Source organism: Pyrus communis, chromosome 12 (genome assembly GCF_963583255.1).
Source record: "Pyrus communis chromosome 12, drPyrComm1.1, whole genome shotgun sequence".
Classification (NCBI taxonomy): Eukaryota; Viridiplantae; Streptophyta; class Magnoliopsida; order Rosales; family Rosaceae; genus Pyrus; species Pyrus communis.
The window spans coordinates 4110151-4170236 of record NC_084814.1 but is presented as its reverse complement, the minus strand read 5'-3'; the positions used below and the strand labels follow the sequence as shown (position 1 = coordinate 4170236).

The 60086-nt window shown below is 37.8% G+C and overlaps 5 protein-coding genes and 2 pseudogenes across 5 annotated transcripts; 6 read left to right on the top strand and 1 right to left on the bottom strand.

The window, feature by feature from the left end:
* The first annotated feature begins 6749 nt into the window (after positions 1-6749).
* LOC137709820 (putative invertase inhibitor) lies at positions 6750-7520 on the top strand. Its single transcript, XM_068448807.1, has one exon. It carries the CDS (start codon positions 6795-6797, stop codon positions 7377-7379), a length of 585 nt encoding a protein of 194 aa, XP_068304908.1. The 5' UTR covers positions 6750-6794; the 3' UTR covers positions 7380-7520.
* A 4167-nt stretch (positions 7521-11687) lies between these two features.
* On the bottom strand, positions 11688-14214 carry LOC137711260 (nuclear intron maturase 2, mitochondrial). Its single transcript, XM_068450492.1, has one exon. The coding sequence runs from the start codon at positions 13937-13939 to the stop codon at positions 11723-11725; it is 2217 nt and encodes a 738-aa protein (XP_068306593.1). The 5' UTR covers positions 13940-14214; the 3' UTR covers positions 11688-11722.
* A 1513-nt stretch (positions 14215-15727) lies between these two features.
* On the top strand, positions 15728-17414 carry LOC137711254 (presenilin-like protein At1g08700). Its single transcript, XM_068450485.1, has one exon. It carries the CDS (start codon positions 15830-15832, stop codon positions 17198-17200), a length of 1371 nt encoding a protein of 456 aa, XP_068306586.1. The 5' UTR covers positions 15728-15829; the 3' UTR covers positions 17201-17414.
* A 3891-nt stretch (positions 17415-21305) lies between these two features.
* Positions 21306-22300, top strand: LOC137711696 (L10-interacting MYB domain-containing protein-like; annotated as a pseudogene).
* A 2216-nt stretch (positions 22301-24516) lies between these two features.
* LOC137711338 (uncharacterized) lies at positions 24517-25912 on the top strand. Its single transcript, XM_068450568.1, has 4 exons — positions 24517-24680; positions 25050-25273; positions 25439-25687; positions 25818-25912. Exons 1-4 carry the CDS (start codon positions 24517-24519, stop codon positions 25910-25912), a joined length of 732 nt encoding a protein of 243 aa, XP_068306669.1.
* Positions 25913-29024: 3112 nt separating this feature from the next.
* On the top strand, positions 29025-31409 carry LOC137709937 (deoxypodophyllotoxin synthase-like; annotated as a pseudogene).
* A 5642-nt stretch (positions 31410-37051) lies between these two features.
* On the top strand, positions 37052-38279 carry LOC137709838 (probable 2-oxoglutarate-dependent dioxygenase AOP1). Its single transcript, XM_068448820.1, has 3 exons — positions 37052-37416; positions 37509-37845; positions 38034-38279. Exons 1-3 carry the CDS (start codon positions 37055-37057, stop codon positions 38277-38279), a joined length of 945 nt encoding a protein of 314 aa, XP_068304921.1. The 5' UTR covers positions 37052-37054.
* Positions 38280-60086: the final 21807 nt, after the last annotated feature.

The window sequence follows — 60086 nt, the reverse complement described above, 5'->3', positions numbered from 1 at the left end:
TGCATTAAGGAAAAGGGGGTGGGCTTAGCCTGAAATTGGTGTAGTAATAATGTGATTCAATCAATTGTTTATTAAAAATTATTATCTCTATTTTTAAACACATTCAAAATATTTTAAGAGCCGCGTACTGCTGGTGATAAAAAATGTCTTTCACATGCGCACAATAATATGATTCAATCGGTTGTATTATTTTCTTTATTTTTAAACACTTAAGAGGCATGTAGTGCTAGTTATAAAAAATGTCTTTCACACGAGCATAATAATGTGATTCAATTAGTTGTCAAATGATTTGTTTTTTTTTTTTTTTGAACAAACGATGTTTTCTACACTAAGGGAAAGGGGGTGGACTCAGCCTCACAATGAGCTAGTAATAATGTAATTCAATCAGTTGTTTATTAAATATCATTTTATATATCCTTAATGTAAATTCAATAGAATGTGGATGGAAATTGAAAGACCGATTTTATTACATGTATTCAGTTGCTTTGATTGGTTTATGAGGTGTTTCTTCTAGCATGGTCGAATATTATTCGTTTACTTCAAATATTTGACTTTCTTTTGTCATAAAAAAAATATTATTGCAGCAATTCACGCGTATAAATACATTTAAAGCGTGTAAATCGAGCATAGCACGTCTTGGTTCAAAAAATGCCTTCTGCATACGCGTGCATGAAAGCTAGTAAAATCTTGACGAGCGTGTATGAAAGCTAATAAAATCTTTTAAGAGAACCTCTCACTTAGGGCATGGCTTATCCCACATTTAAAACCCCTCAAGAAAAGCCCAAATTTATGCTTGCATGACATATGTATAATTGAATTGTGAGTATCATCAATAGCCTCCACAAATGCAATTCTTTAGTACAAGTTTGTTGACCGAAATAGCAGTTTGAAGACTAAAATTTCCCACGTCACAATTATGCACTTTTACAGACTATAAATTTTAATATTATATTATTTTCTCTCCAAAATGAGACAAGTTGGTCTCACGTTTATTTTGTTATTGGATTAATTGAGGGAAATCAAGGACATCTCTGATGCTTTAATGGCAGCTGGTGCACCTATTACTGATCGAGACTTAATTGCAGCTACATTGGCCGGTTTACCTGATGAGTTCAAATCCTTCATTGATTCAATTCTCATTCGTATTTCCACCACAACCTTGGATAAATTGCATGGCCTCTTGCTCACCAAAGAATTGTCAATATCTCGACGGAAGAAAATTGTCTCCTCTAGCACCACAGAGCCCTTTCATGCCTTTGATGCTCAGTCACAGCCTCTTCTCTTGCCTACACCACCACAACATCAAGCCTTTGCTGCTCAACCCCAACCTTCTCGGGGAAATTACAGAAGCAATCATTGCGGTAATTACAGAGGTCATGCTCGTGGACAACGTGGTAATTACAAAGGTAATAACTTTCGTGGAAACTATCAAGGTTCTCGTGGCAATTATCATGGCTCTCGTGGTACTCTTTGTCAAATTTGTGGATCAAACAATCATGAGGCTATTAACTGCTTTGATCGAATGAATCTAGATATCTTTGGCAAAGTTCCTCCTGCCAAGCTAGCTGCTATGTGTGCACATTTTTCATCCAAGCCCTCTCCTTAGCTTATTGATTTAGGTGCGACTTCACACATCACCAATGATATCTCCAACATCTCCTCTCCTACTCCTTATCGTGATGAAGACAAAGCCTACATTGGTGATGTAAAGGTTTGACAATTAACAATATTGGTTCTTCCTTTTTACATACTCCTTCTGCCACATTTAAACTGCAAAATGTTATTCATGTCCCACAATTGCAGCATAATTTACTCTCTGCCTATCAATTTCTCAAGGATAATTACTGTTCCTTGACACTTAATTCTGATGGATCCTATGTAAAGGATCGTTCTACGGGGAAGACGCTTTTGCGGGGATCGGTTAAGGATGGCTTTTATCCCCTGCAGTGTTCCTCTCAGTCACCTCAATATTCTACAGTTTCATCCACTGCTCTATTAAGTGTTAAAGCACTAGTTTAAGTATGGCACAACAGACTTGGCCATCCATCTTCATCTATCTTCAAATGAGTTCTTTCCAAGAATAAACTTGCTTTTCAAGGAAGCACTTTAGTGGATTTTTTTTGTTCCAACTGTGCACTTGCCAAAAGTCACAAGCAACCTTTTCGTACTGCTAGTTCTACCTCATCTTCTTGTTTACAACTTTTGCATTGTGACCTTTGGGGACTAGCTCCTGTTATGTCAGTGAGTGGTTATAGGTACTATCTGTTGCTTGTTGATGACTATAATAAATACAATTGGTTTTTTCCTTTACAGTCAAAATCTGAAGTGTATTCTATCTTTGTTGAGTTCAAGAATTATGTAGAAAATCTTCTTGGCAATAAAATCAAAATTATTCGTTCAGATTCAGGAGGTGAATTCACTAGCACTGCTTTCCAATCTTTTCTCAAAACACATAGCATTGTTCATGAATTAGTTGTCCGCACACACCTGAACAGAATAGTTGTGTAGAAAGGAAACATCATCATCTTGTAGAAACTACTCGAACACTCTTGGTTGCATCTAATGTTCCTCCTATTTTCTGGGTTGAAGCATTTTCTACTGCAATATACTTGATTAATAGACTCCTTATTTCAGGAAAATTACAGTCTCCATGGGAATTGTTGTTTCATACTCCCCTGATTATAGTAGACTGAAGGTATTTGGTTGCAGTTGTTTCCCCTGGCTTAAGCCTTAAGCAACTTCGAAATTGGACAACAAGAGTAAATATTGTGTATTCTTGGGGTATAGTATTCAACACAAAGGGTATAGGTGTCTGGATCCATTGACTCAGAGGGTGTATAAATCTTGCCATGTGGCTTTTGATGAATCTGCATTTCTGTTTCATCATTCTCAGTTATCTCCAACATGGGTTGCCTCTTTGTCCAATGCAGCAAGTTCCGTTGCTTCTCAAGTGGATTTGCAGTTCACTGTTCTTAATGATGCTTTTGCAACCAGTTCAGCTGCTCATTCTTCAACACCTTCTACTAGTGGTGCATCACTTATTATTTCAGATACTGCTCCTATTACCAGTGTTCCAAATTCTAGTTCACATGCTGCTTCTGTTGATACAATTGTTTCTTCACCTGATGCTCCTAATATCTCTTCTATTGCACCAAATACTCACCTTATGATCACACAATCTAAAGCAGGGATCTTCAAGCCAAAGGCTTTTTTGGCAACCAAGCATCCTATTATTTCTTCCATATATTATGTTCCATCCACTTATTTGCAAGCTTCCAAGCATGCTCACTGGAGAACTATAATGCAAGAAGAGTTCAATGCTCTGCAATCTACAGGAACGTGGATGCTTGTCCCCTCTTCTCCCAATCAAAATGTTGTTGGCTGTAAGTGGGTGTTTAGAATCCAGAAACATCCTGATGGTTCAATTAATCGGTACAAGGCTCAGCTTGTAGCCAAAGGGTTTCACCAACAAGAGGACATCGATTATAAGGAGACATTCAGCCATGTAGCCAAGCCTGTCACCATTCGTATTCTATTGTCTCTTGCAGCTTAGTTTCACTGGTTTTTAAATCAATTGGACATAAGTAATGCTTTCTTGCATGGGGATTTACAAGAAAATGTCTTTATGCAGCAGCAGCCTCCTGGATTTAGTGATCCCTCTTTTCCAAACCATGTTTACAAACTCAAAAAGTCCCTCTATGGCCTTAAACAGGCTCTACGCGTTTGGTTTGACAAATTATTCCAAGTGTTGCATTCCTTTGGTTTTCAGCAATCCTCTTCTGATGTTTCTCTCTTTGTTTTAAAAGCTCCAACCTTGGTTATAATCCTTGTATATGTTGATGACATTCTAGTCACAGGTCCTAATGCTACTCTCTGTCAACATTACATTAAAAAACTGAACACTGTCTTTCCAGTCAAAGATCTCAGTCCCTTGCATTATTTTTTGGGACTTGAGGTGCACAGGTCCTCCACAGGCGTATTCCTACATCAAGGCAAGTATCGACTTGATCTTCTTCAGAAAACCAAGATGGATGGAGCTAAACCATGTTCAACTCCTTTAGGCACAACTAAGCTTGATCATACTGATGCTTTTTTATCCAATCCTACAAAGTACAGATCTATTGTTGGGGTTTTGCAATACCTCACATGGACAAAGCCAGACATCTCGTTTGCGATTAATCAAGTATGGCAATTTATGCATGCTCCACGGGATTCTCATCTTCAAGCTGCCAAAAGAATTCTCTCTTTCTTAAAAGGTACTCTCACACATGGTCTTTGGTTTAAACCGGGCCCTTTGACTCTTACTGCATATTCGAATCCCGATTGGGCAGGGTGTACTTTTGACAGGAGGTCCACCAGTGGCAATTGTATATTTCTTGGCTCTAATTTGATTAGTTAGAGTGCTAAGAAACAGTCCACGGTTGCTCGATCTTCTACTGAGGCTGAGTATCGGTCCTTAGCTCATACATTGGCAGAAATAACATGGATTTGTAAAGTTTTTAGAGATATTGGTTTCCCCCTATCTCAGATTCCTCATCTCTGGTGTGATAACATTTCTGCTATCTCCTTAGCTTCTAACCCTATTTTTCATGCCCGAACTAAACATGTTGAAATTGACTATCATTACCTCTGTGAGCTTGTTCTTGCTCGACTTATCAAGATTCAATATGTCTGTAGTCAAGATCAGTTAGCAGACATCTATACCAAGTCTTTGTCCAGGCAAAGATTCTTATATCTCCAATCCAAGCTTTCTCTTGATCCTTTTGATGCTTCCAAGTTTAGCTTGAGAGGGTGTAAAGAAGCTAAAGATTAGTCATCAAAGTTGTTGCTAGGAGTAAGTTATAGTTTGTTAGAGAATTTTGTATACTGTTAGTTTGGTTAAGGGCATTAGTGTAATCTGTTAGAAAGCCCACATGTGTATATATAACAAACACTGTGTAATTATTGACGTATTCAATGAAACAAAAAATATTCAGAATTCTATAGTGGACAAGGCACATTATTATAATAAAAGGAAGGGTAAATCTCAGTTTACTACCCTCAAGTTTTGTGATTTTTAACATTTGGTACATGAAGTTTTTTCCATCTCAGAGTCATACCTAAAGTGTTAATTTTGGAACAGTTTCATACATCTGTTGGTTTGGCTGTTAAGTCTCTCGTTAACTGATGACGTGACGCCTATGTGGATAATGACTGGATACCATGTGTTATTAAGGGGTCCACGTGGAAATTAAAAATTAAAAAAAATTAAAAAAAACATTTTTTTATCACAAAATAAAAAAGAAAAAAAAAAGAAAAAAATCCCTTTTGTTAATCATCTTCCTCCCAGAGGAAGTTTGATCCACCCATCTGTCCCCAATCCCCTCCTCCCTTCTCTCCTCTATGTCCCACCCAACCTTCCTCTCCTACCTCACCTTCAGCCACCTCTTCTTTCAGATTAGCCGAACCCACCTTTCCTTGCAAATACCTCAAAACCGAAGGAGACCACGAAGAGTTCTTACACAAACTTTGGATCTCTTTCAAGAACATCCAATAATTTGATAAGCTTCACCCAGCTCTTACAAGAAAGTAAGTAATCTCAAGGAATTATTATCGCTTAGCGCTTGTGCTCTATCTTTCCCAAACCCCCCCTGTTCTGCCTACCGACCTTAACTTCTCTTTCTAAGCAAAACCCAATTGCCGGAATCCAAAATTAAAATTACCAAAAGCTAAATCTTCTAGGTCGCACAACTACCTCCTGCAAAATCCTACTTCAAACTGAAAAATTCAAGCAAAACCCAATTACCCAATTGCCACCTGCAAATCAAACTAAAAAATGCAATCACCCAACAACTTTTGCAAATTATAAACTCAAAATTGGGCATGTCAGAGGACAGAAGAACTAGTGAGTGAACCTTCTCATTGCAAGCCCAACACAGCGTTGTCCTGTTGGCATAGCAGAGGACACCGCCACCTCTTTGAGCACCCCCATTTAGTCTGGAGTTTTGTTCCGACGGTCATGTGCTCTGTTGCGTTGTCACCAAGCTCGCCCTCAAATGCGACTGCAGATTCGTCAGCGTCGGCGACGAGGAAATGTGGGTTCAGCGATTAGATGTTCGCAGTGATTTGATGGATGTATGAGATTGTCCCAAAATTAACGGATGTATGAGACTGTCCCAAAATTAACACTTTAGGTATGACTCTGAGACGAAAAAAACTTCATGTAACAAATGTTGAAAATCACGAAACTTGAGGGTAGTAAACTGAGATTTACCCTAAAAAGAATGTTTGTGGAATAGGGTGAAGAGTCCATAGATATAGAGAGTGAACTCAAGGTCCCAAATTTGGTGAGTTGTGTTGAAGAGTCTGTTGGAGCTAGTTTTGGCAGTTTTCGTACTTAGTATAGTAACAAACACCATTCCATTTGGCAAGTCTGTTGGGGTTGCTCAAAAGTTGCTTCATCGAAGTAATCCAATGGCAAGGTTAAAAAACCGACGCATATGTTGATTAGACCAGTTGAGTATGACAACATGCTCGGCCCTCCCGACTCAAGATTGAATCCGACTTTCCGTTAATTAAAGCAGTCTAAAATAGAATACGGCATTGTTAAAAAAGAAGAAACTGACACATCAGTACACCAGTTAACTAGTATAATAGATTGCGTGATCAGTTAACAAGGAAGCAGAAGAAAAAAGAGAACAAGTACTACAAATCCAGGAAGCTTCCTCTATATACTTTTCTGCAAACCAGATTCCATTTTTAGAACCATACACACCTCACTTGGTATTAGCAAGAAAGCCAAAAGCAAAGGAAAAATGCATCGCATTTCTTCCTTTTCAATCTCTTTGTGCTGCTTCTTGTTTTTCCTGACGATTCCTCACGAAAAACTCTCCGCCGTTGCAATATCCGTTGACATAATCACCCAAACCTGCGAAAAATGCGCAGCTGAATCCGACGTGCTTAGCTACAACGTTTGTGCAGCTTCTCTCCAAGCAGTGCCTGTCAGCCATGTGACTAATCTTCAAGGACTAGCAGTGATAGCAATGGAGCTGGCACTGCACAACGCAACCAACACGCTTTCGACCATAAAGGAGTTGTCGAATAACAAAAGTTTGGATCCTTTTGCTCTGGTTTGCTTGAAGGATTGCTTGCAGCTATACTCGGACGCGATCACAACGTTGGCGGATGCGGTCGGAGCATTTCTGAGTGAGGATTACGGCAGGGCGAATACCTGGGTGAGTGCAGTCATGGAAGCAACAACTACATGTGAGGGAGGGTTTAAGGAGAAGGAAGGTGAAGTGTCTCCATTGACAAATGAGAATTACAATCTTTTTCAGTTATGTGATATTGTACTCTGCATAAGTCACTTGCTTAATTACTCGAAGTCTACAGTAACCTAATTATTTCTCAGGTGGAATAAGAGCTCAGCAATTATCTGGATTTTTAATTCTTGCGTACATGGTTTTTTATTTATTGCACAAGCGATATTGATGGAAAGGAAAATTGAGCTCGGCATTCGGGTGCAAGGGGTAAATGTCTTAGCCAACTGAGTTACATGTCTCTTCTTTTGCATGTACCTGTTATATGTAGCTAAAGAAACATACTTTGTGCTGTAATACGATCCTAATAATCAAATTAACTGTTAACATTTTCTCTATATAATCGAATGTAAAATTAAATTTTTGGACATTAAATTAAAGGTAGTGCTATCCACACCCTCGTTTTTACTTCTCACACATCCCTTTCAATTTTCGGCCGTTAGATCAAATGAATTGAAGAAGATTAATGACAAAAAAAATTAACAAATATGTATGAGAAGTAAAAATAAGTGTATGGGTAGCATTTTTCTAAATTAATAAGCATCCCCACATATTATTGGCTTGGCCTGCCATATGACAAATTTTATGACAAGAAAAAGGCTCGTCTAAAAGTTGATCATTCATAGGGCTGAATCTGCGAAGCTTCAAGGCACTTTACTTCATATATCGAATCTCCCGCACTACTAGTAGATTGCTTGATCACACGAGGCCCTTCTCAAAGGGATCCCGCTTCACTGTTTAAGGAGCGTGATACTCGACAACATAACAAGATATATTGACACTAGTTTCGACATCTATATGGACAACATGTTGAGAAAACCTATAAATATTCATAATTGACATCTCATATCAAATACAGTACCATATCATATCGACTAACCTACTTTATGAACAGTTGACCGTGATTGCCCTTCTCAACGGGATGGTCGATATGTCGTCAATATGGACTCGTTCTAGCTAGTTGATAGTTCAGCTGGGCAGGACTAAACTCAACTCGGATATTGGCTAGAAACTTGGAAAGCAAAACAAGGTAAAATCCAATCCGTTTCAGTAGAGTAAGAATACAAGGGAGGACTGATAACAACATATGCAGCACCTGTAAGTTTAATCTAAACAGGCCGATAACTTATCGAAGAGCTCTCAAAATTAGACGGTTTAACCACTCCTATAAAAGTCATATACCTATCATTCAGTGACCACACTTGTTCAACAGAGTAGAATTAACAAGAGACCCCTTTAACAATCGCAATCTGCATAATTGCTACCTTTACCAAAAGATTGCTGAAAGTACAAACCTCCAACATGACAAATGTTCTATATTCACGTCACCTAACAAAACATTAATTAAAAAAGAAAAAACTCAGACAGAAAAACATCAAAATATGAGTTTAAAACCTCTTATCTATTCTTCCAATTTTTCTTCAACAGTACATAGCACTAACACCTGGTTTGGTACTGAGGTGATTCTGAAAAAAGCTGGTATCAAAAAAAGCTGGGAGCTGTTTTTGTGTTTGGTAAACATTCAGCTTCAGCTTTTTTTCACAGTTTTGGGTGAAAAAAAGCTAAAAACAAGAAGCTGCAAAACCCAGCTTTGAAAAATCGGTTTTTTTTTTCACATCTGTTTTACATAAAAGTTTACCAAACACTATAATACTATTTTTTTTTTTTTCAAAAACACTTTTACAAAAAAGTTTACCAAACACTCTGCTGCTTTATTTTACGGCCGCTTATTCTCACAGCACAGCAGAATCAGCTTTTTTTCAAAGCACAGCAATACTAAACTAGCCCTCAGTGATATAAAAATGAATGGTTGAGATTGAAAACAGAGGATCTAATAGTTATAGAATTCAAATCTAACGGCTAAAACACCCCCATTGAGTGCTACGTGGCTAGAATGTTTTTGTAGATTCCTAAAATCCATGGTGGATCAGGATGAGAATGAATCCGGCAACCCAGGGCATCCTCATATTGAAACCCCACCCTCTTCCAAACAATAGATGAACCCCAAAGAAAACATTCCTCCTTTTCTGTGGGCACCAGCCAGAGTAGATCTCTTTAGAACGTTTGAAACTCCTAATTTATACAGATATAAACAAGTCACTGCAACGTTGAATGAAATCAAAAGGTAAGCTAGAAGGATATCACACAACGTACGAACAAAAAACATGATTTTCCAGATTTTGGAACTTACACAACTAGTTTACTCCTTAAGAATGTTAAATATGTCAGGCCTATTTGCACGGATATGGTAGAGGGGCGCATTCAATCCTTGTTTGTCCATTAATTCTCAGTTCTTCCATGTATCGCGGGTTAGTACAACAATTAAAAAAATGGCTAAGTTTATTGCAGGAAATACAGCTTTAAAGATAGTTGCATTTGATCTCAAAAGAAACACTAATACAGAAAACATTTGCTATAAATGAACAGACTAACAAAACAAAGGGAAATCTACATTATACAAGGAAAACTAATAAAAAAGGCTTAAAAAATTTTAGTTTTAATAAAAAACCATGTTATAAGTTTTGTTTAATGATTAGTACAAGACCCATATTAAAGTGGTCCAACTAAAAATGGCTCAACAATGAAAAAAGCTTGAAAAGTTTTAGTTTTAATAAAAAACCATTTATAAGTTTTGTTTAATGATTAGTACAAAGCCCATATTAAAGTAGTCTAACTAAAAATGACTCAACAATGAAAAGAGCTTGAAAAGTTTTAGTTTTAATAAAAAACCATGTTATAAGTTTTGTATTAGTACAAGACTCATATTAAAGTAGTCCAACTAAAAATGGTTCAACTAAAATAAATTAAGATTTGTCGATTTTACCCCTAACTTTTTTAGGTTGAGTTACAGATTTTCGTTGTTAATGGAGTTCATCATTGTTTTGCGGACTTTCTTCTTTTTCTTTGAAACAAAAATATAGATCTTCATGATATTTAATTTATATTTTGTATTATTTCGTTAAAATGTGACCATCGTTATTATTCATAGTGTATTCAAAGTATTGTTTTTCAATTTTTCTTTGTCAGTGGAGTTCATCGTTTGTTTCTTCAGATAATAAATTTGAGATCTGCATGCTATTCAATAATAACGACAGGTCACTGTTTCTGGACTGTAAAAATAAACTGTGTCTGGAATCTAAATAACTGTTTTTGGAATCTAAATAACTGTTTCTGGATCCAAATGAAATAGACACACTGTTTCTTAAATGTAAGCTAAAACAGAAATAGTGAAATTCACTGTATTTGGATTCAAAGCAAAATAAGCACCATATTTCTTAAATATGATCAACTGATGCATGAAAAAAAAGAAACAATCAAAGGTTAAAACATAGACTGTTTTTGGAATCTAAGTCATTGTTTTTGGAATCTAAGTTACTGTTTCTGAAATTTAAGTCATTGTTTATGGATTTTGGTACTTTTCTTTCCAGATACAGTGTTTGTTTGTGCACAGACCAAACAAACACTGTATCTAATTTTTTTTTCCAGAAACAGTGTCATGTTTTGGGTTCTCCAGAAACAATTTTACGTTTTGGTTTTTTATTTTTATTTTTTATTTTTCCAGACACTTTTTCACAGGTTTCTGCCATTAAATTTCTTTGAACTTGTTTTGGCGGCTTTGTTCCAATAAATGCTTCTTTTTTCAACTTTGATTTGAACTTGGATTTGGTTGTTTTTAAAATTGGGGAATTCGATTTGATAGGAAGACATAAAGTTATTATGGCGGTTTCGTGCTAGGTTGAGGTTGATGAATAGTCAGGACAATATTGAATCATTTAGAGGTATTTATGAAAGTGTAGATTTGGAGCGGGTTGGGCTTGTAAGTTTGACCCGTGGACAATAGTTTTGAATGGTTTTTTTATTAAACTTTGAGTCTTTTTGGTTAAATAACATTTTGAGATGATTTTTGGTTAACTATTTGTTGGTCCAAGCCCTTTTTATTGATGGTTGTTGGTTGTTTGTAAGTTAATTCACGCTGGGTACTTACAGTTTCATAAAGTGTTTGTAACTGTACTCATCTCTTTCGTTTCTTGACCACAAGATGAGAATTCCTAGATCAACTTTGTTAATGACTACAACTCCAACATTGGCAATAAAGTAAAATATCAAGCATGTTATTCTACATCCCAAAAAGTGAAAAAAAGGAAACAGAAGAAATTATGGAATCGAAAACTCAACAGATTACTGAAAGTTGTAAAAAGACAATTGAACAAATGATGAACAAGAAATTTCTGCGCTCAAAAGGAAAATACGTGCAAGTTGTAGAAAGTGTAAACTTGATAAGAAAGAATAGCTAACCATATACCATTCCCCTAATAACGATACAGCTAACATTTCTATAACTTGCCAGCAAGCGTACCAGTAAAAGCCAACATACTGACATGCCGCATGAATAACTTTACCTTATTACTGTGGTAGTAAAAATTTTACATCTGTGATACACAAAACTGTTTATCATTTTCCTCCTCTTCTTTAGTCCTATGCTCAAGTTTATCCTCGTTCGATCCCAGCAGCAATAGTTTATCTCTTTCAATGTTAGTGCTACCACTATTGACCAAGGAAAGTTGATCCAACGTGCCAGCATTCCTTTTGTAGTTCCAAACAAGCATTGAAACGTAATCCTGAGGTGAAACAAGACCTTGGTCCATGATGCACCTACGCTGCTCCTCAATAGTTTTTGGATCATCAAGACTTATATATTCAAGTAGTGCCTTCTCATGATCGGGCCTCCAGTTACTTGGGAAAGGGCTGTAATCTGTCTCAGGAACAAGAGACATCCTGGTATACTGAAGCCCATCAATTGACTCGGCAAGACCCATCCTCAACAAATTATGGTACTCTGGTGACTGCCCCTTCTTCTCCTTCAAAGGACGACTCAGATTCCTCGAACCAATCTTGTACACCTTTGCACGTGAACGGAGCTTGTACTTTGCTGCATAGAGCTTCGCAAGTGAACCCCTTAAAATGTAAGAGCAAAAGTTCACAATTTTTTTCCGGTTATCTGCAAATCTATACCACTCAACCATTGTGGACAGAAACTTGTTCATTTGTGCATTAGTATGAGCTTGGGTGGCATGAAACATTCTGAAACAAGGTTGTGGGTCTGGATCCCTGTCTCCCTTAAGAAAGCTCAACTTCCTAAATTGCTTGATGCACTGTTTCAAGCTTGCTGTAACTGATAAAAGAGTGCCTACACCCTTCTCACTAATGATTTTCCCACCAGTAGCAGTGTAACGAAGCGTTGGGTACACAACTCTGCGACACAACACATGATCTAGAAACATTATGCCCTTTGTTATGTGTTCTATAGGGAGGCTCTCATTGTCAAGCTTGAGCATATACTTCTGATCAACAAACTCAATCAACTGTTTTCTCAATGTGGCAGCATCTGATCGAGGTCCTCGAACACCAATTAAAATATGACCACCATATCGAATGTAATCCATCTTTCTGGTCTTATCTGGGCCACTTGTTGGCACAAATTCAGGCCAAGATGTATTTCCATGTTCTGCTTCACCTTCCGGGCTATTCCATATGACATCACTCTTTGACGGATGATAAAAGTCCTTAATCTTCCCCTCCATCCAGCGGTCCAGTTCATCCAAACAAACATTAGCCAAAAGGGGGCTAAGTATCCCACAATGGCCCCAAGAAGGAAGCTTCTCTGCCTCCTCAGGTGCAAACCCAAAAAAAGTCTCCAACCAATATGGGTCTGGTTTCGGTTCATCCTCTGCTAACACCCTCTTCTTCTGATATTTTCTCTTCTTTTTCTTCTTCTCCACTCCATCATCCTTACTCGTAACCACTGGTGTAACCAACGCCGCCTTCACCAAATCAATGATCTTCTTATCCCTCACATCCCTGATCAAAGCATTTATCACCAAACCCACCTTCATCCCATCCAATATAGTACTCAAATCGCCCTTTATATACCACAAGTACCCTGCAAAACTCCTCCTAATCACCCTCAACACTGTATGTGCATTCCTCCCCGGCCTAAACGCAAATGACTTTTGAGAGAACCGACCCTCATATATTGGCTCCAAAATCATTAACAGAACTTCCTGCACTAACTTATCTTGAAATGGGGCCGGTTGTGTAGTCGTCAGAATGGCCTTAATTTTCCTCTTAGACAAAGACTCGTATTCAGTCTTATCCTTGGGTGATTTAATAAAGAACTCTAGTCTAGCACCCCACCTAAACCTACTGTCAAGAACAGCATTACGAAGCGCTAACAAGTCCTCAAGCGCTGACCTCTGTATTTCACTGCGGGGCATATACGCACCCATCTCGTCGGCGCAAACCTTCTGGTACGCCAATACCCACAACTCGAATCGGCGAAGGTAAGAGGACAAATTAGTCACAATCCTATCAGGTTCACGAAAATTCTCAATCCACATTTGGGATAAAACAGAAACGCCATCTTCTTTTATCAAATTCGAGGGGTCTTCGGGATCAGGTATGCGGCGGTTCATAGGAGAGTACGAAAGCAAGCGAATTGAGGCGAACCCATTGCCCCTGTGACATGAGGGGTTGAAATGGGAGCAGAGGAAGAAGGTGCTGTTGTGCTTGGTGGTGGTGGGGAGGATAGAATTGGAATTTGTGAGAACTTGGTGGGTAAAAATGGCAAGGCGGCGAAGCATTTTGGGATTGGGAGTAGAAGAGTTTAGGTCATTTTCTGGGTTCGATTGTTCATCAACAAGCGACAGAGAGCATTAACAGTGATTAAATAAACCCTAGTAATAGAGAGAAAGAGGAATTTGAGAGCTTACTTGAATGGTTGCCATGGCAGTTCAACAGCCAAACGCTGTCGTTTTCGGAGCAAGGTGCGAGTGCAACAGAGGTTGAAGACGACAGGAAGCAAAAACCTTGCCTTAAACCCTAGGGCCTCTGTCTTTGCGAAAACCAAACCTGCAATTTTCTTCTTTTATTTTGACTGTAGTTGTGACCCGCTAACTTCTGGTATTTCTATTTTGCTCCTACAAACTTATGGCATTTATTTAGTGCGCACTGGTCGTTGATCGATGAATACTTGGCTGCACATCTAATTTTTTTTAAGGGAGTTTTAACGAAAAATCCGAAGTACTGTTCATTTTAACGAAAAATCATATTTTTATACTAAAAAGTTAAATCTGATACTATTCATTTTACCTTTTATTTTGTCCTTATCGTTAAAACTCAAAGTTTTCAAGCTCTTTTTATTAGTTTTTTTATTTTTTTATTTTTTATTTTTTTTATTTTTATTTTTATTTTTATATTTCATTAGGTGAATGTCATATAAACAAGATCATACTAAATTTTCGCAAACTTAGTTCATTATCAAATATGTTGGAGACTAAATAAATCAAACGAAATTAAGGATCATTATTAAACATAAGGGTTTAAGAGGCAGACAACTGTGTGTCAAAGTCATTTCTCTTATTATATTGCAATTGAAAAGTATTTGGATAAATTACATAAAGCTATATCAATTATAGGTCGAACTATAATTTCATATTTTATATTTTAAAAATTACAATGTCATAACCCATCTTACAAATTTGTTGCAATGTCAGACCTTCGTCAATTTTTTTGTTAATTTCTCTACTAAGTGCTTACGTGGATTGAGTGAGGCCCGCTCTTTAGCTCAACTGGATTAATAAAATAATTAAATATTAAAAAATTTAAAATAAAATCATTTAAATATATATAAAAAATATGTGGGACCCACCCAAATATTTAAATGATTTTATTTTTTATTTTTAATATTGAATGAAGTTTTTAATTCAGTTGGGCTAGAGAGTAGGTCCCCTCTCAAGTCACGTCAGCATTTAATAGAGAAATTGATAGAAAAATTGAAGGAAGTCTGACATTGTGACAAATTCGTAAGATGAGTTATGACATTGTAATTTTTTTTTAAACATAAGGTATGAGATTGTGGTTCGACTTATAGTTAAGGTAATTTGGTGTAATTTACCCAAAAATTTATCAAAACATGCACTTGAAGTCATAACTAGTTGGAGATGTGTGTTTCTACCAACAAAATAAAAAACCCAACTAAACAGACCGCCTAATTTCGTTTGGTTCAATTTTACATTCATTTTTAAAATTTTTTGAATCAAACCGATTCTAAAATACATTCTGATTTGGATGACGTTTTGTAAAGATGATCTTTCAAGGAAGATCTACAAAGTGAACGACTCATATTATATGAAATTATTGCTGAGTCAACTCAAATGTTGCATTTAACTGACTAAACGAATAGTCTATTTAATTATTTTTCTAAAAAATAGTTTTTACATAATGATTTATGAAATGATCATTTCCGATCATAACCACGAAATTATGTAAATCGAGACTCTGAATTTTGAGTGGTAACTTGTACTACATGTGCCACAAGTTAGAATGGCACGAGTGCTTATTTTATTTGTAGATTGTGGTTTATAATTTAACCTAAAACTCCCGCAAAAGGAAAATGTGGTAACAAAACTCACACCCACAGCCCCACGCCTACCAAGTGCTCGACGGAAAGCCCCAACCGTTGAAATCCCAGGATGGAGTCGAGCATCCTAGAGTCGATCGGCGTCGAGATCATCGGCGTCATGTCCCCAGTCTCGATCTGCATGCTCCTTGTTGTTCTCTTAGTCTACGCTCTCTCTCCCTCCAATCCCTTCTCCGCCTCCGCTCCTCCGATCCGCACCGCCGCCAACCTCGTCTACCTCGAGACCCCCACCGATTCCGCCGCCCAAAAGCTCGAAGGCGCCCTCCTCAACGCCCTGGTCTTCGTCGTCCTCATCGCCGTCGTCACCTTCCTCCTCGTCCTCCTCTACTACTACAACTTCACCAACTTCTTGAAGAACTACATGCGCTTCTCCGCCTTTTTCGTGCTGGGTACCATGGGAGGTTCGATTTTCTTGTCCATTGTTCAGCATTTCTCCATACCCATCGACTCCATTACTTGCTTTTTGCTGCTTTTCAATTTCACTGTTGTGGGCGTCTTGTCCGTCTTCTCCGGCGGTGTACCCATTTTTCTACGCCAAGCTTATATGGTTTCTTTGGGGATTATTGTGGCGGCTTGGTTTACCAAGTTGCCCGAATGGACGACTTGGGTTTTGCTTGTGGCGCTGGCCGTCTATGATTTGGTGGCCGTGCTGGCACCGGGCGGCCCACTTAAGCTCTTGGTGGAGTTGGCCTCTAGCCGGGATGAAGAGCTCCCAGCTTTGATTTATGAGGCCCGCCCAACTGTGCCAAATTCTGGGCGTCGTGGGACCGGTTTGGAGCTTTTGGTTGCTGGGGTTTCGGATTCTGGGTCTGTGGAGCTTCAGGCAGTCCCCAGGGGCAATGGGAATCAAAATGAGAATGAAAATGGTGGTAATTCTGAGTATACCTCTGTTGATGTTGAGGTCGCGAACGAGGAAGGTGAGGGTAATAGAGATGAAGGGGAGAGATTACTATTGGAGGATAATTCACGGGGTAGGCCGTCGCCAAGTAGTGGTTCTTCGAGATATTCAAGTATGATTGTTCAGTCCGATAGAGCTACACAATATGGCAGTGGGGCATCTGAAATTATTAGCGAGGAAATGTCTCCTCTTGTTGAAACGACAGGATTGGAGCATGAGAGAGAGCAATTGAGGAGGGAAGGTAGCGAAATGTTCAGTAAAGGTATTAAACTTGGTCTAGGGGATTTCGTTTTCTACAGTGTTCTTGTGGGCAGAGCTGCAATGTATGACCTTATGACTGTGTATGCCTGTTATCTTGCCATTATTTCGGGACTTGGGTGCACTCTTATTTTGTTGTCAGTGTACCATCGGGCTTTGCCGGCTCTGCCCATATCGATCATTTTGGGTGTTGTTTTTTACTTCTTGACTCGGTTATTAATGGAGCCTTTTGTTGTTGGGACAGCTACAAATTTGTTGATGTTTTGATAGTCCATTAGTTTTTGGTAAGAGAAAGATTACATTAAGAGGAAGCTAATGTTTTGTAGCATGAGATCTGTATACAAATTAAAAGGTATTTGTTCCTTTAACTTTCTCTCGTTGTTGCACATGTAATTGCTTGTCATCCATCCAGAATCAATGAATTGGATAATGTAGTCATTTGAGACCAGAAAATAGAAAGAAAAAAAAATTGTTCTTGTTAGTCCGTTTTATAAGTTATTTTCGTCAGCTTGCTTCCATGTCCATTTGATACATTTTGACACTTCCATTTTGTTTGTGTTTTTGCAATGCTTTGATGAATACGTAAGTAATAGTAAGAGAATACTCCATATATTGTGAATGCAAAGCCGCCAAATATATGCATTCAAAATCTCAAATGGATTTGAAATCACAATGAACTCGGTGCAATTAGTAGTTATTAGGCAAATGCGATCTTCTTTATTTGTAAGGTTTCAAACATTACAAATGTTAGGGTCCCTAAATGTTATAGGGTAGTGCTATTCACACACCCCTTTTTACCTCTCACACACCATTGTAATTTTCGTCCATTGATCTTCATCAATTCATTCGATCTAACAGCCGGAAACTGAGACGGGTGTGAGAGAGGTAAAAATGGGTGTTTGTATAGCACCACCCATGTTATATCATGCATTTCCTGCTTCCAATCTGACGAGTTTCGAGAGCTGGTGATAGTTGTGAAGTCAAGAAAAACAAATTTTCTGGTCAAGTTTGAGCACTGAGGTGCTAATAAAAGCAGATTTTTTCCTCAGCTTATTTTCTAACAGATAAAGATGCGCTGAGATAATCAGGCTCAAGTTTGCTTTAAAAAGTGGCATACCTCTCATCAGGTATGCTTGTCTAGTTGTCCATGTATTCTGTGAAGGTTTAAATTCAGGATGGATGTAGGCCAGTTCTAGACTTCCTCTGAGAGGAAGTAAGCATTTAATTATATTTATTTAGCTAGCATAATCACCACTTTCTGTATATTATTCATATTTGATCTCATTAAATTTCTAGTAAAAAGGCTGGGATTGTTAATATCTTCCTGTTATCTCCTCTCTCACTAAGAGTTAACACATAGGCAACAAATGTATTGTGTTTTCCGTTAAGCCTATAAGTCGCAGCCCAGAACAAACAGAGCAAGTTTAAGAGAGAGTGAAAGAGAGCAAGAGGTACTGGGACTCTCTCTCTGTCTCCTGTGATTTTTGTACTTCATTTCATTTCATTTCGGTTAGGGATAGCAGAGAAAGGGGAATTGGAATCGTGAACCACGATTTTGATTGTCCTTTGTTCTTCTAAAATTAGCTTCAATTAAACAAGACTTGTGAGAGACTTGCTGGTCACCGTCGAGGCAGGTAAGCGAGTTTCAGTTCCCGTTATTTTTTCTGAATTTTCTCAGCAACCATTTTCTCTTTATTTGAATGTTCTCTCGCTTGTACGTGTTTTATGGGTATGATAGGGAATAGAAATTCGGAGGTGCATTTGCAAATTTCGAGGAGACACACACTTATTTTTCTGCAATTTCATGCTATAGACCAGAAATTAACTGCTATAAGAGTGCAATTTCTTCAAGTATCCTACTGTAGGATTACGCATGAAAGATTGCTGCCCCCTGGTGTGGCTGTGGCCTATGCTTTCAGAAGCTGTAATTGTTAATCCTTCAAAACATTAGATTATTTTCAATAACAAAGAATGGATGTGTTGCTTCAAATTGTGCCACAATCCATTAACCACTTTGATCTGTTTAGGATTATGTTACCGTCTTGAAAATTGAAGAATCTATGGTGTCATATAAATTATTTGAAATTGCGGGTTGAAACTATAAGACAAGTGTTATGATAGGATTAAAAGCACACCACAAAGTAGCTCACAAATGTCTTATTGATTTTCCTTATTAACACTAAGATTTGTCAATTGTAGCATATGAAAATAAAGGTCTTTCCCGCAGAAGATTGTTTTATCCAACTACTTAAAATGTCACAAAAACTGGATTACTGTCCCTACTGACCAGCCACCGAAAAATAATTATTAGACCGACTTATACTTATCTAAAGTCTACAAAATTTTATATGTAGACACTAGACACACTGACCTACACTCACACAAATTTTTGGGATTTTTGGAGTTGATTTGCTATTTAAATTAAATCGAACAAAAACAGAACAGAAACAGATTTTAAGTAGTTCACAAATGAAGAAAAATGAGTTAGGGGAATTGCTATCCACCACCAAATAATCATACAAACATGTTATGTTTCATTCAAATTCCTATTATTTCCGGATGAAGATGCTCAAGTTGGCTCAATGTTAGAACTCAACCTATTACTCTTTCTTATGTAGTATGTTAAGAGAATGACGTTTTTCAACTTAACTTAGCCCCAGTTTGGGGTTGAGGTGATTTAAAAAAAAAAAGCTACTATGAAAAAAAGTTGAAAGAGTTTTTGGTGTTTGGTAAACACCCCAAACCAGTTTTTTTTTTTTAAGTTTCAGATGAAAAAAACTAAAAATGGGAAGCTGCAAATAGTAGCTTCAGAAAACAGCTTCTTGTCAAAACATGGAGCTACAATAATTCTTTTAATGAAAATTTCAAATTGCCAATGTTGCCCTCGTTTCTCTCTGCCTTCTCTCTTGCACGCCCTCCTGAAATCATAGAACATTCATGCCCTCTTCTCTCTCGCACGCCCTCCTGAAATCGCAAAACATTCAGCACGGCCTTTTCTCCTCTGTTGCCTGCAACTGCACTGCACCTCTTCTCTACCTCCTCCTTTTCCTCTCTCTCCGTCGGTCTCAGCGTCAGCTGTCGCCTTCCCTCCTTCCTCTGGTAAGCTTATCTTCTCTAAAATTTTGTTATTTATTTGTTTGGATTTTTTAATTTGGGGATGGGGAGAGTGAAAGAGGGGTGGGAAAAGCAAAGGGATGAGTGTATGAGTGTCAGGAAAACTGGGGATGGAGAAAACAATTGGGGAAAAAATTGGGGAAAAAATTAGGGTTTGTGGAGGAAACAAGAAAATTTGAGAGAGAAGAAAAATTGATTACTTCTCTATTCATGTTCCTTGAATCTTGTTTTGGATTAAAGAGTTATTTGTGTTTTTGTTGTACTTGGCTGGGGAGAATGTGTATGTTGTATGTGAATGTTTAGATTCGATGAACACCCTATAATAAACACATTAAAATTAAATTGCGTAAGTTTTAGGGCTAATTAACATGTTCTTATCATTCATCACCAATTCTGATATGAAAAATATCATGGACTTGGAGACTTGAATTTTGATCTTTTGTCTACCATTAATGGTAGATATTCCTCGTCTCATTCCAAATGCTCCTTTTGTAGCAGTGCAAAGTGCTCTGTGTTCAAATTATTTGGTGGCTTTCCTTTCTATGTCTTTTTAGGCCAACAAAGATAGAAGAAACCTTTTGACTGGGGAATGAATGAGCTAAAGAATGAATAGTAGAGAAATTAGGATTATGCAAATGACAGCAAATCACCATATATATTGTGTATAGAAATTAGGATTATGCAAATGGACCGGCTTCCGTGGAGGTCCATTTTTTTTTTCTACTTCCCCTTTAATTTGTATCGTTGCTGATTTAATTTGCCTTTATGTAATGGAATTCCTGAGCATGCTTCTGGCTACTGCTATTTCTCATTTTTGGTTCAATTGTTACATCAAATTTTCTTTTGTTCTCTGCTACTTGGTGATCGCGAGATGCGAATTGGGAATTTGAATTTGTTTGTGTGTTTGTGTGAGAGAGGTAATGGAAACTTTGTAGGATGAATTTGACTATTTCAGCTAGCAAACGAAATCATTTGTTTCTCCTTATTTCGATTGTTGTTGGAATTTTCTGCTTGCATTAATTGAATATGTAGCTTTAAGCACAGATCGAAGCTCAAACTTTCCCCAAATGATAACGATTGCTATCGTTTCTGCTGACTTCCATATGCAGTTAGGTTAGGCCTTATGTATTTTTGCTTCCATGACTATTATTCGGCCATGTGAAGATGTCTGTGAATTTCATCTGTTCTGTGAATTTCGTTTGGTTGACTTTGCAGGGTTTAATTTCATTAACTTTTTATCTATGCTAAGTCTAGATATATAAATATAGAAAGAATCCCTGTAAGTGAAGATGATGAATTTTTGTAACAAATAAAAGTCTTCGAATCTGGTTCTTACAACTACCTAATGCTTTCATGTACTATGCATTCTTAGAGTCCAATTTGTCTCTTTCATGTACATAATGCTTTCATGTACTGTGTATGCTCATTTGTCTCTTTCATGTACATAATGCTTACTGGTTTATATTACAATATCATACGTTCTTGTTTTAATATATATATATATATATATATGTATGTATGTATAGATATGTGTATGTATGTATACAAATCACTAGTTGGTATCGATGGCAAAGAAGGGGGCATCTTCGTCAAATCCTACAGCTAAATGGAATGCCCACAATATATCTATATTTTGTGATGTATGCATCAAGGAGGTTGAGGCCGGACATCGTCCGGGCACTCGCTTTGACAAAGATGGATATGCAAATATTAGAGAGCTAACTTCAAGGCAGAGAGTGGGCATGATTATAAAAGAAAGCAACTAAAAAATAAGTGGGATGCACTTAACAATGAGTGGAAGTTATGGAAAGAGCTAGTTGGTAAAGAAATTGGCCTAGGGTGGAATTCGAGCAAGGGTACTGTTGATGCCTCTGAGGAGTGGTGGAATAATAAAATTCAGGTTTGTGTATTTATCTTTTAATATGTATTATGATATCATGCAATATGTATTAACCATATTCCTTCTTACTTGTAGATAAACAAAGAATATGGAAGATAGCGAAAAAAGGGAATTGGTCTTGAGATGGAGGACAAATTAGATAGGATGTTCTCGAACACAGTTGCTACCGGTGAACATGCCTGGGCACCTTTATCTGGGGTACTACCACCAGAGACAAGAAAGGAATCTATAGGACAAATTTACAACAATTTACATACTTGCTTTGTATAATTATTACAATACAAAACAAAATTTTCAATTTTCAGGAAAATATTACTTGGTAGATGTGGGGTACCCACAAATGAGAGATTATTTGGAACCATATAAAGGTGAAAGATATCATCTTCCGGATTTTTGTAGGGGTCCCAAACCAACGGGTCATAAAGAGGTATTCAACCACATGCATTCTTCTCTTCGGAGCATCATTGAACGAACTTTTGGGGTATGGAAGAAAAGATGGGCAATTTTAAGGGATATGCCTAATTACCCGTTCAATAAACAAGTGAAGATTGTCATTACTACAATGGCTCTTCATAACTACATACGGAGGTATTCTGAACGTGATCGTCATTTTGATGACCCCAGGAACTATTGTGAAGAGAGCGATAATAGTGATGATGATGATGAAGAATACCAAAATTATCAAGTTGAAGGATCCCATGAGAAGCATTAAGAAATAGAATAACGGTAAATTTGATGAATGCATCTAATTAGACTACTTTCAAGTATATTAATAATATTGTACTAATGAATCCTAGTTATTCAGTCTAAAATATTTCAATTGAAGTAGTCTGTCATACTAATTAATATTTAAGATAAAGTTTATAAATATTTTTCTTTTAAAAATAAAGTATATTTAGTAATTCACTTTTATTTGTTAATAAAATTAAATTAATAGCATATCTAGTATTGTATCCTTTTTGGTCATTTCATACAGTCACATCTGTTTTACATAAAAGTTTACCAAACACTATCATATTGTTTTTTTATACAAAAAAGTTTACCAAACACTTTGCTGCTTTATTTCACAGTCGCTTATTCTCACAGCACAGCAGAAGCAGCTTTTTTTCAAAGCACATCAGTACCAAACCAGCCCTAAATAAACTTTGGGCCAGCTCATTTTTAGAGGTGGAGTTGCTCTAATGGACCATGTCGGTTTGGTAGGGCATTGCTTCATAAAAAAAAAAAAAAAATTATGATGCGAAACATTAAGTATAAGGATTCGATGTTGTCCAGAGGTTAGGATATTCTAGCTTTCACCTTGGAGACCCTCGTTCAATTCCCGGCAACTGAACCTTTTGTATTCTTTTTAGTTTAAATTTTGTTATATTCTACATTCAAACTCTGTGTTCCCAAGCTTCTCTCTTTCCTTCAAAGTTCAAACTTCATTCAAGAACCTTCCCCTCTTTTCGCTACAGTGCTCGAGACTCGTGGGGCAGAGGTTAATATCCGGTGGTCTCAATATAAAATCTTGAAAAAAAAGTAGACGATAAATTACCAACTTTTCATTCATAATCTTTGAACAATATTACAAGGTACAAAAACTAAATTTGTCCACAATATCAATTATGAAGTTTAATCATAACAACTTAACAATAGCTATAAGCTATTATGAATTTAAATTTTCCATCCAATACACATCATTTTTTATATTGTATATGATCAATTTAGACTAAAATATAAAACTTACTTAAAATGCAAAATTTACAAGGTTAATTGGTGGTGGAGACAATGGAGAGAAGTGAACCAAGTGATGGGTGTGGAGAGGAGACATGTGTAGGCATGAAGTAGTTAAGTGGCATTAGAGGAAAAAGGGATTTTGCAGTTTATTCAATTGGAGAAAGTAAATGCAAGCTACAAAAACTAAATTTGTCCACAATATCAATTATGAAGTTTAATCATAATAACTTAACAATAGCTATAAGCTATTGCAAATTTAAGTTTTCCATCCAATACACTTCATTTTTTATATTTGTGGAGCAAAAAATAATCAAGAAAATTATAGAGGTGACACGTGGACTTTTGGGTAAAAAGCACAAAATTACCCTTGAGGCACACCAGGATTCCCACGTGCCTGCAACGGACAATAACGGCTCAATCAAGTAAGAGTCAAAGGTGATCAAAATGGTATTTATTCAAATCCCTCTTATCACTCCCCTATAAATAGCCCTATTATCCTACTAAAAAGCTAAGCCATTTGCTACCCACAAACTCCTAAACACATTCTTTTCAGAATTCTAACCTTGGAATCGAAGATTCTTTGGCCAAAGCCCCCGATTCATTGTGGGCGACTGAGGCTTTTGGCTTTAATCTTAGGTGTTATTATTTTGTAGGTGCATTTTCGTCAAAGGAGAAGATAATGGAAATTTACATCCAAAAATTGGTGTTTTCATTGAGAGTTTGATTCACACGCTTGAAGATGACTCTTGCATTCAAAGTTTCTCATTTCTTGTTCGTTCGTAAATTTTTCATATGTTCTTATTCCTAGAATTTTTTTTAATTCTTTGAATAGATGTAGGAGAAAAATACAATGGCGGGAAATTCGGAAACTACAACGAATGGAACTTCCTACGTTCAAAGATCTGGATCAAATGATGGAGGACACGATGTAGCCCTACCACGACGATCCAATAGACTCACCGTGACAAGAGAAGTAACCTTGCCACCATGGAACACCACCACCATGCCAGAAGAGTGGGACAACTCCATGGTAGCTAGGCCATGAAACAACGACAGCTGCAGCCCACAAAGCAATAGCCCAGCGAGTAGCTGTAGAGCAACAAGCCCACGGGGCAACCAACCCATGACGCAACGCGAGCCCAAGCAGCGTTGAGAAGAGGAAAGGCCCAGTTGAATATTAGAGTGTGCCATAACCAAGACTATAAACTAATAAGAATATTGTTTCAACCAATAACGTAATGCCACGTGGCATGATCCACAACCTCATGTTTTATTTTTTGTCCATATAAACCTACATCCATCCTAATTCATACATCAAACTCAAACTAGCTTAGAATCCTTCTTCATTGTTTTTAAATCTTGAATTCTTACGTCTTCTTCAAGGAGATTGTATGAAATTGATGAGGAAGAGAAAAAATCGTTGGCAGAACATGAAGAATTATTCAATCTTGAGGATGGTGCAGATGAGGCGTTCGTAATGGAAGAGAAAGATGACGATGAACTTAGAAGGCAGAGAGCCTCACATTCTCGTCGTGTCATGCAAGTTGTGGGTCAAATCTCCAAACCCAGACGTGCTGCAAACTTGGATAGAAAGAGGGAAATACGAGGTAATGATCTCTTGGAAGATTATTTTATCCCCAACAATGTATTCCCTGATCATGTTTTTAGACGTCATTTTAGAATGCAACGAAATTTGTTCAACAAAATCATGATTGCTATTTTCAACCATAATCCATGCTTTGTGCAAAAAAAAGATGTTTTTCATGTTATAGGTCTCCGTCCTGAGCAAAAAACTAATGATGCCTTGCGGAGACTTGCATATGGAGCATTTGCAGACCAAGTGGATGAGATTATGAGGATGGAAAAATCAACTGTTCTAGAGTCCCTAATGTGGTTTTGCTCCACAATCGAAGCCCTCAACACCAATGAGTACTTCTGGAAACCCACGACAATGGACTTGCGAAGGCTTCTGAAGCAGGGTGAAATGCACGACTTTCCTAGCATGATTGGAGGCATCGACTGTATGCACTGGACTTAGAAAAACTGTCCAAGTGTGTGGCAAGGAGCTTATGGCGACCGAAAATGAGCCAAAAATATCATTTTGGACGCTGTGGCATCATTTGATACATGGATTTGGCATGCTTTTTTTAGGTATTCCAAGAGCTCCAAATGACCTCAATGTCTTTGCCCAATCTCCAGTGTTCGACGAGGTGCTGCAAGGAAAAACACCGAAAGTCACATATTAGGTCAATGGACATAAGTACAACGGAGTAGACTACCTAGCAGACTACATTCACCCAAGGTGGACATTGTTTGTCAAAACAGTGCCACGTCCACAAAGTGAAACGGAAAAACACTTCACAAGATGTCAAGAGGGGTGTAGGAAGGATGTGGAGCTTTTGGTATCCTGCAAGCTCGTTGGGCGATTGTCAGGGGTGCTGCCAGATTGTTTGATGTAGAGGCTCTTCGATCCATCATGATGACGTGCGTCATTCTCAACAACATGATTGTGGAAGATTAGTATGATTATGATGTAGTTGATGAATATGAGCCAGACACGATCAACAATTTCAAAACACATATATATTGTGCTCATGACCGCACCGCATACCTCGTGCAACACGAGCCATTGAAAAAGGTATGGACATTATAATTAATTGGTCATTGAATGGTACACTTCAATGCAACGACCACACATGCACTTAAGCTGTCAAAGTGACTCGATTGAGCACTTGTGGGGATTGAAACAAGGTGAAAAAACTTAAAAGGTGCTTGTGGTTTAAGAATAAAGTTGTTAGTTTATTTGGTATGTTTTTTTTTTTTTTTTATGTTTTATTTGGTGTGTTTTTGTAATTTTATTTGGTGTGTTTTTTTAAGTTTGTTTGGTTAGTTTATGTAATTTTATTTGGTGTGTTTATGTAAGTTTATTTAGTGTGTTTTTGTAAGTTTATTTGGTGAATTTATGTAATTTTATTTGATGTGTTTGTGTAATTTTATTTGGTGTACTCTTAGTTTAAATAAAGTACTAAAAATAAATAAGAAATTACATAAGGTACTAGAAATAAATAAGAAATTACATAAAGTACTAGAAATAAATATGAAATTACATAAAATACTAGGAATAAATACCAAATTACATAAAGTCTGTGTAACTATAACCCCATCCACTTGTTCCCTCGTTTCTTGCAAGCCTCATTCGCACCACGTCCTTTTTTTCCGATGTCCAAAAATATTTAAAATTCAAAGACATTCATAGTATCATGATCTGCTTGAGCCATCATTTCTTCTCTAAGCATCTCCATTTCTTGATTAAGTAGTTCTCTGTCTCTTATTAGCTGCATCACGTCTCTCAGTAGCTGCTAAGATTGCTTCCATAGTTGCAACTTTTGCCTCATCTCTAGCCGCGTCCCGCACCAAGTTTAGTTTACCTTGGCGAGTAGTCACTTTTGGAAGAACTCCCTTTTTTCTTTGCTACCATTTTACCTTGAGGCCTTTGGGACAGACGAGTCGGCTCTGGCACTACTTTAGGCATCCCTTCTGACTCTGGCACTGCTTTAGGCGAACAGTGTAGAAGGATGCCGTGCATGACAACTTCTGGACTGGTTGGCACAAGTTTGTAACTGGGACAATCTTTGACAACATTCCTAGCAATTGAATAATTTGTTTTTGTTGTTTGCATTGTACCAAGCTTGTGCTTTGAAGTGTTTATAAAATGCGAGAGAAGATAATTTTATAAGTAAGGTAATTAATGTGGGGAATATTATAAAATGCGTGTGTAATACAAATAAATTTAAAAAAAAAATATTGTCACCTGATTCGCTAAACTTTTGCCATTACTCAAATTATTAGCAACATGAGAGATGGCATTTTCCCAACAAGTAAGCAATATGTTGAGTTTTTTCCAACGACCTTGAAGACCTTGATTACTTATTGCATCTTTTCTAAGCTTCTCGAAAACGATGTAGTAATTTTACTCCGGAGTTCTCGCAACTACATCTCATTACCCGTAATCAAGACATGAGTAGCTTGAACCCAGCATTCACACAATGTAACATCTTCAATGACCCTCCAAGTAGCCATTTTTTTGCACACAAAAGTATATGAAAGCTTTGGTTGAAAGTGTTGAAAATATTGAAAGGTGGTTTAAGGTGGAAGATGATGGTTAGGTACTTATAGAAGAAAATAATAAATTTTCGTTTTATTTTTTCTGTATTTTTAAACAATTTTTATTAAGTAATTAATCTGGACCGTTGGATTTCAAAAAGATTGAAATCCAACAGCCCAAAAGTGGACACGTGGCCAATGGTAAGATTTCTGACATTTTTTTTGTGTTTTTCTAGCCGTCCAACAACCATCTCCATGCCGTCCAACAACCATCTCCGTGCCATGTGGCCCAAGTCCGGCACCCTAGTTAGTGCATCTGTAGCGCAGAGCCCACCTCTGCTAGCTATCGGGAATGCGCGCCCATGTACCAACCACAAAAAGACTCTGCCCGTGGCTGACGTCATGCTAACGTTAGCATTACGTCACATTGGCCGGTTCCTTACTCAGTCCATTTTGAGCCGGCCTAGAAGCTAGGGTGGACTTTGGGCCAGCCTATTGGGTGGGGTAGAGAGTTTTTGGGGAGCTAAGCTATTTTGGGGAACCTTGGACCAACCTATTTGGATGGGGTGGACTTGCTCTTATATTAAATCAATCTTCCATCTTCTTTGTATTATTTATTCTAGTGATATTCTTAATTTAAGTTTTAGTGAAGAGTTTTAACTAATGGCTAAACCTAGATCTAAAATGCCTAAAGGTTATCGAAAGTTGACAAATTATCAGATGGTAGCCTTAATTCCAATCCTGAAAACAAATCAAAATCATCCCAATTATACTAGACGTCCATCACGTCCTCCCACGTGGTTTTTGGATGCACCGAATAAATTTTAGGGTGTGAATCACCACTCTATTTTGCATCACACAAATTTGGCTTCATAGATGGGACAACTTACTTATAAGCCCATGTAAGGTTCATCCTCTCATCAATGTGAGATTTATTCTCAACAATTAGTAGACAAGTTTTACTGTAAATATGTAGAATAATGTAACATGAAATTTTTTTTGTAGTTTTATTTTATTTTGTTGAAAATGATGTAGTTATTATATATTATAATGTGAACTGCCAATTTGGTCCCTAAACTAAACAGTAATCGCTTGTAATAAAAAATTAAAAAATAGGCATAGTCTATAAAAGTAATCAGAAAATACATAACATGCATGCTTCTCTATAAATGTAATTTTGGTTAGTTAGGTTCATACATCTAGCAGTCTAACCTAGAACCCTCAAACCCTCTTCATATATAGTATACTCGAACAATGGCCAAACTAGCAATAGTAGATTTATCCAATGAAGACTGCTTCAAGCCTGGGACAAGTTCTTGGCTCTCAATACGCAAAGACATTTGACATGCACTCGATGAGCTTGTTTGCTTTGTGGCAATATTGCCCGACAAAATTTCTTCGGAGCTTCATGGTGGCCACTGCGATATGTTGGACGAGTTGTTTGATTTACCAATTGAAATCAAAGTGAAAAGTTCTTATGAAAAGCCTTACCCCACCCAAGGAGTTGAGGGTGTGGCTTATGAAAGCTTGGGGATTGCTGGTGCTACAAATCCTGAACAAACTCAGATATTTGAACATGATTTTTGGCCCAATGGAAATGGTGTATTTCGGTATGATTTACTCAACTTAATTCCACAATAAACATTGAAATGTTAATTTTTTACGTACATTTACACAACTAATTTGTTCTTAATTTAGTTGGGCAGTGAGACTACTGATTTGTATATAAAAGCGATGGAAGAACTACATCATGCTGTCACGAGAATGGTGTTTGAAAACTATGGTGCAGAGGAGTACCTTGATGATCACCTTCAATCAACAATTCACACGTGCCGATTTAGCAAATACAGTGAACCAACTGAGAAAACTGGAACTGGTATGAGTATCCTCTGCGGTATCCACGGTCATACAGACACAAACTTTACCACCATGCTCTATCAAAATGATGTCAAAGGTCTGGAAATAAATTCAAAGGAGGATGAGTGGATATGTTTTGATCCTTTGCCTTCGTCCTTCATATTTCTAGCAGGTGATGGAGTTCAGGTATGCCACAAACACAATCATGTGATACGTAAGTATGTAATCAAATTATCATTACTATTGTTAATTGTTGACTTGTATAATATTTCCCTTAATTTTGGGATTCCTATAATTTTGGGTTTCCTAGTTTAGGTGATAGATTGCTTGTAATTATTCTTTCCTTAGGATTGTAAATGATTATATATACCTCAGAATGAGAAGAATACAATTAACACATTCAAAGCATTCTCTTCTTGGCACCAGAGCCAGGTCTTAAAAAAGGAAAGAAAAATTTCGAACCCAAACTGGGTTTGTGTTACTCATCTGTGCCCAGCACCATTGCTGCACCTTCGACAAACAACGAGCAATGAGAAGTTGTTGCTGTTTCCATTTCTGCCCCCGAACTGCAGCGAGCGACGTGTGTCTTTGCTGCCTGAGTGTCTTGGCCGCTCAGCCTTTGTGCGACGGTTTGCGCACGACGAAGATGTCGTTGGGCTAATTTTCAGGCAATATTTTTTAACTTTATGCGATGAAGGTACTGACGTTGCGCAAACTGTTTTTTGTACTAGTTGCTCTTGGTATTTGTGAACTCTTATGGTTGAAGTTTCTATTACAAGATTTGGGGGTTAACCATAGTCAGCCAATGAAGGGCTCATTTGGATGTGCTTTTAAAATGACTAAAAGCGCTTTTAGAGAAATGTTTTTTGGTTCCAAAAGCATGTGAAGTGCTTTTCCAGAATTTGCTTGCATTTTTATCAAGTATTGGTTTCAAAAATATTTTCATCAAAAGCGCTTTCAGTCATTTTAAAAACACATCCAAACAAGCTCGAAGTTATTTTGTGACAACAAAGCTGCAAGGGATATCGCTCATAATCCGGTACAACATGATAGGACTAAGTATGTGGAGGTTGATAGGATCTTCATTAAAAAAAAAATTGGAAGGAAAAGTAATTGAATTTCCTCTGATTAGGACCGAGGATCAAGTGGCAGATATACTTACAAAGGTCGGTTCTAGCAACAAGTTTTCAATGTTTTTGGACAAGTTGGGCATGTGTGACATATATGTGGAGGTTGAGTTGTATAATATTTCCTTTAATTTTGGGATTCCTATAATTTTGGGTTTCCTAGTTTAGGTGATAGATTGTTTGTAATTAATTATTCTTTCCTTGTTGTAGTAGGATTGTACATGATTATATATACCTTAGAATGAGAAGAACACAATTAACACATTCAAACCATTCTCTTCTTTAATTTCTAAAGGTGTAGAACATTTGAAATGATATATTTTGTCATCAAAATGTCAATATTTTGTATTGGAAAATGTACAATAATATATTTCTTAGTGGGAATGTTTGCGCGGTTTTGTTGGACTTAGGTTTGGAGCAACGATAGAATATGAGCTTGTAGACATCTAGTGACTTGGAGTGAGAATGATGTACGATACTCGGGCGGACTATTTTCATTCAGGGTAGGCAAAACACAGACACCAAAGGACCTTATAAACGAGGACCACCCCCTACAGTATAAGCCATTGAATACCTCGGAATATACTCAATATAGGAAGAAATTTACTCCAGCATTGGACCTGACTATACCGTCAAGGCATATTGTGGCGTTTGATTTACCTTGGTCTAAGGCTACACGCCAGTTCCTCTCCTTATTTACCTTTCTTTACCTCTTCTCGTTTCTTTGTTTGCTTTCCTGTCAAGCATAATGCTGTGTGGCCTCCTGTATTGTTGTTTGGTATATGTTTATGTCGTCGTCTCTTATTTACTTTCAAGTTGCAGCACCGTTTGTACAATTGGCAGCCGTCACTGTTTATTTGGCTGCCACCGTTCTAGAATCCTTGGGTTTCTGGAAAGTCTTGTTTCGGTGGGGGTTGATTCTCGTAAGTGCAAGATAAATAAAAAATAATAAATATTCGTGATGCACACATTATTGTGTTAGCCATCGAAGGGGGTCTTTCGTGACCAACAATAGCAAGTTGGGCTTCATTGTATCCATTTGGTTTATTCGCATACTTTGTTTTGCACGCTAAATGTGTTGGCATCTTTCATTAGTGGTTGTGAATGATTTATTTTTCTCAATCTTTTCGACCTTGTATTTATAGACTTTCCAAGCCTTAATTATGGTTGAACTTGGCCTTGATTGTGGACTTGATTAATTGACGAAAGAACTAGGACTTGATTTGAGACTTGGTTAGTGATTTGATTCCATCAATTAATTTGTTTGACTTAAATTAAATTAATTAAAAAGTTAATAAAAATAATTTGTAACTATTTTTCACCAAATGTTGTCGCATTACGCCCTTAGTGACTTGTTCGGTTTTGATGAGTCATGTGCCATGCGTACAATTTGTGAGACTCACGGTGCACTTTACGTATCCCTGGTATGTCAAAATTTAATGTGTTGATGAATATTTATTTCATCGAAATTTCAGTGTCTACAAATGCCCCTACTTTAAGGCGCAGTGTATACACGTTTTTGTCACGTGTAGATAATGCGTTTTGAAATCTCTTCGCATAGTGGATGTACTTTGACCACTGTACTTTGAAGTCCTTCAATGTAGATGTCGATCCAAGGGTCGTCGAGGCTTGATCTTGAATTGAGCTGGAAGTTTCTTCAAGGGCCATCGAGGCTCAATCTTGAACGAAACGAGAGCACGAGTAGTTTCAAGTGGTGAATGATCTTTGACTTTGGCGGTGGATGAATCGGCACATGTTTGTTATGCTTGTGGATTCTGCACGAGCTTGATGAAGAACAAGCTTGTTTACTTTGGCTAGGGAGCTTTCTAGTTTCATCCGAAGGTTTGAATTTACTTCATTTCTCAGCTCTCGAGTTTGATTCAAGGGTGGAGGAAACTTGATCTTGAATTAGACTTGTGATTTCTTCAAGAACCGTTGAGGCTTGATCTTGAATGAAACTGGACCACGAGGATTGTCATGTGGCTAGTGGTCTTCGGCTTTAATGTGGATGACCAGCACATGTATTTGTTGTGCTTGTTGATTCTCTGATGCAGTGAATGGGGAGCAAATATATTTAAGGCTTTAGTGACTTTTCATTTCTCAAAACCTTTGTCACATTCTCTTTTAATTGAGTTTCCTAGTAACTATCCTACTATTAAATATTTACTCTACCAATGCTTTGTAATCTTCCTATTTAAAGGGCACCAAATGTATCCTTAAGAAAGTGAATTAGTGAATTAAAGTTAATCAAAGAAGAGTGATTTTCTTTTTTCTTAAATCAATTGTTAGACTTGGTCGTGTCGAGTGAATCTACGATTAGCAACGTGAGTGATTCCGTTGCCCCTGGTTGAGTGATTCCCAAGTTCTATTCCCGTAGAGACGTGACCGAATATGTTTCCCTGGTTGAGCGATTCCCAGGTTATCATCCATCATCACCCGAGACTCCTTGGTTTTTTCCCTACGTTAAGTGGCATCAAAGCAGGTTTTTCGCTGCGTATGAAGATCATGGGTGAGATTATTCATTTATTTCAATATCAAATGGTTGAAGAGTGGTTGATTGGAACTCCCCACCAATTTATGCTTGAGTATTCAGAGAATGGTGTTTTGATGATTCCTATCCAAACAGTTGCTAACTTTGAAGTGAATGTTGAAGAACATGCTTTGGTAGATATTTACAGATTGAAAAGTTCAGAATATGAAGTATTTGGATTTTTTCAAGATGAGAAGATTGAATGTTAATTTCATCACGAATTTCAATGATCCGAACCGTCTATTTTGTAAGTCTCAATTTATAGATCATCCATGCAAAAATTTAATTTAATTTAATTTGAAACAATTTGTCTATTTGATTATCACGATAAAATTTCATTATTTTTTATAGAACAAAATATTCGTTAATTTTTTTGAACTCAATTAAATATCTCAAATATTTTCAATTTGGTTAATATTTTACAAAAATAACCTAATAACTGTAACTTAAAAAATAATCGTTAAATATCAATGTCGTACATGCCTCACAACTTAACCTTTTTTTTTTTTTAAGAAATAGAATCCCTTCTCTTAAATATATAAAATATAAAATATAAAATATATAATATATAATACACACACGCGCGCACGCACGCACGAACGCACACGGTTCCATCACTTGAACAAATGATGGCCATCGTTGCCTTATTTTACTCTTTTTTTATTGCTTTCCGTACGGCACATCACCTCAAACAAACGATGGCTATCATTGCTTTTATTATTTCGTTCTTTTTTTTGCTTCAAGTCCTTGTGAAGTTTGTACGCATATGACATGGCATCACTATAATTATCTAACCTAACCGCTATATGTTAGGTACTAAATCAAATTAGTATACATTAATTATTCACAATTCTGCGTGCAATTTATATGCTCAATTTTCTAATGTTGGTTACTCTTCAATCATCATCATAACTATGACAAAGATAAATTGGCAGTCAGCTTACCTCAAATCATTCTCGGTGGCCAAGCACCGGAGCATTTATTTCATGTTCAAAAGTACAATTACGAATAACTTCGTAATATCGTAGTTTAAATCCTTGACAATATGACTGCACGCAGTACCCTCTCTTGTTGTACATAATACATATGTTTTCTAGGATGATATGTTTATTTGGTGACTTACTTGTTGCAGTTTCATAGCAAACAACTGAAACTATGAGGATTGTGATATTGTGACACTGGAATTCCTTACAGGATTGAGTGCTAGGATTAGTTTGCGCCAGTGACTATTGTACGAAATTGACAGACAAGTTTAAGAAACTGATCACTGTTTGACCTTGTATTGCATTTCTTTTTTGCCTTTAAATATTCGTGAGGTGACTCTACTTCTTTGAGGTTGAATCACAATGATCAGGATGCAGCCTATTATGAGGCTTAGCTCACTCTCCTACCTCTTTAATATAGATAATATCGTTTGTTTAAAAAAAAAAATTAAAAAAAAAAAAAAAACAATGATCAGAATGCTGGTTTTCTTCCAATTTTGTTACTATTCTACGTTCAACCTCTGTGTTCTCAAGCTTCTCTCCTTTCTTCAAAGTTCAAACTTCATTCAAGAACCTTCCTCTCTTTTCGCTGCAGTGCTCGAGACTTGGGAGGGAAAGGTTATTATCTAGCGGTCTCAATATAAAAGCTTAAAAAAAAATACACAAAAATAATTTTGAAAAATTAGACGATAAACTACTAACTCTTCATTCATAATCTTTGTACAAACTAGATTACAAGCTATAAAGACTCAATTTGTCGACAATATCAATTATGAAGTTTAATCATAACAACTTTTTTTTTTTTGAACAAACGATAGTATCTATACTAAGGGAGTGGGCTAAGCCTTATAATGGGCTTGCCATAATAATGTGGTTCAATTTCTCATTTGACGATAATCAAACCTAAGACATCTTACTTACAAATGAAAAAGAATATTATTAGAAAGTAGTACTAAGTGACTAATCATAACAGCTTAACTTATCTATAAGCTATTATGAAATTAAATTTTCCATTCAATACACTTCAATTTTAATATTTAAATGATTAATTTATACTAAAATAGGGTATTGAAATTAAAATAAACAAACAGGGGGGGGGTGAAGTGGCAGTGGAGACTGGAGAGAAGTGACCTAGGTGGTGGTCGGGAAAATGAGACATGTGAAGGCGTGGATCAGCTAGTGGTGGCTTGGGGATCGGTTGGGTGGCATTAGAGGAAACATGGATTTGGATTTGGGAATTATCCAATTGGAAAAAGTAAATCCAAAATGGGATGAGATCTTGAGTAAGAGGAAAGAGAATAGACTCTATTTATTTATTTTTAATTAAAAAAAGGGTCTTTATTACATGGCTTAATAAGAAGACTTGCTTTTAATGATTTTGCTTTAAATGGCCAAGTTAGGATGCATAACTTAGTCTAAATATATCGTTGTATTTAAAAAAGGGAAAATTTTTTTTGGCTTGGCTCAAAATAACATCATTTTGGCCAAGTCAAATAGTCCTCTTTCTCTTCATTAATCATTTGCATAACTTGCAGCCGCTGCACTCTTCTTCTTGTCCACCACATGACCAAACTTAGGTGGTCCTCAAAGGTCCTCACGACCACTTATTTGGGCTTCCAGGTGGTCTCGAGACCACCCAAGTCCCTTAATGCATCTGCCACGGGTTATAATGACATACCCCTTCATTCACATTGTGGTTTAATCTCTATCTTTTATATGGAAATGATAGATACGCATAATTTCTGTTCTCTTACACACCCTTGTTTAATATTGTTCGCTCTCATTCGTTTAATGGTGGTGAAAATCAACTTCCTCTTTCGAATTTGTCGTTCGTTCAAATGGTGTGTGAAAATCAGCTTCTCTCGAATTTATCATTCCATGTACCAGCTGCCAAGGACAGTAGCAGGCTTCTTTCCCACCTCGATTTTGGCCGAATGATTCAGGTCAGCAAATATAGAGCTAGTAAACTCGGCCAAAAGTTTAATATAAAACTTTAAGCTTGCCGAATGACAGCAGTAGGGCAAGTGGCCCACTACTATAGCGGTAGAGAGGAATGTTGCGCTTGCACCACGACGTGAGTTTAAACTTCGATTTCTTAATCTAACATTTAATCTAACAAATCGACCATTCAACAAAAAAAAAAAAAAAAAAAAAAAAGGATAGCGACCGGCTTCTTTTATTTATGTTAACTCTGTCCTATAATACTAAATTAATCCAACTTAACTCTATTATTGCATTCAATCAGAAGTCCGACGTACATGATATATCAACAAACCACGCTAAATTACAAGAAATATATTAAGAATTTTTTTATCACTTGTGATTGTCTTATAATTCCATTACCACATCTAAGTAAGAAATCTAATCAAACTCCAAATAATAGAGGGACAAGACTTCACAAGTGTTCACAGCATGGTGTGAATGACATGGTTCATATGTTCTATGGTCTAATTCTTGGTTTACAGGCCCAAGAGAGAGACATATTATTACAATAATAAGCCATCCAAATCAAGTGTAAATAGAAAATTGTAGTGGGTTGCCTATTGGATAGAGCACTCATCTTCAATCTACTGCGTTATCGGCAGGGTTCAAATCATTCACATCGTAAACTAAGTAGTACTTGCTTGTAATAAAAAAAGTTAAAAATTGGTGTAATCTATTAAAGAAATCAGAAAATACATAACATGCATGCTTCTCTATAAATGTAATTTTGGTTAGTTAGGTATATACATCTAGCAGTTTAACCTAGAACCCTCAAACCCTCTTCATATATAGTATACTCAAACAATGGCCAAACTAGCAGTGGTAGATTTATCCAATGAAGACTGCTTCAAGCCTGGGACAAGTTCTTGGCTCTCAGTACGCAAAGACATTTGCCATGCACTCGAGGATCTTGGCTGCTTCGTGGCAATATTACCCGACAAAATTTCTTCGGAGCTTCGTAGTGCCCACTTCGGTATGTTGGACGAGTTGTTTGATTTCCCAACTGAAACCAAAATGAAAAGTTCTTATGAAAAGCCTTATCCCACTGGCTACCAAAGAGTTGAGGGCGCGGCTTACGAAAGCTTGGGGATTGCTGGTGCTACAAATCCTGAACAAACTCAGATATTCGAACATCATTTTTGGCCCAATGGAAATGATGTATTTCAGTATGATTTACTCAACTTAATTCCACAATAAACATTGAAATGTTAATTTTTTTACGTACATTTACACAACTAATTTGTTCTTTGTTGGGCAGTGAGACTGCTGATTTGTATATAAAAGTGATGGAAGAACTACATCATGCTGTCACGAGAATGGTGTTTGAAAAATATGGTGTAGAGGAGTACCTTGATGATCACCTTCAATCGACAATTCACACATGCCGATTTAGCAAATACAGTGAGCCAGCTGAGAAAACTGGAACTGATATGAGTATCCTCCGTGGTATCCACGGTCATACAGACACAAACTTTACCACCATACTCTATCAAAATGATGTCAAAGGTCTAGAAATAAAGTCAAAGGACGATGAGTGGATAGGTTTTGATCCTCTGCCTTCGTCCTTCATATTTCTAGCAGGTGATGGAGTTCAGGTATGCCACAAACACAATTATGTGATACGTACGTATGTAATCAAATTATCATTACTATTGTTAATTTCTAAAGGTGCAGAACATTTGAAATGATATATTTTGTAATCAAAATATCAATATCTTGTATTGGAAAATGTATAATAATATATTTCTTAGCGGGAACGTTTGCGTGGTTTTGCTTGACTCAGGTTTGGAGCAACGACAGAATACGAGCTTGTAGACATCGAGTGACCTGGAGTGAGAATGATGTACGATACTCGGGCGGATTATTTTCATTCAGGGTAGGGGAAACACATACACCAAAGGAGCTTATAGACGAGGACCACCCCTTACAGTACAAGCCATTGAATACGTCGGTATATACTGAATATAGGAAGAAAAATTACGCCAGCATTGGACCTGACTATACCGTCAAGGCATATTGTGGCGTTTGATTTGTCTTGATCTAAGGCTACAGGCCAGTTTTTCTCCTTATTTACCTTTCTTTACCTCATCTCGTTTCTTTGTATTTCTTTCCTGTCAAACATAATGTTGTGTCGCCTCCTGTATTGTTGTTTGGTATATGTTTATGTCATTGTCTTTTATTTACTGTCAAGTTGCAGCACCGTTTTTATAACTGGCAGCCGTCACTGTTTATTTGGCTGCCACCGTTCTAGAGTCCTTGAGTTTCTTGAAAGTCTTCTTTCGGTGTTGGGTTGATTTTTGTAAGTGCAAGCTAAATAAAAATAAAAAATATTTGTGATGCACACATTATTGTGTTAGCCCTCCAAGGGGGTCTTTTGTGACCAACAATAGCAAGTTGCTAACCTTCATTGTATCCACATGGCTCATTCGCATACTTCGTTTTGCACACTAGATGTGGGAGCATCCTTCATTAGTGGTTGTGAATGACTGATTTTAATCAATTTTTTCGACCTTGGTTCTGTATTCCTTTGAGTTTCATTCTTGCGAACGTACTTCCCCAGGTGGGATACTGAATGTGTTGGCTAAAGTCTAAAGATAGCGTATTTACTGCGTGTTTTGAAGCTATCTTTCATCCTCATCACTATAACCCACATGTTACAAAATTTCTCATGTGAGACATTATTGAATTGCACGGTGAGTAAACTACAAGATCAAAATTGACACAACTAAATCGACCAATTTAGTGTTTACCCATTCAACATGTGTCATATCTTTGACCTCTGTATCTCGATTAAGCATGTTTAGCCGTCCCGCATTCGACTAGAGTTCAGGAGAAAGGACATGTACCATGTTATTCTCCATATTTCAATGGATGGCCCATGTTATCCTCTCGATACTCTCCAGCTTCTTACTCTCTGTAGGTTCCACGTTGTCTCTCTCGTTGGCAAACGTCCGAGGTTGAGGAATATCCGGACCCTTAAGATTTTTTTCAATAGAGGCTCCTCAGTGACCGACGTGATTGGGGTTGAGCCAATCACAATTTTAGTTGTGGTGCAAGCTTTATCAGCTGCAAGTGCATTGGTCTTGATGACTCTGTGCTTTTTGGCCTTCACGGCTTTGGTTGATGCATTCGGTAGCTTCCACGAGAGCGCATCTTCACTTCTTTTCTTCTTAAGAGCTTTAGCAACATGCTTCTTCGCCTTTTTTTTTGGTGGCATTCTTTGACGGAATCTTCTTTGCATGGTCTTCATGACTTTGACAGCTACCTTGTTGGTTTCGACTCCAAGATTTGGCTTTTGGACATTGAGTGAGACTGGTTCTTGATCGATGATGGATGACATTCGACATCCAGCTCGCCTTGAACATCCTACCTTGAAATGAGTTGTGTGTTAAGCTTAGGGAAGTAAACAACTTGTGGTACCATCCTGTTTCCTGTAAGAAAACATCTAGCACACAAATTTTCATTTATTCATAATTAGAGATGAAAAAGTGAATGAGTCCCACCAGGTGTGCCAAAAATTATGTTGAGAAAAAATTGTCACGAGGGCAAATAATTTACTCAACACAATTTCACCCTCGCTCACTTTTATGAAGAGGTTTTATTATTTTGAGTTCGCCTCATTCTAGGCTACACGCGTATTAATTACAACCCATCTTTTGAGAAAGGAATATCATTTGATTCTAACATGAAAAGTATGAAATTTGAGGATTTTGGTGTTTGTTTGATTTTGTTACTGCACCATCGAGCCGTTTTGAGGGATCAAATCACTTGTAGTTCCTTCGATTTGGTTTAGGGATTTTTAGTGAGTGGATGACCCACTAAAAAGAATTGGTGTTTGGTTTACTTGGGTGAATTTGGTTGAATGAACAAGGGATTCAGTTTTGGATTTATGGTGAATTTGGTCGAATGAACCAAGGATTCCATTTGGATTTGTTGTGAATTTTGTTGTGGTGAACGAGGGATTCGATTTGAATTTGTGGTGAATTTGGCTGCGGTGAACCAAGGATTCAATTTTGTGTTTGGGCTTTGCGGTTACATCTAGAATGTCATAATAGATTGCCTATGTATCCTTGATGGAAACAAATCAGCGTAGTTCGAAGTGTATCTATTGGGATTTTGATGCCTTGTGCAGTTTCCGCTCGTGCAGGTAAGGAGTATTTGATGCCTTGTGCAGTTTCAACTCGTCCAGGTAAGGACTTTGTGCCATTGGAGCTAGACGCGGTTTCATGCCATTTGAAATTTGATGCGGCTTTGTGCCACTTGAGATTTGATATGGCTTTGTGCCATTTGGTATTTGATATGGCTTCGTGCCATTTGGTGTTTGATACAGCTTCATGCCATTTGAAATTTGATGTGGCTTTGTGCCATTTGAAATTTGTCGTGGTTTCGTGCCATTTGAGACTTGTTGTGGCTCAATGCTATTTGAGACATGTCGCAGCTTCGTGCCATTCTAGACATGTCGCAGCTTCGTGCTATTTGGGATTTCGACATAGCTTGAGTCCACTAATTTGAGGTGGTAAATCCATAGAGCTTTTGACTTGGTTTGTGTCCACGAATTTTGCGCCATCCACGTTGTCTCCACACTCGTTTATATTTGTATTTGATAACAGGTTAATCAATGGAGGCCATGCCCATAATGCCCATGTGAGTGGAAAGTTTTGTATGAGCTTTTGTTTTCCTCTCTTGCTGTAGCTTTTCCTTTTCTCCATTTTATATATTTTTTGTTTGGCATCCAACAGACTTATAAGAATTAATGAAATTCTTATAAATTAAATACGGCAGCCCAGCAACTTGTTTCTTTTTAAAAGTTAAATCTTTGAGATGGCTTTCCTCCATGTGTGAACTTCAAAGAAAAAGGCGCGAGGACTCTTCTATTGTTTTTTAAAGAAGCTGCAGTTCTCTGGGCACCACAAAATTATGAAGATAAACACTCTGCGACAAAAGAAAATTAAGGGACTTGTTGCTTTCTTTCAACACTCGTAAGACGACCAATGGTGCAAAGGAGTGAACTGAAAATCCCTTTTCTGCATATTTTCTTTTTACTGCTACTGACCTGGACAGCAACATGTACCATTTTTGGTGCACATTGCACCGCAGAGGAGCCTTAGCGCACTCCTTATTTGTGCAGTCTTATCGTCTACAAATTGTCAGTAGCCGTGAGAAGAGACGAAGCTGATTTTAAGCCTTCCACTAGATGAATTTGGCATCCAAGATTTGCACGGGTTTGGTACCCCAAATATTTTCATGTAGGTTCACTACTTGCTTCGTCTTTGGTCACCAATCCAAAGTATTGCACGTAGGTTCAATAACTTGAGTGATAATACTTTGTTTTGTTCATGTAGGTTCAATACATGAAAATAACTGCAACAGCAAGTTATTTTCATGTTATTCGTGTGGGTCTCAAACCAACAGAAAACAATAGCCCAACTTAATAAGTTTGGCCCATCAACAAATTCATTCTCTCGGACCAATCCGACTAGTGGCTTGGTGCAAGATCGGGTTCGAGTCGCAGAATGTAGCACAACAGATGTAGGTTTGGCGATATGACAATGTATGTTTATGGGCTTCAGTTAACAGCAGTGGCAGGTTGCAGAAAAACTGGGCACGGTAAGTTCGAAGCGGCAGTTGCTGGCTGGGGTTTCAGGTATGCAGGGATTTGGGAGTGGTGTGACTTCCGAGCAAACATATTCAATTTTTTTTTTTTTTTCCAAAACTAATATCAAACAAACAACAGATTGATACCTATCAAGAACAGATTAAATCCTAAAGGATGAAACCTACTCTGATACCAAGTTGAATATCAGAGTGCGACAAACAAATAAGAATATTATTAAATAAACAAGAATGCCGAAATGGCTATAAAACCACAAGACGCTACATCTTGACTAAATTGTTCTGTAGAGATACAAAGCATCATATTTATAACGAACAAACTTAACCCTAATACTAACAGGCTAAGCCCAAACTAAACTCATAAGAAAACTCAAACAATATAATACCTAAGATACTACTATTTTCAAATAAAAAGACCTTCGTGGTTTTGTACCACTTCAAGGATTTGACTCCGTAGTGCATGTGCAGATCTCCAAAGGCCTATGGCTTTCTACTCTAGTTTGAAGTCGTCTTGATGGGTGTCTCTTTGTTGTTGTCAGCAGAAAATGAGTAGGATTTGGTTTTAAAACAGCGCCCCTATATAGGGATGGGATGTTTTGTTTACCCACTGCTAGCGGAAGACAGGCGGGTTGTGGTGGAGGTGGATTTTGGTGTTTACAGTAGTGGCCCTCGAGCTTCTTTTCTTTTTTTATTTGGAAGAAAGAGAGCAATGGTGAAGTTGGGCATTTCCTGATCCCTTTTCTATTTCTTCGTTTCCTTGAGAGGAAAAAAGAGAAATAAGGGTGTTTGGGTTAATATTTAATGTTAGGCTCTATGTTAGTAAGGCCTAAGGATGCCAAAGTAAAATGGAGACTTGCCCGAAGGCCTGAAGCAAATTGGAGCCACTTCAACTAAGGCATAGGCTATGTGCTTATGATGGAAGTGATGGGTGACAAAGACCAACTTACCACCAGCTAAAAAACACTTTCTGATGGCATAAAGAAGTAAATAGATGATGACTCATTGCCCTCCAAAAGCCATCGGCTAAGAGCAAAGCCAAGACAGTCGGGCAAAATTGCCTATAAAAGGAGAAAGAGACACCAGAGAAAAGGACACTCAACAAACCAATCAAAAGACATACAAACTTTGCTTTCAAGCTAGTTCATACCTAGAAAGCTGAATCTTATCTAGAACCATATCCTTTTAGCTATAGTTCCCTTAGAAAAGCCATCTTTTGTCTAGTGTAAAAACTATACTACATTCCCTTAGTGTTGTAGTATCGATTGCCTCGTGTAAAACCTGTTTACTTTTCATCCCTCTTAGCATACAAATCTCTGTAAACTCAAAGAGAAGTGGCTACAAGAAGATCAACCTTGCACGACAAGGTTAAATCTTGCCCGAGTCCTTTCTGTTTGTACTTATAGTTAGTAGATTTGTTGTTTAAACGTACCTTCCTTCATGTATCTAAGTCATTTTAAACAATTTCCCACTTAAGAGTTTCATTTTTTTTTTTTTTTTTTGAATCTGGTTAAGTTATTAAGCCTATTTTTATTAAGTGTAAATTGTAATTGTGAGGGTGGTTAAGAGGGCCTTGAACTCCCTTCATTTGTGGACATATAAGATCATGAACTAAAAGTCCTTGTTTAGAAGGCAAGAAAAAGAACTTAATGCAGACTTAACACATTAGTGACAATCCTTTGGTAACAAGAAGTTTAAGTAACTTGAAGCGTAAGTAATCAACTTAATTCACTTTTATTCATCAATCTGTGATATTAAGATAACAGTAGCACACTCAGATCTCTGTTAGTTTTGATTGTGAGCCTAAAGGCCAACACCAAAGGCCCTACAAAGGCACTTTTCAAACTAAGTATAAACTTATCTTGCAGCACACCAAGCAGCAAAATCTCACCCGACAACCAACAAAATGCCACCTCCTCGGGGAGCTGTGTGAGGGAAATTCCTGCCCAAACTTAGTTTTGGCAAGCTCGGTGGGATCCTGGTAGTTTTGTATGCCAAGAAGAAGAATGAATGAGCAAACTTTCAGGTAGACAACAGAATATGGGCAACATCATCGTTCAATAGAAATAACGGATCACCGGAAAGATTTTCCCTCCTTATGAGGTCCTGCTATTCTGGAAAACCCAACTTCTTTTGAGAAGTCAGGTGGAAAAGTTACTAACGAAGACTTACAAGCTACTATGGTGCAAGTGTTGAGAAGTATGGAAAATATCACTTTGGAGACCAAATGAAAAGTTAGCAGACTCTGTTCCTTAACAGGAACTTTGCAGACAAAGTTGGAGTTAGAGTACTCTACACCAAGAGATGGTTATGCCAGAGAAGTGATTAGAGAAGCAAGCCCTGAGAAAGAGCCAATGATTCATTTGTTTCCCTTGCTCTAGGAAAAGAAGGATAAGGGGAAGAAGAATGAGGATGTTAAAGCTAGTCGACCTGAGGAAGAAGACATCCAGGAAACAGGTTTGCCCGACCCTCTATTATTCCTAATAAAGGGTAAGGGCAGATCAAGCTAGAAGGAAGAAAGTTTGGAATGATTAAGCAAGTTGGAGAGTCCATTGGAAAAAGTTTGTCCCTAACTGTGGGCAAACCTCCCCCTTCTAGGCCATCACCGTTGGCTAATAAGGGATGGGAAGCTAGGTGGAGATAGCCAGAGCCACAGAATTAGGTTTTCTCAGGTAATGAGCGTAGCCCAAAATGGGGACCTCCTTATACCCTACACAACAACGTAGCTAACCAACAACCACATGCTCGTCTTCTGTTCAGGATCACATACCAGAAGCCCTACCCTGAGTATAATGATGAGCAGGATCTTTTTCCCCTCAACTTCAAGATGCTCGTGTTCCTAACCTTTAGTGGGGAAGATTGTAATGTGTCTTCCAGATACCACATTTTCAAATTTTCCAACTACTGCGTAGCATTTGAAGATAATCCTAACTACAAGTTGAGGTTATTTTGGAATTCGTTGGTTGGCTTGGCATCTCAATGGTACTTTCTATTACCTCTTAATTCCATTGCCAACTAGGGGCAGATGAATATGACCTTCCATGAGCAATTCTATAAGGTGGAGCCTAAGATGACCATCAATGATCTAGTGGAAGTGAAACATTATGAACATGAGTCTACAGTGGACTTCATGATGAGGTTTAAGAGGATAAGGATAAGATGCCAGTTTCCAATCAATCATGCCCAGCTCATAGCCATTGCCTAGAAGGCTTTAAGGCTACCTTTGAAGAAAAAGGTTTATGATGTACAGTTTAATGAGCTTTAAGAGTTGGTGATTGCAGCTACCAAGTATGAAAAGTTGTTGACCGAGGAACAACAAGTGAATCATTCATCCAAAGTGCCCCCTTTCTACAATAACAAAGCCCCAATACACCAATTGGAGTTTGAAGGCTCAGAACTATAAGAGAATGACAACAGTATGAGAGAAGGAATTGAGTTGTGCACAACAGAGATGACCACCGCATTTAAACCTTTGATGGTGAAGGATTAGTCCAGCTTATCAAGGATCAGAAGGTTGTTATAAATGATGAAGGTTTTGTGCCTATGAAGCCCCTGAAGTACTAGACTTATTCATTTGATTTAAGCAAGGCGGTTGACATCTATGAACAGTTAGTAAAGGCCAGGGTAATCTTGCCCGACAACACCAAAAAGATGCCCAAACTAGAAGATCTGATAGGGAAAAAGTATTGCAAACTTCAGTACACCTTCAACGATTCCATAACCAATTGTGTGCAGTTCAGGTATTGGATCCAAGATCTCATGGTCAAGGGAAAGCTGTTGTTAAAAAAACCCTCAAGCTAACATGATTATTGACACAGATCCATTCCCAAAAGCTCTAATCAACGTGATTAACCTTAACAGGGTTGAGAAAGGAAAAAGGAAGGGCTACTTAGGAAGAGAATGGTGAGAGAAGGCAAGCTGTTAGGCCATCTAAAGGTATCAGAAGATTGTCTGACAGACCTCAAGCAACTATAATCAAGGGAATGATTTTATGCAGTAAATGTCAATGTGAATGTGAATTAGAGGTACCAGCATTGGGTGCCATTATTGATCGAGAGTTAGTTAAAAGAAAAGATATGGAAGAGCAAGATGCCCACATAAGTGTTATTCAGGCAGCAAACAAGGAAACTTCCAAGAATGTATTCCAAAGGTTAGGTGGAAATTCAGAACCAAAAAGCTTATCTAAGGTATTTAGAAACTATGAAGTCTCTGAAGAAGTTGAGGACAAGGAAGCCAAGACGCCAATATAGGTAGAAGTAAAACCTCCCCAACCAAGTTATCATGGTAGTGCAAGGCAAGGATGGAGAGAGAGAACCATGAACCCAGTTCTCTCAGTTACTAAGAAGAACTCAGCCCGACTTGGTCGAAAGTGGTACATAGTTGGGAAAGATAGGAGACATGTTCAAGAGATGGGAACATCTATGATAAGGAGAGTTCAAAGACAGCATAAAGCCTATATGAACTCATTAAAAATCCTTACCATTTCAGAAGCTTCTAGAAATGTCAAGTTTAAAGAGATCACACTAGGAGGAAGAAGACAAATCCAATGGAGAAGCTAAAAAGAGAAAAAAAAAAGAGCTATTAGTAAAATGGAGGATCAAGGAGATCATATACCTCAGAATCCCCATCCAAGAAAGTACAGAGTCTTAAAAAGAGCTTAGGATAGTGTAGTGATGATGCCTACACCTGAGCCTCTCTGTTTTAGGACCATTTCCCTTGAGAGGGGGATACATTCACCTAGACTGGAAGATGCACCTTGTGAGACCCCAAGGCAATTACTTAACTTTGATATAGCAATAGAGGAGAAGGTGCTCGAGTTGATGTTAACCAAGGATGCTCAGGCTTGGATGGACAAGTTTGTGTATCAGATTGGATGGAAAAAGAAGAAGAGGTACCTGGACCTAGTAACTTCCATATAAACATAACTTATGTTGTATCAATTGTGTTTTGCGCCAAACCAGATCAACCAACCATAATGGAGGGTGATTACTTGGCACCAGAACCAATGATAGCACTTGATAACATTGAAGAAGTTGGGAAAGATGGATCAAGCATGGCAGAATTGCCTGATCCTCCACGAAATGAGCCCGAGAGGGTGTATTCTGACCAAATGGTGTTCATTAGATCGAGCCTAGCCTTGGCAAACCATCTCAAGCCCATATACGTAGCAGCTTATCTAGAAGGAGTACCCTTAAAAAATGTGTTGATAGATGGTGGAGCAGCAATCAACGTGCTCCCACTTAAACAAATGAAGAGGCTATGTAAAAGTGAGGAAGATCTTATTCCTACTAATTTAACAGTTTCTAGTTTCTCTGGAGCAATCACCAGAACCTATGGGATATTGCCCTTGGAGGTTGACTTGGGATCCAATCAAATCATGTTGGCATTCTTTGTGGTGGATAACAGCTCTACTTATGGAGCATTGCTAAGCAGTGATTGGATTCACCAAAGTTTGTCAAGTGCCCTTCACTTTACATCAACAAATTGCTTGATGTGAAATATTCTAACACTCAAATTAAAACCATATGATTGTAGTATATGAAAGTAAAGATCGTTCTAGGCTGGGGATTAGAAGGGATGCTAATCTACTCTAAACTGACTTAAAAACACAAAACTAAACTTAAAAACACTTAACTAGACTTATATGACTCAAAACAAACTAAAAAGACTCAAAATAGCACAAAACAATCAAATAGACTCAAACTAGATTCTAAAGGGTGATTTGGACGAATTCTAACTTAACTTTGACTCAAAACACTTCAAAACATAAATTTGGCATAAACTTAGGGCACGAAAATAGGGCTTCTAGAACCTGATATTTAGGTGATTTAATGTGAAAATGAGTCATCTTTGCAGCTGGAATTAAGGTAGGAAAAGAGTAGGATAGGATAAAATAAGATAAGGTTGGATAAGGTTTGGATAAGATAAGGAAATTTGGATAATGTTCCTTCTTTATAGCTGATTCCTTATCTTCCAAGTCTTTGATTTAATTCTTCCAGATGTTAAGCACATTCCTAGCCTCTTTTGATCTTCAAAAACGTCCATCCACCTTGCTCCATGCATATGTTATCCATTCCAAGACCAAAATTGCTCCAAAATGCTCCAAATTGCACTTTCTTGCCACTTTAGTCAATTGGACCTACAAACACACGAAATTAGCTTAAAATACTAAAATAAATGGAAACTAACTATGTAAATGCAAGAAGACAAGCTAACTAAGTCGCATAAATATGCTCCTATCATTGTTGTCTACCATGAGTCCAGAGCTGAGGAACCGGGATTTTGGGAGATTGTGAAGGCCGAGTCACGACCATTTCTACCCATAGCCAATATTGCTGAAGCAAGTTTTTACAATCCAAGTGTTGGGATCTTGCAGTGTTTAGGAGCTGATGAGAACGGCCGCCCTACTAAGGTGACAACCCTTTACCACCTGTAAAAGGAGGGATAAAAACACTTAAAAATACTTGCAAGAGAACAAGGTAGTTGTAGTATAAACAGCTCAAGCAAGGTTGTTTTCCGCAAGGATTGAATAAATAATTTATGTAAACTAATTCTTAGTTAATTATTTGAAAACAAAGATTGGAAAAGGTTGATTTTGAATTTAAAAATAATAAAAACGAATTTAATTAAAATGAATAAAGAAATTAGCAAAGTTAAGAAAACAAAGGAAAACGTTTTGTAAACCAAATTGTAAAAGCCTAGGGTTCCGCCGTCCCTTTAACAATCCTATGTAGATTTATCAATTACTTATGAATTACCCATGCAACTTTGAAGGTTAGGTTTTCCTAATGCATATTCTAGTCGTGGTATTCAAGCTAGAACGTATATCAAACATGCAATCCGTCTGTGGTATTCAGATCAAATATAAACATGCATAACTTATTACTCTTTGTGAAAACCCTTTGAAAAACCATGCAACCCCTAGGACATGGTATTCATCCTAGGTGAAATTACAACTATCAATCACAAGAAGTAATACTCAATTCCCTGGTGGTATTCCGACCGAATTGCATCCGATTACTTATCTAAACATCATAATGGTAGCTAAGCATTGAGATTTAGAGACAATTTAAAGCACAGTGATTAATAATTCAATGTATGCATGTATAATCACAATTAAATGAAAACAACATATTCATGCTAAGGCTCAAGGCATCGCCCTAGCAAACGAAAATTAGTTACGAACAATCATAAAACGAAATAAATTCTATTGAAATAGAAAAAGGATAGAAAACACCTAGAAAATAAATTTCAAAAACCCTCTAGAGTAGTGCGTGCGTTCTCCCTCTTCTTCTAATGGCTAAAAAGTCTTATTTATACTACTAGAAAATAAAACCCTACCTTAAAAAGGTTTTAGAATAAAACTAGGAAACATAATTAAATGATAAAACAGAAAATAAAAGGTTTCCTATTTGAACTAGAATTTGGAGTTCTCAGAAAATCACACTTTTGACCTAACAAATCAACTTCAATTTGGTCCCAAAAGGTCTCTTTTGAAAGCCGAAGACGTCCCCTACAAATCCTCAGAAGGAATCTTCCTCAAAATATGCCATCTTGACCTCCAAAATACTCAAAACGTCCTAAAACATCAATCTGGGAAAGCTGCGCGGTGGGCCTTTATTTCATCACCACGGTCAAACAGCTTGGTAGAAAAATCTGGAATTTTGATACAATCATCTTGAAAGACTCATGAACATCCTCCAATTGGAATCATCCAAAATTTATTTGTTTGAATACTTTTTGCTCTAGAGGAAGTCGAATGTCCTACATTGAAAATATATAACAAAGTATCAAAATTCTACCAAAATAACTAATAAATTAATACTAAGATTAGGGTAAAATATATGGTATAATATGGACTCATCAGAGAGTTCAGCCAAGGAGGAGGCAAAGTGGGAGAAAGAAGCTTTAAGCACCAAGAACAGAGAGGAAAAAGAGTTTATGGGAGGAGAAATAGAGATATTCATTCACATGGCTGAGTTATGACTTGGACTGGCCAAATGATGTGTCTGAGGGTCCAAAGTCAGTTAAATTTTTGTGTACAGAGCCTGATAAACATCACTAGAAGTACAAAACCCATTAAAAACCATTAATTTGGGGACTAAGGAGGATCCAAGGCCAATACAACTCAGTGGTTTGTTGGAAACTGGAGATCGGGCAAAGATGGTAAACCTTTTGCATGAGTTCAAGGATTGCTTTGCATGGCATTACATAGAGATGCCTGGATTGGACCCCAGTTTAGTTGAGCAGAAAATGCTTATCAAGAAAGGGTACAAGCCTGTGAAGTAAGCACCGAGAAGAATGTCCAAGGAGATAGAAGAAAATGTCAAAGAAGAGATCGAAAAGCTAGTGAAGGCATGATTTATTAGACCTGCCAAGTATGTCGAGTAGTTGGCCAACATTGTACCTTTATTAAAAGTTGTAACTAATGTCATATGATGTTGCCTCGACTATAGAAACATTAATGAAGCCACGTTTAAAGATGAATACCTCATGCATATGGCTGACCTATCCATAGATGCAGTTGCAAAACACAAAGTTCTATCTTTTATGGATGGAAATGCTGGATATAATCAAATAAAAATGGCTTCGGTGCCCAGGACATGTAGGGGCATATGAATATGTAGTCATGCCATTCGGGCTGAAAAATGCTGGTGCTACCTATCAGAGAGCAATGAATGCCATTTTTCATGATTTAATCGGGCATAGCATGGAGGTATACATTGATAACATTGTGGTGAAGTCTAAAACTAAAGAGCAACACTTAAAAGACCTCAAACAAGCCTTGGTGAGAATGTGGACCCATAAGTTGAAAATAAATCCTAAGAAATGTGTTTTTGGAGTCAGATCAGGCAACATTTTAGGATTCCTTGTTCATCAAAGGGGAGTGGAGATAGACAAAAACAAAGCCCAGGCCATAATGGAGTCACCTTCCTCCACCAACAAAGTGCAATTGCAAAGGCTATTGGGAAAGATCTACTTCTTAAGGTTTATTGCTAATTTGGCTGGCAAAATCCGACCATTGACTTCTTTACTAAGACTAAAGAATCAAGAAGAGTTTGAATGGAGCCCACAACACCAAGAGGCGTTTGACAAAGTAAAAGCTTGCCTAACCTCTCCACCAGTGCTTATTGATAGGTATTTTTACCACCTGCAAAAGTAGGGATAAAAACACTTAAAAATACTTGCAAGAGAACAAGGTAGTTGTAGTACCCTAAATCGTTTTCCGTAGGGATTAAATGAATAATTTATGTAAATACCAAATCTCAATTAATTATTTGAAAATAAAGTTTGGAAGAGGTTGATTTTATGACCTATAATATTAAAAACGAATTTTAAATTAAACAATTAAATAAATTGACAAAGTAAAGAAAACAAAAGAAAACGTTTTGAAAACCAAATTGTAAAAGCCTAGGGTTCCGTCGTCCCCTTGACAATCCTATATAGATTTACCAATTACTTATGCGTTACACATGCAACTTTGAAGGTTAGGTTTTCCTTATGCATATTTTACTTGTGGCATTCAAGCTAGATTGTATATTAAACATGCAATCCGTATGTGGCATTCAAATCAAATATAAACATGCATGACTCATTATGCTTTACAAAAACCCTTTGAAAAACCATGCAACCCCTAAGACGTGGCATTCATCCTAGGTGAAATTACAACTATCAATCACAAGAAGCAATACTTAATTCCCTGGTGGCATTCCGACCAATTGCATCCGATTACTTATCTAAACATCCTAATGGTAGCTAAGCATTAAGATATAGAGACAGTTTAAAACACAATGATTAATAATTCAAAGCATGCATGTATAATCATAAGCAATTAAATAAAAACTACATATTCATGCTAAGGCTCAAGGCATCACCCTAGCAAACAGAAATTAGTTACAAAAAATCATAAAACAAAAAGAATTTGTTGAAATAGAAAAAAGATAGAAAACAAACTTCAAAAACCCTGTAGAGTAGTGCGTGTATTCTCCTCCAAAGTTGCGTAAAAAACCCTAATGGCTAACAAGCCTTATTTATACTACTCTGATTAAAATCCTCCTAGTAAAAGGTCTTAGAATAAAACTAGGAAACATAATAAAATAATAAAACAGAAAATAAAAGGTTTCCTATTTGAACTAGAAGTCGGAGTTCTCAGAAAATTAGTCTTTTGACCAACCAAATCAACTCTGATTTGGTCCCAGAAGATCTCTTTTAAAGATGTCCCCTACAAATCCTCAGAAGGAATCTTCCTCAAAATATGCCATCTTGACCTCCAAAATACCCAAAACGTCCAGAAACATCAATCTGGAAAAGCTTCGCGTTGGGCCTTCTTTTCTTCGCCACGGTGAAACGGCCTGGTAGAAAAATCTGGAATTTTGATACAATCATCTTGAAAGGCACACGAACATCCTCTAATTGGAATCACTCCAAAATTCGTCTGTTTGAATACATTTTTGCTCCAAAGGAAGTCGAATGTCCTACATTGAAAATATATAACAAAGTATTAAAATTCTACCAAAATAACTAATAAATTAATACTAAGATTAGGGTAAAATATATATAGTATAATATGGACTTATCACTTATGCCTCCTCAGAGAAGGAAACCTTTGAAGCTTTATATCCTTGCTTCTGAAAAGTCAATAGGAAGTTTGCTGGCCCAAAACAATGAAGAGGGAAGGAGCAAGCAATATACTACCTCAGTAGGACCCTTACTGAAGTGGAAACAAGATATACCCCAATCGAGAAGCTATGTTTAGCCACATATTTCATTGCTGGCAAGTTAAGGCATTATATGTTGCCTTACCACGTCCATATCATTGCCAAGACTGATGTGATAAAATACATGCTGTCTAAACCAGTGCTAACTGGAAGAATTGGGAAGTGGATTCTAGCACTATCAAAGTTCAGTTTCCAGTATATACCCCAAAGGGCAATAAAGGGGCAAGTAATTGCAAACTTCTTGACCGAACACCAAGACTCAAAGGATGAATTTGCCAACATCCCAGGAACTCTGGAAGTGGCCAATCTTTGGATCCCACCAAGTAAAGATCACTCGGGCAAGGAAGAATGGATCCAGCAAGAAGGGAGAAGAATAACTAGCCTATGAATCACTTATTAAAGGTTGTATTTTGATGAATCTTGTACTCAACATGCTGCTGAAGCTGGGATTGTCATTATTGATCCTAGGGGAGTTCAACATTGCTATTCATTCTTTCTAGATTATCAAGATACTAGCAACAACAGGGCATAGTACGAGGCATTGATAATTGGCCTGGAAATCCTAATGGAGTTAGGGGCAACTAAGGTTGAGATATATGGTGACTCTGAGCTAGTAATTAACCAGTTGAATAGAGATTACAAATGCAGACACATCACAATGACAAGTTATTATTTGATAGCCACTCAATTGTTGAGTGGGAAAGTAAAGTATCAATCGACCATATTCCCAGGGAAGCAAATTTAATTGCTAATGAGATGGCACTGTTCGCTTCTGGAACACATATTCAAGAAAAAAGATTTGAGGTGAATGTAGAGGTACAAAGGAGGAATCTCCTCTCTATCTATGAAAGAGGGTTCAGCCTTGACGTAATGACCAAAAAACCTGAAATAGAAGACTGGAGAACATCAATTATTCAGTACTTGAAAGACCTTTGTTTCCCCATAAGTAAGAAGATTAGGTAGCAAGAAACTAAGTTTGTCATATGTGACAAAGCTTTGTTAAGGAAGACTCCAGATGGATTTCTGTTAAAATGCTTAGGCCTAGAAGAGTTAATGAGGGTAATGGTTGAAGTACATGAAGGTATTTATGAAGCACATCAAGCTGGAACCAAGATGAGGTGGTTGTTGAGAACGTATGGCTACTTTTGGCCCAACATAGAGAAAGATTATAAGGCTTATACTAGAGGACGTGAAGGATGTCAAAGACAAAGACCTCTCCAACATGTACCCTTAGTACCCATAAATCCAGTAGTGAAGCCATGGCTTTTTAGAGGGTGGGTAATGGACTTTATCGGGCAAGTCTACCTAGCTTCGAGCAAGGGACACACCTTCATAATTGCAGCAACTGACTACTTTACCAAGTGGGTAAAGACTTCAGCTGTAAAGACTATCTTTTTAGCTAATGTGAAAAGATTTATTGAAACCAAAATCTTACATAGATATGGGGTGCCCGAGATAATTATTACAGATCGAGGGCTATTTTTTATCTAGAAAGAGGTGGAGGAGTTTCCAAATAAATTCAGGATAAAGATGATCCAGTATAGCCCTTATTATCCCCAATCAAATGGTCAACCAGAAGCTAGCAATAAGATCTTGGTGAATATTATTAAGAGAATGGTGGCAGATAGCCTAGAAAGATGGCATACGAAGTTGGGAGATACTCTTTGGGCTTATAGAACCTCAAAGAGAGCAAGAACTGGGACTACCCCTTATGCCTTAACTTTCGGGCAAAATGATGTACTCCCTATAGAAATCAACGTTGGATGTAGCCCAAATTGAAGCCTTGAACAAAATCTAAGAAAGGAAGTAAGCTGTTGCCTGAGCATACAACAAAAAAGTGAACTTGAAAACCTTCAAAAAATGAGAGTTGGTCTAGAAGCCAGTTCTACCATTGGGAGCCCAGGTTAGAGGTTTTAGGAAGTGGAGTCCCACTTGGGAATGTCATTTCGTTATCAACCAAGTGTTAGACAGAGGATGATATTACTTGGTAGATTTGGAAGGAAACTTGCAAAGACATTCAGTTAATGTTATTCGTAAAGAAATATCACCCAACTCTATGGGATGTTAAAGACTGTTACATTGATGAAGTTTAGACATTAGGAGAAGTGTTGGAGCTTTGGTTTAATAGTTAGATGTAGATGGATAAGTCAAATGAGACATAATAGATCTTTTATTCATATTGGTAAAAGTTACAAAGACTTTAGCCTAACAGTTTTACATGTTTAGCTAAGGCAGCTATTCTAGAGTAATAAGTTTGCATAATTGTAAAAATCCTGCTAGGCTCTTCTAAAGTTACGTTGCTATTGGCTAGTTGGGCCTCGGAGTCCTTCACTTTTTGGTTGACTCTCTTCACTTCCTTGATTTTCTGACAAAGTTTACTCAAGCGGGTCATTTGCTCGCCCTTTAATGTTGAAAGATGCTCTTCCAACTTCTGGATCTCGAAGGTCACCACCATGATCCTATCTTCTATGGCCGAGCCCTCTTCCACTAACTACTATAGAGAAGTCAAAGTTCTGGTGTGCTTCTTTTTGTAACACTTTATTTTGTTGGCTTGCCTCTCAGCCCGAAGGTGTTAATCCCTTAAAGCCCTCAGGTTCTCGAAGAAGGAGAGGAATAACTCATACTGGACCTTGGACATTTGCTGAGCCTTATATAACTCAGTAAGAGCCGAAGGAAGCAGTAAAGTCCCTTTGCATCCACTCCTTGAAGACCCAACATTGATTTTGGAGGTTTGAAGGCTCGGAGGGATGCCTTGGGGACGTCAACCTTGTCATAATCTTCCTAAACGACTAGTTCGGGCAAAGAGGTCGTGGCTGGAATAGATGTCAAAGGGGGAGGCACTACTCCAGCTCCTCTAGAAGCAACAGCAGTGGAAGCAGCTTCAATGGAGATAGAACGAAGAGATTCAAAGGCAAGAATGGCAACATCAGCTTTCTTGGGCTTAGGGATGAGGATCCCTGTAACCCCAGAGGCCTTGGGAGGCCGATGAAGAACCACCTTGTGGGCTGTAGGCTTAGGGGACTTGCCCAAGCCCTCACCAGAAGCCTGTTTTTAAATAAAGAAAAGAATGAGTTAAATGACCAGTTTATACTTAAATCGAAGAAAGTACAAAATGGAATTACTTGTATACCTGTGATAGTCCTTGAGCTTTGGATTATGGGGCCTCTGTTATTGTAGTTGCTTTGGGGGAAACAGGTGGACTGGCCGAAGAAGTAGCTTAGGGAGCCCTCGGGCTAGTTACCTCTGAGACCATAGATATCTTAAGAACTATTGGCTCCCCAAAAACTGGTGGTTGCTGATTGAGGGCCTCGTGCACTGGAGATGACTGGCAGAAAGGAAACACAAAGTGTAAAACAAGGAAGAATTTGAAAGAAAACTTAGAAGGAAAATCAAAAGAGCTAGACGAAAAGAACTTACTGAAGTGTTCTCATCCTCCACGTAGTGCAGCAACTCCCCAATTGTTGGATTGAATTGAGAAATGGGAGTCACCACCATGGGAAGAAGAGGAGGAGTAGAAGAAATAGGGGCTGAGGTCTGCCCAACTTGTGGTGTATGTGCCTTAACCTTTGCTTGGAAAATAATAAAAGTGGTGGTTAGTTGTAAAACTTGGAAAATTACAAACTTGACCAAGATTGAAAGATAAATATACCTGCGAAGGCATGGCTTGAGGAGGGGAAATGAAGGATAAATTTTGTCCTAGCTAAGAACATGTGAGAACATTTGAACACATAAGTAAACTAATAACACTTCAAAGTAGACATGCATTAAAAACAATTCTAAAACCCATGACTTTTGAAGCCTAGTAAATGGTGAACCATAAAACTCTTTAACTACATTAAAGAGAAGAAAGCATTTTGGGATTTGTTACCCTTGAAGCTCATCCTTGTTTACACAAGGGATTCACCCAAGTAGAGGGCCTTCAAGTTACCTCCTAGCTCCTTAGATCTTCCTTGTGATTTTCTTCCTTTTGATACTCCTTTGCTCCTTGAGGATGTGAGGAAAGGATCTCCAAGAACACCAAAAGTTTGGTGTCTCTAAGTCTCCACACCAAGGATGAGGTGTGAAGATGGAATGGATGACTTAGAGGAAGAAAGGATTGCTAGTTATTTTTCCCCTAAGTGGCCGGCCTCTATAGAGAAAAAGGGAGAAAAAGTTTCTCTTCTTTTGCCTCAAAGAAAACCCTAGTGAGAGAATGTCTATAAAGTTGCCTTTATACCACCTCACATGTGAGTGGCAAACTTGAAAGCCTAATACGAACCTTTTGTATAATTAATTAACTAATTAATTAAGGTTGACCATTCCCAATTAAACCATTTAATTGCTTATCCATCTCATGTATATTTCCTCACTTTCATCCTTACTCAGTGTACGATCCATTAGGTTCTAATTAGCATTTTAGTGGGCGATTGTTACTCTTAACGATCGATTGTGAATTGAAACTACATTTCAATACTCCCTATGATGAAGATTAGTGTTTGCTAATCTTCAGGGCTTCCACAAACCGTGAGTGACACCTAGCAGTATGTCATGGCTGCCCAAGCTAAGTAGAAGTGGTTAGAGAACCTATCCAGTTACAATTACAATGCAATACGGTCATTCCCTAATATAATACTCTTAATCACATTGTTTGAGTGATAGCTTGTTTCATGTCTACTATCCAATGTGATACTTCTCTATATGATTCAATTGAATATAATTTGGAACAAACTTCTGAAGTCATATTCGTATGCTTTGGCCAAAGACTCCCGAATCATATCTCAAAGTATTCTCCCTCTACCATGGAAGGTTAGAGATCCCTTATTGTGCATTCATATGCCTACATGACTAGATAGCTTGACCCCAACAATGTCGTGGACACTCTCGATGGAATGCCTTTGACATGATCAAAGATCAAGGACCTAACCATTAGACATCTATGATGCCTTAGGTCAAATGACTACTTTGCATATTAGAACTTTTGAGTTCTTACATGACATGTATGTTTGAACTCTCTTTTGTTTGTAGTTCAGTGTACTCAATTACCTTTTAAGCACGTATGTGTTTGTCTCAGTGTCTAACACTAAATGACTTGAGACTAGTCATACTTATGCTTGAGTTAACATAACATATACTAACTTTAGCGGATTATCTATGCCCAATTAGTAATCATTTGGCTCTCTTAGATTAAATACATTCCTTGGATTCCCGTATTGCTTAAACACATAATACAATAAATGGTAATTAACAATAAGCTTTGCCCTTCATTAAATATATAATAGTTTAACACAATAAGTATTCCAAAAGCTATTACATCAAATGAGTGGCTTTGTGGGCATACTTCCAACAAAAAGAATGCACCGATCGGGCTGGGAAGTCGCCTCTGCTCTAGTATCGTGTTTCAAGCAAATAGTGAAAGCCACAAGTGTAAGAGAAAATGAACTTTAAGAGTAACCTAGTGCTTAAGGTATGAAAGTTATACCTTTAATTCTTTGAGGATCTTGGCGTGGACTTCTTTATCCTTTTGCTGGACTTCTGTGCTCGACTATTATTCTTTAGGAGTGGGGGCAAGTTTCTTAGAAGCTAAAGGCCCTAATTACAAAATTAATGAGTATGTTAGCCCAAAACTCAGAAGGATCAAATATTGAAAAGAAGAGAACTAAGACTAAGTTGCTTACTGGCAGTTTTTTGCTTCTTCTTACCTACATCAACTGGAAGAGCAGAGGAAGATTTGGAGGCCTAAGAGGTCTATGACATGGTCCTCTTCTTGTTAGGAGTTGCCCTCTGGCCAGGCAAAGCAAGATGAGCTTGGGGCCTTTCCTCGAGCCTAGAATCTGAAGACTCCATGATGGTAGCCCTTGCCCGACGAGGAACCCTTGTCTCCACTTTAGGCCTAGCCTCGACCTCTGAATCCCTAAAGAGCTCGGAGATGTCTTCAGTATCTCCAGCAGCTTAGCTAGAACCTGCCCCTTGCCTTGCTGCCTCAACAGCGGCCTCTTGAAGAATTAGTGCATTTGCAGCTTATTCTTCTAGCGCGATATCCACTTTTTCATAGTTGCATCGGGCTGCAAGACCAATATAAAACTTAGCAAATGATAGACTATGAAAGCATCATAAAGAGAAGAAAAACAAAAGTAATAGGGTATACCTATAAAAAGAAGCTGGTTCTTCTGGTGGATTGCCTTCTTCCAGTTCTCAAACTTTTTATTCTTGGGGAAAGAATTGAAGAAAACCTGCATGAAGAAACGATTGTGGGCGTCTCTAATGTCTCCATCATATTTCTTTAACCACTTGGCCTCCCACCAAGTGACAAAAGAAGGAGTGCACTCAAAGTTCATGCCACAAGCTTATGGGTGGTTCTGCTTATCACTTCCAAACTGCGTTGAGCTGTCCGAAATGTCACGTCGGTAGGAGAATGGAGGCGATAAGAGATTTCACAATGCATAGACTCAAAGAAGGGCACTGCGATCACATGCCTAAATCTTAGTTGTCTATCACAAAAATTAGGGCGATAGACTTCTAGCCTATACTTGTAGCCTGTGCGGTCAATGCGCACTCCCTAAACCAGGTCCCTCTATTGGATGCAACTTATGAAACTCTCCTTGCAAAAGCCACTGGCATCTTCTCTGAAGGCATCTTGGAAGATTTGGTCTGAGAACCATAGGTACCTCCTGAGCACGAAGGTACCCCACTCCAAGTCTGCCTGAGTTCGACAGACTCTGAAAAAGTAAAGGCACGTGAAGGTCGAATGATTTGTCGGAGAAACCTCTGCCAAGATATGGTCTGAAGCCATTCCCTCGGGGAACTCTAAGTTGGGCACGTGAAACTCGGGAAAGTACCACTGAAGCCATAGCTAGACTATCCAGGTTGGCCCGTTATGGTTGGTCTCGAAGGGTTCGCCTCTGGTTATCTCATAGAGGAGATGGTAGAGATGTGCTAGAAGGAAAGGCCCCGTGGCCACATCATAAAAGGATTGTAGGGTCTCCACCCAAGGGACCCATTCCAGCTTCACTCCCTTCGACTTGTTTAGGAACACATGCTTGTTCAACCAATAAAGAATGAAGTACATGTGTTCTTAAGCCCTATCTATAGTGGAAAATGACGGGTGGAATGTCTTCTTTGCAAATGGGATGAAGCCCACATAGGACATCATATAGCTCTTGAAGTCGAGGAGTTATATTCCAAACGACTAATAGACTCAGATTCACCTGAGCTTTCAGTAGTCAGGCAAGAAGGTGATGACCAATCGTGGGTGATGTTTACTCATCTGCCCAAGGGCCTTAGGCAAAAAATTTGAGCCATGTCGAGGAACGTGGGAGACATGAGACCCATTTTAAAGTCAAATATGTTGGTCCCATTGTTTCCGAAAAAGAAAGTTGTGGTAAAAAGCTCGAACTTGGCTATAACCATGACCTTGGAGAGCATGATGAGCTCGTAGATCCATTGGCCATCCACTTTTGTCCACCCACTGTGACCAGGCTTTATCCTTCATTAGTGGGAAGCTCTTTCTAAAATTGGACCATTTGGAGGCT

Bases quoted from the DNA above. Each gene is read 5' to 3' on its own strand.
- LOC137709820 (XM_068448807.1), top strand. From the start codon at position 6,795: ATGCATCGCATTTCTTCCTTTTCAATCTCTTTGTGCTGCTTCTTGTTT.
- LOC137711260 (XM_068450492.1), bottom strand. From the start codon at position 13,939: ATGCTTCGCCGCCTTGCCATTTTTACCCACCAAGTTCTCACAAATTCC.
- LOC137711254 (XM_068450485.1), top strand. From the start codon at position 15,830: ATGGAGTCGAGCATCCTAGAGTCGATCGGCGTCGAGATCATCGGCGTC.
- LOC137711338 (XM_068450568.1), top strand. From the start codon at position 24,517: ATGGCGGGAAATTCGGAAACTACAACGAATGGAACTTCCTACGTTCAA. The intron at 24,681-25,049 runs GTGGGACAACTC...GTCTTCTTCAAG, and splicing joins ACCACCACCATGCCAGAAGA to GAGATTGTATGAAATTGATG. The intron at 25,688-25,817 runs GTATGCACTGGA...TGCTTTTTTTAG, and splicing joins CATGATTGGAGGCATCGACT to GTATTCCAAGAGCTCCAAAT.
- LOC137709838 (XM_068448820.1), top strand. From the start codon at position 37,055: ATGGCCAAACTAGCAGTGGTAGATTTATCCAATGAAGACTGCTTCAAG. The intron at 37,417-37,508 runs GTATGATTTACT...TTTGTTGGGCAG, and splicing joins AATGGAAATGATGTATTTCA to TGAGACTGCTGATTTGTATA. The intron at 37,846-38,033 runs GTATGCCACAAA...TGCTTGACTCAG, and splicing joins TAGCAGGTGATGGAGTTCAG to GTTTGGAGCAACGACAGAAT.